This window comes from Durio zibethinus, chromosome 7 (genome assembly GCF_047325235.1).
Source record: "Durio zibethinus cultivar Kanyao isolate XHJ-2024 chromosome 7, ASM4732523v1, whole genome shotgun sequence".
NCBI classification, from domain to species: domain Eukaryota; kingdom Viridiplantae; phylum Streptophyta; class Magnoliopsida; order Malvales; family Malvaceae; genus Durio; species Durio zibethinus.
In genome coordinates, this window is record NC_143168.1 from 14,734,606 (window position 1) to 14,806,694 (window position 72,089).

At 30.5% G+C, this 72,089-nt stretch overlaps 4 protein-coding genes and 2 long non-coding RNA genes across 13 annotated transcripts; 5 read left to right on the top strand and 1 right to left on the bottom strand.

The window, feature by feature from the left end:
- Positions 1-7,241: 7,241 nt before the first annotated feature.
- LOC111276805 (uncharacterized) lies at positions 7,242-9,583 on the top strand. 4 transcript variants are annotated; one of them, XR_016343497.1, is made up of 6 exons: positions 7,242-7,954; positions 8,071-8,353; positions 8,445-8,523; positions 8,596-8,770; positions 8,883-9,142; positions 9,226-9,579. It is a non-coding gene; the product is annotated as an uncharacterized LOC111276805 (long non-coding RNA). The 4 variants fall into 4 exon arrangements; XR_016343496.1 differs by having other exon boundaries at positions 8,445-8,770; positions 8,883-9,146; positions 9,226-9,583; XR_016343495.1 differs by having other exon boundaries at positions 7,243-7,551; positions 8,445-8,770; positions 9,226-9,576.
- An 8,716-nt stretch (positions 9,584-18,299) lies between these two features.
- LOC111276807 (bifunctional aspartokinase/homoserine dehydrogenase 2, chloroplastic) lies at positions 18,300-39,007 on the top strand. Of its 5 annotated transcripts, none has more exons than XM_022862657.2 (18): positions 18,300-18,585; positions 20,720-20,787; positions 24,082-24,456; positions 26,135-26,223; positions 26,296-26,599; positions 28,874-28,926; positions 29,017-29,228; positions 29,306-29,393; positions 29,468-29,581; positions 30,751-30,849; positions 31,019-31,213; positions 31,583-31,665; positions 32,832-33,057; positions 36,398-36,543; positions 36,630-36,765; positions 38,105-38,188; positions 38,302-38,394; positions 38,477-39,007. In XM_022862657.2, exons 1-18 carry the CDS (start codon positions 18,428-18,430, stop codon positions 38,720-38,722), a joined length of 2,769 nt encoding a protein of 922 aa, XP_022718392.1. In that variant the 5' UTR covers positions 18,300-18,427; the 3' UTR covers positions 38,723-39,007. The 5 variants fall into 5 exon arrangements, with proteins under 5 accessions (XP_022718392.1, XP_022718393.1, XP_089619720.1 ...); XM_022862658.2 differs by having other exon boundaries at positions 24,091-24,456; XM_089763594.1 differs by having other exon boundaries at positions 18,372-19,585.
- Positions 24,702-25,846, top strand: LOC149518014 (uncharacterized). Its single transcript, XR_016343498.1, has 2 exons — positions 24,702-24,788; positions 25,727-25,846. It is a non-coding gene; the product is annotated as an uncharacterized LOC149518014 (long non-coding RNA).
- A 7,873-nt stretch (positions 39,008-46,880) lies between the features above and the next one.
- Positions 46,881-47,858, top strand: LOC149518015 (uncharacterized). Its single transcript, XM_089764332.1, has 3 exons — positions 46,881-47,075; positions 47,326-47,400; positions 47,511-47,858. The coding sequence occupies exons 1-3, from the start codon at positions 46,881-46,883 to the stop codon at positions 47,856-47,858; spliced, it is 618 nt and encodes a 205-aa protein (XP_089620458.1).
- Positions 47,859-61,419: 13,561 nt separating this feature from the next.
- Positions 61,420-66,220, top strand: LOC111276808 (SNARE associated Golgi protein family). Its single transcript, XM_022862665.2, has 7 exons — positions 61,420-61,945; positions 62,680-62,732; positions 63,078-63,170; positions 63,255-63,478; positions 64,160-64,226; positions 65,519-65,626; positions 66,043-66,220. The coding sequence occupies exons 1-7, from the start codon at positions 61,492-61,494 to the stop codon at positions 66,064-66,066; spliced, it is 1,023 nt and encodes a 340-aa protein (XP_022718400.1). The 5' UTR covers positions 61,420-61,491; the 3' UTR covers positions 66,067-66,220.
- A 1,334-nt stretch (positions 66,221-67,554) lies between these two features.
- On the bottom strand, positions 67,555-70,656 carry LOC111277689 (uncharacterized). The gene is made up of 4 exons (XM_022864092.2): positions 70,509-70,656; positions 70,355-70,408; positions 70,178-70,229; positions 67,555-67,996 (listed from the first exon to the last, which is right to left on the bottom strand). The coding sequence occupies exons 1-4, from the start codon at positions 70,574-70,576 to the stop codon at positions 67,859-67,861; spliced, it is 312 nt and encodes a 103-aa protein (XP_022719827.1). The 5' UTR covers positions 70,577-70,656; the 3' UTR covers positions 67,555-67,858.
- Between the last annotated feature and the right edge of the window lie 1,433 nt (positions 70,657-72,089).

Consider the following 72,089-nt stretch of genomic DNA (forward strand, 5'->3'; position numbering starts at 1 on the left):
TTTAAGATAAACCTTTTTCAAGTAAGACCTTTAGAGTCTCAAAAATCTCTAACTAGGCGAAAGCCATTTTCAAAAAGATTTTTTTAATTTCAAAGTTTCATTACCTTTGATTGGGATAAGCATTCAAAGATTTTAAAAATTACAAGACCTCCGGGTAAAAAAATTTTTAATTTTTAAAGTTTCATTGCCTCTGATTGAGAGAAGCATTCAAAGATCTTAAAATCTTTAAGACCTTCGAGTATAATTTTAACTTGTGATGTCATCCTAGTCAATTTTTTTAATATCTCCGAGCATAATTTCTAAGACCTTCGAGTATAATCTTTAAGACTTTCAGGCATAATTTTGACTTACGGTGTTGTCTCGATCGATTTTTTAAGACCTCTAGGCATAATTTCTAAGACCTTTAGGCATAATCTTTAAGACCTTCGAGTGTAATTTTGACTTGCGGTATCATCCAAGTCAATTTTTTAAGACCTCATGGCATAATCTCTAAGACCTCCTGGTATAATTTTAACTTGCGGTGTTATCTCAGTCAATTCTTTATTTTTTGACTTACGGTGTTATCTCGATCATTTTTTATTATTCAACTTGTGGTGTTGTCCTGATCAATTTTTTATTTTTTAACTTGCAATGTTATCATGGTCATTCTTTATTATTCGACTCACGGTGTTGTCTCAATCGATTTTTTTATCTTTCAACCTACTATGTTATCTCAATCGATTTTTTATTTTTCAACTTACGGTGTTGTCTTGATCACTTTTTTTATTCGACTAATGGTGTTGTCTTGGTCAATTCTTTATTTCTAACTTACAATGTTGTCCCGATCATTCTTTTTTATTGATTTACAGTATTATCTCGATCGAGTCTTTATTTTCAACTTGTAATGTTATCTCAATCATTTTCTTTATTATTTGACTTACGGTGTTCTCTCAGTCAATTTTTTATTTCTTGACTCATAGTGTTGTCTTAGTTATTCTTTATTTTTTGACTGGTTTGTTGTCCCAATCATTTTTTTATTACTTGACTTGTGGTTCAATCCCAAAAAAAAAACTTTTAAAAAATCCTTGATTCGCTTTCGGACAAAATTGGTGTCTTTATCTTTGCACTATTCTTGATTCTCAGCAATATGTATAGAGGAATAGCTGTATAGATCAATTTTGTCGAAGTCTCATTTTAAGTTTTTGAGTTTTATCAAGTTTGCAAGCCAAAGGTCGATTTTTTCTTCGGGCCCGAGCCTACTGTTGTTGTTTCATTTTTACTATTATTTTTATTTATCAAATATCATTTATTAATTAAACATTGAAAAAATATAAAAAAAATAAAAATACAAAAAAATTAAAAAATATAAAAAAGCAAAAAGCAAAAGGGCTGATGCTTGGGTGTCGTGCACTAGCACCAGTCACCTGTAACATACTTTAGCCAGAGCATTGCATTCACCCCTGCAATCACTCTCTACAGCCCCTAACCATACCTACAGCCACCCTATGACCACTATAAACTCAAACACCCATCTCTTTGAAACACTAGTTCCCTTTCCTTTTAGCTCTCGAACATAAACTTAGATGCCCAAAAGCTCACAGCTACTGCACTCAAACCAATTATCCTCTGCCCAGAAAGCTTCATACTCAATACCTATAACCAAATCGCCAGCACCTAAATCAGCCTTTATGTAGGAGCGCGTGCCCACACTAATACCTCATTCCCTGCACAAACCATACACACACCAGCCTCCACCCTAGCACTATCTCAAGCCCTACGAACATAAACCTTTACCCCGGTCTCGCACCAGTGCACCTTCACAGCCAAACCACATCACACCTCTCTACCCTAACGCCATACCCATATACCACCAAACTTTTTCCACACACCAAAAACCTACCATTTATCATTGCCCAACCTCTTCAGCATTCCCTTGACAGAACCCTAATACTCAGCCGGGCACTCCCAAACTCATACCCAAAACACAAACAAAAAAAATAAAAAAACACCATATTCGTCTATGACGAGGAACCATCAATGCTGAGTTACCTGTAAAAAAAAAGTCAATTTCAGTTTATAAAAAAAAAGATCCAAACTTTGAGCCCCGATCTACGTCGATCGGAGCTATTTATAAAAAAAAAAAAAAGAGATTGGATCTGGAAAGAGCGCATTGAGGGAAATTTTTAGAGATTTTTAGCTCTTTTTGACCACTGACGGTGACTTTAAACAGTGACCGGTACAACGACATAACGTCAGACTCCGACAACACTTCAAAGGATTTTTTTTAGCTGAGAAGGTTTTTTTTTAGAAAGTGGGTTTGAAATGAAAAAAAAATGGTTTTATACAGAAGATTAAAGCTCAAAATGACATCGTTTTAGACCTTAGGATTTGCGTGTTGACCCATGACCCAACTTAGGTTTTATGTATCCGACCTGATGACCCATCTTTTAGTCAACCTTGAACCGGTTCAACTAAACCATTCACAGAACCACTGATTGAACCATCTGAACTATTGATTGAATCACCCAAATCGATGATCGAACTGCCAAATCGTTCGAACTAATCGAACCAATCGAACCAATCGAACCAGCATTGATCGAACCGTTGATCGGTCTGGTTCAAGTATTTTTTATTTTTTTATTATTTATTTATTTTCTATATATTATTTATATTATTTTGGTTTTATTATTGTTATTTATGCATGTTTAATACCTCTAAATTTGTTAGAATAAATATTTTTTATTTTATAATAATAATTAATAATAACAACAATAATAAAAAAAATGATTTCAAATTTTTGGTATATTTTTCTTTAATGATAATAACCTAGGTGTTAAATAGAAAATTATAAAATGATTATAAAATAAATTAGTGATAACAAAATATTCCCTGCTTAAATGTTGGAAAGAACTTAATCATGTTTTAAATAATGATAATTTCACATAGATGTTGGAGAATTATTATTATAAAAAAAAACAACAACACTAAATAAATTAGTAATTTTATTAATAATAAGTTATTATGAAAAGAAATTATATGATATTTTTTTAATTAATTTCTAAAAATTATAAAAATTGAACTTACTTCGAAAATTCACCTAGATGTTGGGAATTTTTAGAGATGTTCATATTTTTTTTAAATCCCAAATCCTTAAAACTCCAAAATCAAAACCTTAAACCCTTCAAACCCCAAAATCAAAACCTTAAACCTTAACCCCCAAAATTAAAACCCTAAACCCTTGCTATACCAAGGGCATGGTAAGTAACTATCAATTAAATCTAGGTCAACCCCATTAGAAAGCCATTAAAAGGATATTGAGATATATAAAAGGCAATGTAGATAATTCGTTATGTTATTAAGGAAGTAATATACATTTGATTAACTAAATATACATAGATTGGGGAAGAGATTTAGATGAAAGAAAATTGACCTCCGGCTATCTTTTTACTGAATAGTGGCCTATTTTGTGGTGCAAAAAAAAAAAACTTGTATAGCACTATCCACAATGGAAGCTGAATTTATAGCATTTTCAGCAACAACACAATAGAATGTTTGGTTTAAGAAATTTTTGAATCATTTTAGATTTGAGATTGATGAGCCCAATGTAGTGTTGGTGAATTGCAATAGTCAAACTGTAATCACATTCACAAAAGATCCCAAATATCATTCTAAGACCAAAAATATAGATACTAAGTATAAATATGTAGGAGTGAGAAAATTTTTGAAAAATTTAAAAATCGATTTAAAACCGTAGTGTTTGGTTCTGTTCGGATCGATTTTTTTTATTTGATTTAAATCAAGTTCGAATATTAAATGTATATATTAAGTTCAAATCAAATTTCAAATCAAAAGATGAAAAATAAAAATAAAAAAAGAACAAAACCAAATTATATATTTTTCTTAATTTTTATATATCTTTTAAATTTTTATAACATAAAAATATTAATTTTATATCAAAATCTACTTAAATATATTAAAATAATATATAAAAAATTTAAAAACTGATAAACCCCTAACCAAACTAAATCAAATCTAGTTCGATTTTGTTCTAATCGAATGAAAGTTCAATTTGGATTTGGATTGGATTTTAAAATTTTATAATATAATGTAATATAAAACAATTGAATTAAATCTGATTTGATTTGAACTATTCTCACCCCTATAACTACGTGAAAGACATAGTTGCATAAAAAAAGTCAACTTGCAATAGATTTCTATGCATAAGATGATTGCAAATCCATTTACTAAGCCCATACCTAAAGATGTATTTAATAGCCATATGAGATCTCTATGATTGCATAGATGTTGATGTACATGTACTGATTAAACAGTTTTATGTGAACAATGTATGATATTTTCCCATTTGAGTCGACTTATGTTGAATACAATCAATGCCATTAAAGTTTAGTAATTTGTTTTATGATGCAAACACACATGTATATGTATATGTATATGTACATATACATATGATTTGAAAGGTATATCGAACAGATTATTATCCTTCTCACACAAGAATCACCTTAATGATTTGATTGGATAGAGATAAGATTAGTTTAAAGCTATAGATCAAGAGCCCAAGCTTAAAACGAAATCACTTTGATAAGGGGTCAAGCTGAGGTCACCCAATATTGAGATTTGTGATTGAAAGTGAATAAACCTATAATTCACTTTATCTATCTTAATATACAAGGTGGAAGTCTTATTGATTATATTAAAAGAAGAGTAATACCGTAGCATGTGTTTTACACGACATGTATATTGTTTTACCAATAAGGGTAATAGAAGAATAGATCTCTACTTATTATTGTGTAAAACCCTTAAAATTAGAATATCTCATATTTAGTACACTTAGTGACTTTTGACTATTTCTTAAATTTTCAATTCAATATTAACTATCTTGGATCGTTACCAATGATCATGAATGATTCAATCTAATGGGACATATTTTGATAGCAGTTGAATTAAAATGGAGAGGTTCTAGAAGAAGGAAAGATCATTTTGGTGTCACATTTAGTTGTATTCAAAGTTTACTAATTATATTTGAAATATCGAACATAATTATGTATACACAAGTATATCATAATATGATAAAAGAGATATTGTGAGAAACTTGAAATGTAATTGAATAGGTCTAAGGTATTGTATACTTACTTTACTTGTACTTAAGAGTTACTATACATATCTAAAAATTGTAAAAGTGACTAGACATGATTATGAGCTACTATAAGCACCTAGCAGTCGTATAGCAACAGAGCTTTCAAAGTATGTTGCTTGCACAGCTTATTTCCTTGTAATAACCTGATGTAAAAGATAGAGAAAACGTTATTAAGATCATGAGAATTTGATACTCATTTTATACAAGTGGGAGATGTAAGATTAAATGATTCAATCTACCCATAATTTGTGGCCCAATTTTTGTATTAAATAATTGCCATTAGGCAACTTTTCTATTTTCAAGAATGAAAATTATCTTAGGCAGTTTACAAAACAAGAAAAGAAAATGCTGCCCATTCTTCCATAATGGTATTCAACCATTATCAAGAGAAAGAAGAAAATTTTCTTACAATAACAAAAGAAAAGAAACTGAAAAAGAGAGAGAGAGCAATCGGTAGGCATTGTGCAACACTCAAGAGGAATTCTTGCTTCGGTGTATTGAAAAACATACGCTATGGAAACAAACAATTTTTGAATTGTGATCTTATCATCGACTAGTAATTCAAGTCAAGTTTTTACTTCCACTTCCATTAAACATGTAAGTATATATGATTATGTTCGTATATATCATGCACGTATTTATCTTTCAAATTACAATATTAATTATGATTGAATCAAAGATGTCATATTAAAAGAATATATTTATAAGTATATTAAAGGCAATTCCTCAAATTAAATTGCTCAAAAAGTTCATATTAACTTGGAATGATTTCTTTAAAAAGAAGAATATAAAAACCTTGTAATAAAAAGTTAGAAAGTAAAATATATGATCCAAAGTTTCTTAATAAAGGAATGAAAAAATCATATGACCTAGATTTCATAAAAATTCTTATTTAAAGCACAAAAGAGGTTGCATATAAACATGTACAATAATTTAATTATGAAACCAAATGTTAAGTATTACCAGGACAAATAAAGTCTTAATGAGTAGCATTCTTGAAATTAGTTATAAATTATTATTTTATAATCATGGATAATAACATTCTCATTAGTAGGCTTAATCTCCTTGATGCAACCAATAAGGTTGCAAATGAAATTTTATAGAGTTGATAAAACTATGGACAAAGAATATAACCAAAATGTATTGTTAAGAAAATTTACATAATATGGAAAAATAATATACACCATAATAAAATGGTTACAAAAGGAATGCCTATTGCTTTCATGACAGTTCATCAAAAGATATGAAATTCACATGTTTCTAATATGGTGAATTAATTTAAAAAGGTATATATGGAATAACCTTAAAGGTTATGAACTTCAAAAGTATACAAATTAGTTAAGTCCTTAATTGAACTTAAATTCTTAAGATATGATAATATCATTTGAAAAGAAAAATTTTTGGTTTATAATATCATATAAATTTATGATATGTTTAAAAGTGTTCATGGTAAGTTCAACAACATGCCATCATTTGAAAATATGAAGATGAATAATAATTTTGGTATGGTCCAAGAACATATTAAGATACCTAAAGGTTTTCTAAAGTGTTGTACATATGTTTTGGGAGAAAAAGATTATATAAGATGTCACCTTGCACTTATAAAAATAACAAGAAAATTTTCCCAAACAAAAAAGATTCCAAAAGGAATCTATTATTATGCAATGGGTACAACAATAGGGAAGAAATATAATTGCATAATAGGTTATACAAAAGTAATATTGCACGCAATGACATGCATAAAATTAAAAATTACTTTTGTAATTAGCAAAAAATAGTAGACATTTAATCTAACATAAATGTATTGAGATAATATTTAAACAATGTAATATGACATTATATATGGAAATCCTTCGGTAATAGAAGGAAAGGCCAATGCAAGATTACTTACTAACATGATATTATTTGAAAATGGATTGACATGCATGAACAGTTGGGATAATGTTTCTTGGAATTTAAAGAAACAAAAAAAGTTCTACTATTTACGGAGTTTATAATACTAGAAATGGCAAATAAATAATAAAGTAAATCTAAAAATTCCTAATCCAATGTACTATGAGTTATAGTGATAATTAAGCTACATTATCAAAGGCTTAAAGCCAAATTAAAACCTAAACATGTTCAAATATAGCTATGTGTAAATCGGCAATGGGTGCACCGTATATTTTGTCAAAGCCAAGGAAATAAATCTTTTGATAAAGGAATTGCATTGGAATGATGTCTAGGCTTGTATGAGGGATGGGTAACAAGTTCAATTATTAAGTCACACATGATAAAGCTCCAACTCAATGCTTATTACACATTAAATCTTGAATTTTAGTGAGTCAAAGTACATCATTTGAATATATAGTTAGAGGTATTATGAGGTCCTTTTTTTCACAGGTATAGTTGGAAGTATTAGGCTGTTTGAGTTTGAGGTAAATTTTAAGTTAGACTTTTGGTTTTTGTATTGTTGTTATTTTTCAGTGTTTTTGTGTTTTTTTCAATTGTGTGTGATTTTGTTTATTTGGATTATTTATTTCTTGAATTTTTTGTTTATGTGTACCGGTTAATTAATAATGTAGTATGAAATGATTTTTTTTGGTTTTAGGTTTGGTTGTTTTTTATTGTCTATGTATTGATTTCGTTTTAGTGTTTAATTGTTAGTTTTATTTAGATGTTTTATGTATATATTGGTTGAAGATTGCATGTGTTAAGTTGTTGTTTTTGGGATGGATTCAGTTAATAAAGGAAAAAAAATAGAATTAGAAGATTAGAAAAGCTACGTATGCAAGATTGAGTAATTCACACAATTGTTGCAACACAATTAGGAAGAAGATGGTAAGCTTTTGATTTTTTTATTTTTTTTTTAGCTTTTTGATGTTTTGTTTTGTGTTTCAAGATGCGACTAAATTGAGAGGATTGAGAACTTTGGGGTTTTTTGTTTGACGTTGCAGAAGACAAATAGACCTAAGACTCGGCTTCTAAAGGCGACCAAGTCTTCAAACTCAGTCGAGGAGGATATCGAAATCGAAATGGCAAAGGTTTTGTATGGATTGATGAAGCAATCATGAAGCTCCAAGAAGGAAGCTAGCGCTGGAAATCCTTTGCCGAAGCTTAAATCTGAAGATGTAAATGGTTTTTCTACTTATAGAAAGCCCCTTGTTTCACCTCAGATTGCAAGCTCTACACAGAGCCAATCCCAAACAACAGTTTTGCCTGATCTATTGGTTCGCGTTGGTGGGTATTTTGAGCATTCTTTCTTTTTGGTAATAAGGTTTGCTCTTTTTTTTTTTTTTTATATTGGCATTTGCAACATGAAAAAAAAAAGGAAGTTGAGGATTTTCCAACTCCAGTGAAAGTTGAGAATGTGGAACGGGCAAAAATGAAAATCTGTTCACCAAAGCAAGGTCAAATATCAGGACTTAAAAAGTTCATTTCTGTTTTTAATCTTGATAAGAATGCTTTTAAAACGGCACCAGTGTAATGGGAGTCACGGAAGAACGTGGTGATGATTAAGCATGGAGATTCATAATCATCCATTGAAGAAGAACCAAATTCCGTAGATGGAGCTGTGACCAGGGAAAAGTCTGTTTCGACTGAAAAAGGATCCGTTAAATTGGATGTTGATTTTCAGGATTCCACAGTGACCAAAGCGTAAGCATCAAAGAATCTTCCTTTCTTTCTTTCTTTTTTCCCTTTTGATAAGTACTTTCATGATATCATGATTGTTATTTATTTATTTATTTGTTGGCGTGGGATATCACAGAATATCAATGGTGTCAAAAGTGGAGATCCAACGTGAAGAGAAGTTCAAAATCGATTTGATGACAAGAATCTCTTTCTGTCGAAAATTCCAATTAGATTTCTTCCGTTGGTATTTTGCTGTCCAAATTTTTGAAGAAAAAGAGTAACAAGTAATGCCCCCATTCCTTCCTAACTGGCTTCTCCTCCTATGGCATCATCTCGAGAAAGGGATAGCCCTGTGGATGTCAAACCAGATCCTATATTCAAGGTTCTAGATACAGAGTCAGTAGGCACCTTTGAACTTTACTGATTTCTCTTCCTTTTTTTGGGGACTAAAATTTTTTACTCTTTCATTTTTCATGCAGAAGATAGAGACTTTGGCCAAGGATGAAGCAAAGGTTGTGAAGAAAGAAATGAGAGCAGAAGATGGTAAAGACAAGAAGATGGATACAATTAGGGAGAAGCGAGATTCATTGAACCTGGATTTGGAGAAGCTGTATCAAGATAGTGGTAGTGATTATTGTAAATTTGAACAACATGCTAAAAAACAACAGCTATCTAAAAGTTGGCATTCCTAAAGTGGAGAAAATCGGTAATTTTTTTATTTTGTTTCAGCTTTGACTAAATGTGCAACTCAATAATTTTTATTTGTTTCTTTATAACACTGCTTGAATTATGATTTGATTGAGTTTACTGATTGATCTTCTCCTCTTATTCAGCAATAGCCACTTCGAAAACTCTGTTTATGTTAATTACACGTATTATTGTAAGTTTAAATTTAATCAAATATCAATTAAATAAAATATTAAAAATTTTCTTAATAAACTAGGCCAAACCGAGTCACCCGCACTAGTGTTAATTAGAAGAAATCATGCAAAGCTATTTAATATCTTAAGGTAATATTCAATGATTAACAGAATTGATTCTAGATTTAAAGAATCGATGAAAAAAGATTTATCATAAGAGTAGCCGACTGTCATTTACTAGACTTAAGGAGCAGTTGACCACTTATCCTAAAATAGTCGACTGCTATGAATTTTAAAAAGATACCAAGGTATTGTTACAAAACTTAACAAAAGAGTAATCGATTGCCTATCTTAGGGAATCAACTAATGTCAATGACGTCGATTGCTTTTTCAATTTCTATTGGTTTTAACTATTGTAAAATTTAGGAAGTCGACTGCTCTAAAGCAACAATCAACTGTCCTGTTTCATGAAGCGTTCTGAAAATAAAAAAATTACAAAGAGGTAATTAATTGTCTTCACTCTCAGAGGTGATAAACGGGCCAATTTGAGTGAATTCGTATTGAACTGTCTTCGAATTTAAATCTTACGGGTTATGATTTATTTTATATTCAGATCGTCTCGAATTCAAATTTTTTTAGATTTAAGCTTTTTCAAATTTGAATATCTTTGAGTTTGTATCATTCTAAATACGTTAATTTGATTCGAGTTAGGTTAAGTTACTATTTAGAAGAGTTCAAATAATTTTTAAATTTAATAAATTATTAACATTTTTGTAATTTCGAATGTAAGGATTAATTTTTAACGTTTTGTACAGCCAAATAAAAATATTTTAAAAATATGAATGTTAAAATTTTTAAATTAATATATTTATATAAATAAATATTATATATTAATTTGTCCTTAAATATTATCCATTACTTTTTTCAATCTATTTAGATAAAAGCTAAAAAATATAAATCCAATGTATCTACTTATAGTTATAGTATGAATATAGAAGAATTAATAATTAGATAAGAATTTGTTTTGCAATTAAACTAAAATAAATATATAATAACACTAAAAAATATAAAGCTCAAAATCATTAGATTACATAAAAAAAAAAAAAAAATCATTTCAATGACTTAACAAGTCACAAATAAAGTCCACTAAAAACAAATTGATATGATATTGATCAAATTTTAATATTTTATTATTTTGATATTAACATTAGTTAGATATAATTATATTCACTAATTAATAAATGTCTAATTATAATGTTAAATAGTAAATATTATTAAAATGAGTATCAATTATTTTTTAAAATTGAGCAGTTAATTAACTCAAGCTCATATCAATTTTTTGATTTGTACATTAATCATATTACTAATATTACTACATTAAATTTAATCGTATACTTTGATTGATCAAATATCCATTAAAATATTTAATTAAACAAAACATATACTCTAATTGACCAAATTCACATAGTTGAAAATAGACATTATTAAAAATAATATTATTTTGATTATTTTGACATTAACATTTACATAAATACAATAATATTGGATATATGCCAATTGATCAAATATACAATTAGAATATTGAATACTAGAAATTATTAAATTGATTAATATAATGCTAATTACACAAAAAAATGTATTTGCTTAAATATAACTAATCTTAATATTATAAAATTATAAAAATTAATTAATTAAAATTATTACTAGTATATCTTTTTTCAAAGTTATACATTAATAATTAGCAATAATTAATTATATTCTCGATTTAATTTTAATTTTAATAAATACTAATAAATCAATTAAATTAAATTAAATTTTTTTATTTAATATTAAAATAAAATTAAAAAAATTATGAAAATGTTAACTAAAAAAATAGTGGCATATGAAAAAAGCCTTACACTCCAAGCAAAAATACCAATTTCACAATTTGCATTTCTAAAAATAAAATTCATAATTCCCAAACAAAATGGGTAAACCCTAATATTATCATAATTCATAAGTCTAATTCTATTCCAAACTCTTAAAGCACTCCCTCTTGACCCCAAACTTTTTTTCCTTGAGCCTATTTTTTCAAGTCTCAACCCTTTTCCTTGAGCCTACTGCCACGAGAATTCATTAGCAAACTCCCTCCCAACCAGCGATAGCAACAAAGCCCAGCTAGGGTGGGAACGAGTAACTATTGGGGCGGATATGACATTCTTGTCCCTGTACACGATTATGATATTCATGCCTATTCCCTTACCCGTATCCATCGAGTAATATTTCTGTATTTCCATCTCCATACCCTATAAGTGACAGGTAAGCTAAATTTTATCCCAATACCTTATTATAATTTTTAAAAAATAATAAAATAATCCAAAAAATCACATATCACAAATTTAACTAAAAAATTCAATAAAAATAAAAAAAAAATTTCATTTGATAAAGTGGCATATAAAATATTTTTTATAAATTATATATTATTTTAATTAAAAAAAAAAGAGAAATGAAAATATATATTTAAATATATCGGGTACCAAGTGACCCGCGAGGTAGGTATCGCCTCGCCTGCCCTCAACCACAAACTTGATAATACCCACATCCTATGCTACTAACGGATATTTTTGTTTAACTGCATATTTTATTGATGATGATTGGAAGTAACACTGTACAATTTTAAATTTTTGACATGTGTCACCATCACGTATGGTATTTTTTTTTATAAAAAGATTTATGATTTATTGAAAGCTTAGGGAATTGAGAAAAAAATTTTAGCATTACTTTAGCAATATGGATAACATGAAAAACTTTTTATGTGGTTATCTTGATCAAAACGGTGCAATGTTATGTCATGGATTTTTTTATTTTCATATTCATTGTGCTGCTTATATATTGAATTTTGTTGTTTAAAAAAGCTTATTAATGATTAGTGAGCCTTTGAAGAAGGTAAGAGAAAGTGTAAAATAGGTTGAAGGTTCTGAGGCAAGAAAGATCAAGTTTTAAGAATGTGTAATTCAATCAAATTTGAATTATTCAAAATGATTGTGGTTGGATGTGATAACTAGGTGAAACTTTACATATTTTAATGTTAGATAAATTTTATTTTTGTGAAGCTTTTGAGAAGTTGAGTTAGTCGGATGAGAATTATGAGGCATTTCAAAGTTCAAAAAATTTTCTTTAAATTGAAAAGGTTTTCATGTTTTTAAAGCCGTTTTTTTTTATATAGCCACTTTATGTTTAGGAAGAGACTGTGCCACTAGCTATTTATATTTTGAAAATATATGGCAAATTCAAAAAAAATATTGGGAATATGATGCTTGTGTCTAAAGACCCAATCATGGTACTAATGGCGAAAAAGATAGACTAAGTTTTGTAAATATTGGGATGATTTTAGTATGATGTTATCTTTTTCAGTGATACTTAGATCCTCACTTTAAGTTGCAAATTTTGCAATATCTTTTGCCAAAATTAGGTAGTGAATATGAAAACAAGTTGATGGATGTTTATTATTTTTTAAAAATTATAATAATTTTAATATTTTTGGCCAAAAGTTTAATATAATTGATTTAATTATAAGATTATTACTTATTTTTTTATATAATAAGAAATTTAGTCCTTTTTTTAACTTTTAGTTTAATTATACATTTGTTATTATAATTTAATATATGGACTCACATTACTTTATTATTATATGGATTTAAAATCTATAACACAGGATCTATTTCATATAGATCAAAATTGGATATCTATGGATAATGCAAGAGAAGTTTGTGAGAAGCAACTTGATCTTGATTATTAGAAAAAACATAAATTTTGATATTCAATCCAATTACCAATTATTTTTGAATAGGACTAGCATAGAGGGTAGAGTTATCAATAAATGGAGAAATTATCGTAGATCCCATAATACAAAAATATTGATTGCCACTCATAATTTGTTGTATAAATATGACGTGTCAATAAATCAAGATGATAAGATTTTATTGTTATGAACTATATTTTTATCAAGTTTTTTAATGATTATATGATTATTTTTATATCTATTAGTAAATAAATAAAAAGATGTAATATTGGAATTAGAGAGGACTATTGCAATGTTAAATTAATTGTCTCGTGAAGTCGAATAGGATTAAGAGTTTCTAATTACAATATAAGTTGCTATTTTACTTTGTAATAAAATTTTTTTTTTTTTTGATAAAAAGTTTGAAGATTTTTATTAATAATAATTGTGTTTGCTTTGATTAACTTGCAAGTTCAAATTTTGGATGTTCAAGTGATTTTATCTTGATGATGATGCATTATTCTTAATAATTTGAAAGCTTTAGTTATTTGACTTTAGAAATTGAAGAAAATATTTTAATTTATTATATTTGTTTGGATATTTTATTATTTAATTTAATTATTTAACTTTATATATCAATTTTAAAGTAATATATTTAAATTTATAAAGTAATGTTTTTATTTTCAAGTAAAATTTATATTTAATATAGTATGTTTGAGACGCTAAAAAAATATAATTTAAAGTTACTTTTTGTTAATAATGGTATGAATGTTTTTTTTTTTTTGAAATATAAAATTCAATCAAATATTTAAATTATGATATAATTTTTTATATTTGAATTATCAATATATTAAAATTAAAATATAATTATAGAATAAAGAAAATGAATCAATAATATATTTTTAAACGATTATTTGATAATGAAATTAAATGTTAAATTAATGATTTTATGTCTTGTTTTATATTAATAATTATTGTAAATATAATGAGGTAATAGTACTAAAAATCTAAAAATCACTTTTAGATTTTAAAGTGATAAAACCATCCTCCCTTAACTTATATATTATGCAATTTTGTTTTTTGAGTTGTAGATATATTAGCTTTTATTGTTTATTCAAAATTACAACTATAAAAGAATGTCTTTTTTTCAAGAGTTAGAAAGAGCAATGCAATATAAATTAAAATTTTTTTAATTAATTAAAATTAAAAGCTAAACAATTGTATAATGAAATTGTTTTTAATGATGATAATAATTTAAAAATATAAAAGGTAATAAGGTTAAATTTTTCTCAAAAATGTGGCCATGAGTCATAGAGTTATCTTGACTAAAAATAGGTCTCATGAGCCCTTCTAAGTCAGAACACTAAAGCATGACTCTTACTGTCGACTGGGTATGCTAAAAGCTATCGACTGGGTATGCTAAAAGCTAAAGATGATAATGGTTCATTCGATTTTGGTTCTATTATTTCAATTTGTGTATAGTATTATGAATTTTTAAATTTTTATTTGAATTTGAATTTAAATATTTTTAAAAAATTAATTCAAATTTTATCGGTTCAATTTGATTCAGTTCATCAATTTTTAAAAATTAATTTTTGATATTATTTTAATATATTTAAATAAATTTAGATATAAAATAATTATTTTTATTTTATAAAAATTTTAAAAATTAATAAAAATATATATATTTCAATTTAGCTTAAATTTTTTTTATTTTTTTGCTTCCTAATCTAAATTTAATAAAAATATTTAATATCTAAACTTAAATTTAATTCAATAAAATTCGATATAAATTGAACCAAACACTACAACTTTATGTGAATTTTCAATTTTTCAAATTTTTCTCACCCTTGTTCGGAGCAATCACGCCAAACACTGATTTTCAGCTTGAATTTATAGAAAGCCACATCACTTAATTATCAAAACTCAAAAAGGGTAACTAGTTATCGTAAGTTCCTTGACTTCATTTTATGATATAATTTTCATATAATTGTAAAAAAAAAAAAAATATTGGAAATAATGACTCAAATCATATAAATAATTTGGATAAAGTTTTTTTTTTTATTTTAGATTGGTTAAATATTGTTTGATGGATAAAAAAATTTATAAGAGAAGAATTCTAAATTAAGAGAGATTCTTGATAGGTAAATTATGATATTTATAAATAGTGGAGTCACAATAAAATTAGATATGAGAAAAATACATAGGAGAGTCATAGAGGTTTATTAGGTAAATAACTCATAGGGAGATTGAGATGGTCTTTTTGATGTGTATGGTTTAATAGATTAAAGGAAATGAGATGTTCTATATAAGTATAATGAGTCACAAGTGTATGTACTTGTTTAAGTTGAAAATACTTCTAAGATTGGAGAAGAATGAGAGTCTATAAGTATTATTTGAGATTGAGTATTGATAATTTGTATATTTATAATTTTTTACAACTAGTAAATTTTTTTTTTTATTTATGGATGTATATCAGTTTGGTTGAATCACATTAAATTATTATTTTTTATATGGTTAATTGATTGTTTGATTTTATTTCCTCTAGTAGACTTAGCAATCCGTGTTTTCATATCATATTTGACATGTGTAATGATACAAATTATTAAAACATAAACACGATACGAATTATAAAATATATTTAAATCCTAAACATGAATATGATACATTTCTTATACGTATTACACATGACATGACTAACACAAATAACACTAATAACATTAAGAGATACGAATAAACACAAATAACACTAATATATGCACATAGATAGTAAATACAAATCATCAAACCTCATACACAATTCAAGTCATACCAACCTACTAGCTTCAAAGTATTAAAAAATACAACAATAATTTATAGGTTATGTTTTAATAATAACATATCATGTAATATAAAATAAATTGTATAATTTTTATCATTATACATATTATTTAGAATTTGAATTATTTTTAATTTCAAATGTATAATTTCTTATTTTAATTCTTATAATTTAAAATAATTACATATTATAATTTATGTTATTAAGATGATCATATAATTTTTTATCATTATAAATGTTATTTATTATCACAATGATATATTGTTGTATATTTATATGATTTGGATTTGCTTTACTTTATCAATGATTATTTTATTGGATGTCACTTGTTATTAACAATTAAGTGTACATTTGTCCTTCTAAATTATTTTTTTAATGAAAAACTGTTTTTTAAAATTATTATAAAAAGTTACATAAAATAATATATATTTAATATGTTAAAATTTATATATTATATATAAATAACTAACATAAAAAATACTTGCATATTTAAAAAATATAAAAAAATTGATTCCCATTAATATGTATTTAACATATATTATATATAATTAAAATTTAATATATACATTACTAATGTAACAATCATATGTATAAATAATTATATTAGTTTTTAGTACCAAATCTAAAATGATGAAATACTAAAAATTAAAGAATAAAATAATGATGTATTGCACTAATATTATTATTTATATTGTATTTATATTATTAATATAAAAAATAATTTTATAATAATTATTAAATCAACATCATAATTAAATATTTAAAATAATCTTTCTATGGTATATTGAATAGTTAATTAGGTATCATAATTAAAAGATTAAAAATTAAAATAATTTTTAATTATATGTTTATATTAAATTAAAATAAATATAAAAAAATATGTTAAATATGTTTTCATATCATGTCATGTGTTAAACGTATTTTCACATGACATGTTTTATTTAAATATATTTTTCGTGTCTTAAACACTTTTAGAAGTGTCAACATGTATAAAATATGAATTATATCATATTGAAATTCATGTTAATACGAATAAATATGAAACATATTTTTTTAAAATACATATATGATTTTTTTATATTATTTTCGTACTATATCATTATATTGTATCTAAAATTACCAAATTTATTGGTTAACTTGAATATTTAATTAATTTAAAATTTTTTACTTAACAATTAAAATTAAAAAAATCATAATCCTAATAATTAATATCAAAACCATATCCGAAATTTATGGGTGTGATTCCTATGAGATAGAAACTGCTTTATGACTTTTCAAACAAAGTCTAAACTTAATTTTATGTAAATTTGACGGTTTGTATATTTATATCGTATAAAATATTAAAATTTATGTATTTAAATCATATTTTATACAAAAATTACATATGATAATTCATATTGATATTATAATTAATTACTTACATTATAAATTAGTGTACATTTTAACTATTTATTTATTTGTAATTTTTATTTCAAAAAATATTAATTTAATTTTGTTTTTTAAGATAAAACTTTTTGAAGTTTTTAATATATCTTTAAAATTTTCTATTTTATTAATTATTTGATTAAAAAAATTTACATGGATAAACTTTTTTAAATTTATAACCTTAAATGCTAATTTTAATAATATATCAATTAATTAAAAATTAATTGCCGAAATAAAATTCGACAATTTTAATAATACGCGAACTGATTAAAAAATAGTTGACGAAATAAAACTTGTTAAGAAGGAATTTTTCATTTTGACGAAAAGACCAATACACCATGAAGCCTTTGAATAAAGCCCTGATCTTTGACCCTCGCCGTAAACGAAAAGCCAAAAAAAATGTAAAAGGGAGAGTCACCGAAACAATCGGTGGCCGGTTTTGAGTGTTGAAAAGCGATACTGAGGGCGACTGTCCCTAGCATTCCATAATTCTGATAGGCGACGCAAGCGCGGGAGTCTCCTCTTATCCAAAGGCCAAACCCCCGGTAATTTAACAGGTGAACACGTGTTCAACATTGCTTAAAACGTGTCACCCTTTAACTGGTGAAGTAAGCATGTTACTCTGTTCTTACGTGTTACAGAATTTTCCCCCTCCCCAAATACTCGCTCTTCATCAAAGCTGATAGTAATATTGTGGGTAGTGGGTACAAAGCTGCAGCCGACAGGCGACAACAACAGAAAGAAAATCTGGTGTCATTTCTTACGCAATCACAAAGTAGAGAGAGAGGTAGTTGTGGTAACTGTTGGAAGTGAAGCTAATGGCGGCGTTCTCAGCCACGATCTCTGAGTCTTCACGTTTTCTCTCTTCTACCTCGTTGCCTCATGACGCTGCGGCGCCTAAGCGAAAGATCTCTGCATCTCCTTTTCCTTCTCAATGCCGCTCCTTTTCTCTTCCCAAACCTTTTCCTCTTTCCAGGTCATTTTTTTGTCCTCTTTATTTTCTTGCCGTTTCTACTCGATTTCTCTTCTGTTTGGTTCCGAGGAAACGAGGAAATGATTCTTAATGCTAGTCGAGTGATAGCTATGTAACGCATATCTTATTTTCTGCCTTTTTAAGCATAGTTTATTTATTTTAATTTCGTAGAGGTAATATCACTTTGATTTTTGTTTTTATTTCGATTATGCTTTAGCTATGTATCTTAGATTTCAATTAGATCAGAATTGGAATTGGACTGCCGTTATATACTGCCCAGATAGCCGTTTAAAAGCAAATGTTGGAGTCCTGGGTGACTGCTTACGGCGTTATTTCTTTGTCATATTTAAATTACTCAACTTTTAGAACTTACGGCGTTATTTCACTTGGGCGAGTACTTTTTTTTTTTGTGCCCTGTGTAAGGATCCTGATGCCTAGAGTGTGCTTTATGCTTTTGGCAATATTGGTGGAAGTCCTGGTGATGTAGGACAACTAGGTGATTAGGGTTTAAGGCATTTTTCTGATTTGAATTCTTGAGGAGAATAAGGAAAATTGAATAACGTAAAAGGGAAGAAGAGGATAAATCCTTAAGCTTGATGGTTGGTGTTCCTTAAGCCTGATACGTAGTGTTACATAATAAGTTTGATATCAAATTTGATACCATGAAATGATTTGAGGAAGCTACTTATTGTTACATAATAAATTTGATAATGAATTTATTAAAGTGACAGAAAATTCTTTCTCCTCCCCTTGTTCTCCCCTCTTATTTTCCTGGATCACAACCATACCAAGTTGCTTTCCGCCCTCCCTCATCTTCTATCCATTCTTCCCCTTATCTGCATCAAATCTTAGCAACCCTCAAAGACCCAACCATTGTTTCTTATCTTCCATCTTGTCAAATATGCTGCACTCTCTGTTACTCGCTTTTGTCAATCCCCTTGTCTTTGACATGCTTCAATCTCATACCGAGGAACTCGTTGAAAGTTTGAAGTTGTTGTTAAAGGTTTGATTATGTTGAAATTACTGTTGAACGGGTTCCAATGTTTTGATTATTTTCATGTGGGTTGGTAAAATCTGGGTTTAGTATTGGTATTTTTCACAGGGGTTAAACTAATAGTATTGTCTGAACTTCAAGTTTCTAATATCTTAGAAAACTTCTATTTTTTTTTTTTTTACCAATTGACAGAAAACATTTTCATGTTGTCATCCAAATGGTGGAAAAATATTAATTTCAAGGAAATTATTTTCTCTGGAAGTATTTTTCTTTAAGAAACAAACAGGCGCTCACTATTGTTGTTTTCTTGAATCTTGCTTTCATTAGGGCAACTCAAATCAGGATTTTTGAAAAGATAATGGGACAAGAGAGAGAAGATGGTTTGGTGACTTAAGGGTCATAGTTCCTTGGAAAGAGTGGGTGAAGGGAATAGAAGATTTCTGGGATAAGAGAGACAAATTTAGGAATGTTGAAACTGAAATTTATTTTTTTTTTTGGGGGGGGGGGGGGGGGGAGTTGGCCTCTTGGGCCTAACAAGACCATTATTAAAACGTAGAAAGCCCATTTATGAATTCAGAGGAAAAAAAGTGCAGTTCAATTCTTTCTGTGTGTGTATGTGTTTGTCAAAAGAAAAAGAAAACCATTTCCAATTTGAATACCTTACATAATTGACAATCTAAATTATTTCTATCCTCCTTCAACGTCTTTGCCAAATTGAAATTATCCTGTAACAGTTACTACTTAAAATCTAGCATATCAAATTTCTTATTGAATAAAGATATCCTACTTTATAAAATGTATAGACCCTATAGCTTGTATCTTTTCTTCCCTTTTTAGCATATAACCATGTCCTATATTTAAGCAATTGACAAGCCGATTGCTCCAATATGTAACCGCAGCCGAGATGTATCCAATTCCATGCAACATAGGCATAGACTGATGGCTTTTTGAATGTGTGGACTGTTGTTTGTTTTTCCCACAAAAAGATCAATTAAAAACTTGGTAGGTCAACAGATAAAGGTTCTGGGTAATTTTGGTGGGCTTGTCATCAAATAAATTGTCCTTTGATATTCCAGTTGGCTTTTCTGTTATTTTCAGTATTTTAATAAAACTGAAGAGTTTATCTTGTTATCTATGTTCCAGATTAGGTGTCGTTTCTCAGTGGGGAAGAGGGAAGTCACTGAATATTTGTGTCCAGGCTTCAGTAGCAGGTTTGTTTTACATTCTATTTGTTATGCCATTTATTTATGCTTGGTTTATGATTCTATTGTTAAGGATTTCCACATCAGACAAAGCATTGTCATTAAAGAATAAAATCCTAGATTAGACAGACCCATGTTCTTAAATAGAATTCTGCATATGACCAAAAATATTAATAAATGGGTTTGATATGCATGGTTTCATCTCCTTCCCTTTAGTTAATCATTTGGGATAGTTGATTATTTAACACTATAATAATGTGAGACGGGCATGAGGACCACTTTCCTTTTTTAAAATTTAATGTTTCTATAGTTTTAGTTCGAGTTAATTGCACATTTGCTACCTAAACTTTGCAAAATGTGCAAATTGGTATCTGAAGAAAAAGTATACAATTTGCTCTTGAATTTCAACAGGTTAACCCAAAGTAAAAACTGCTAATCCAGCTGGCCTATGCGTGGTGTCTGACCAATATGATCATGTCGTTTGTAAACCACATGAATCCATTAACATCCTTTTCAACACCAATTAGAATAAAAAATATTTTTTTTGCACCTAGATGATAATAGTCTAAGATCGGCTAATTTGTGGATGACAAATGGAGTTTTCACTAATTTTATCATTTTTACTTATCATTTGATGTACACATGGCATAATTATATTGGTTAAAGGTATGTAGGTAGTTAGGCACGGTGTTAGAGTATGTGTTAGTATGGTACACTATTTGAAAGTACAAGATACAAATTGTAGATTTCATTATAGTTTGGGTTCTGAATGTGAGATTAGCTTGCTTAATTTCTTCTTTGAGTTGAATCAGTGATTCTAGTTGATCTTCATGTTCTAGGTCAAGACTGTTTTTGTACTTGCATCTAAGGGGAAATGTTTAATGAAAAACTTAAAGTCCATTTCAGTCTTATTACTTGTTTGAAATGGTCGAATTTCTAAGCTCCCTATACTTTTTATTTGTAAACATAGCCTTTGTGCTTAAAGAATTTTTTTTTGTCCAATTCAATTGGCATTTAATTCAATCAAACAAAATTGTTTACTTTACTGATATCTCTTATTTATTTTTCAAATAATTGTTGACTTGGCAAAAATTAAGTTGACTCAGCTTTAACATTGTAATAAATAGAATAAAAAGATACAATTGCTGTCTTGTCTTTTAGTTTGCCATTTTTTTTTCTAGATCTAAGGCCAAATCAATTTTGGCTACCAATTGCATAGCATAATTCTACATCAACATTGTGCCAATCTTTCGCTGAGGTTCCTTTTCTATTTGTTAAACTACTCAATCAAACAAAATACAATTCCTCATCAACTACAGAACAGACTCTCTCTTTAAAGGGCAGATCTTTTGTCAAGTATTATTGATGAGAAATCCAACTTAAATCAAATTGGCAATTGGTGAAGCCTTCCCTTTCATTTATGTTCATAGTAAATCCCAAAATTTGTTTAATGTGTTTTATAAAGTGACAATTGACCTACTGCATGACATGCACTTCACATATGGATATATGATTTCATCATTAGGCGTGTAAACAAATAGAGCTTTCAACGAACTGTTCGTTAACATGTTTGGTTTACGTTCGTTAATATTCGTTTATTAAGCTTAACAAATGATTTTGAACAATATTTTTATGTTCATTTATTAAGCGAACTGAACACGAATAGAGGTCTGTTTGGTTCGTTTATATTCGTGAACAAGCTCATTTAAAGTTCGTTTAAAACTCGTTTGTTTATTATTCGTTTATTGTCCGTTTGTTGTTTGTTTATAATAATACTAATAAAATTACATTTTTATCCTTTACCCTAATCCTATTTTAAGGTTCGTTTATGTTTTTTTGGGTTTATTTATGCTCGTTTAGGATTTGGTTGTTTAAATTTGTTTGGTTATGATTTGTTTATTGTTCATGAATATGTTCGTTTATATATGTTCGCGAACATGTTCGTTTAATGTTAAAAAACGAGCTTGTTTAATTTAATTGAACCGAACACTAACCGAATGCGAATAACCTACTATTTAAATGAATTGAATACGAACGAATAGAGCAATTTTTTTAGCGAACACGAACACCTCTAAAAATAAATGAACAAACCACAGACTTATGTTTGTTCGTTCATGTTCGGTTTGTTTACAGCCCTATCCATTATATCCCATGGAACTTGACAAGTAGGCAAAACAAGCCTATCATAGGGGAATCAACAAATAGGGAGCTAGGGCAACTATGATACTATGTCAAATTTTATATTGTTTATCCAATCTAAACCTAGTTGGTAATGGTCGGAGAGGTGTCTCTATATTGAAGGTTGCTGGTTACTTAAAATGTAATCAATATAGGGCATATGTTTATAACTGCTTAATAATGTTCCCTCTCTCTCTCTCTCTCTCTCCAAAAGTGTTTACTCAAAATTTCATATTACAGTCCTTTTTCATGTTTTTAGTTACAAATTTCTTATTCACCTTCACATCTTTACTCTTGATGTTAGTTTTTGTGTTTCTTCTTGCTAGTATCTATCATTGATGGTTGTGCAATTGCTGTCAAATATAGTCATTAGATAAAAGGCCCTTTTATGGATTGTATGTGTTGTGTAACTTGTGTTATATATTTTCTGTATTTGTAAATGGTTATTGAATCTCTTCATTGATTGATTCAGGTGCTAGGCTTTACCAGAATCAGGCATCTCAATTTTTAATTAGTTGATTAGTTGTTTACCACCATACATCATTTCACAGCATTGACCTTTGGACTATTGTTTTTTTCCTTCCTCTGCCTTGGTACTATGTTTAGATTTACCGGGTATAATTTCCTTAAGAGAGAGACCTGGATCCGGTTGTGGGTAACAAAACATAAAGGGTAAAAAGAAGACAAAAGAAAAAGAAAAAGCAAAGGATGATGGTTTTATTAGTTTTTTAATTGAATTTTTGCAATTTTATTGCCATGTCAACTCCATTTTTGTCTCACCAACACCTAAATTAAATAAAACACGTGGGCAGAATCAGTGGTTTTACATTAACACTGCCAGCAATTTTATTCAATTCAACTCCAATTAATTTGTTTTGAGACTAAATATCAAAAATGAAAGTTACATGTATTGATTGTAACTTTTTTTTGAGCTAGTGCGATGACTAATTCTGGACTGTAACCAGGATAAAATATCTGCTCTGAGAAACATTGTAATTAATATCAGCTAGATATACATGATTAGGTAAATTTCATATTAGCTTAATCTAATGGATGGTAGGTTATTCAGTACTGGTAATTGACATTTAAAATATGGTCATATTCTATTTTCCCTCTCATTTACAGATATCTCAGTGGAGACATCGATGGATAAAGTTCATCTTCCCAAGGGAAACATGTGGGCTGTTCATAAGTTTGGTGGCACTTGTGTTGGGACCTCCCAGAGGATCAAGAATGTTGCAGATATTATTGTTAGTGATGATTCAGAAAGAAAGTTGGTAGTGGTGTCAGCCATGTCTAAGGTGACTGATATGATGTATGACCTTATCAACAAGGCACAATCTCGAGATGATTCCTACATTTCTGCACTGGATGCTGTCCTAGAAAAACATCAATCAACAGCACTTGATTTGCTTGATGGAGATGATCTGGCTACTTTCTTATCTCAATTGCATCATGACATTAGTAACCTCAAAGCAATGCTTCGTGCAATATATATAGGTAATAGAACTCTCTCTCTCTCTCTCTCTCTCCTCTGTCTCTATTCACTTCACTTATAGAACAAGATGGGTTGGCTGAATCAGTGCATTTTTATATGTTTGCTTATGCAATTTTGTATAAGCAAGGACATTTAATGGGCAGACAAATATGTGTTTCTTGGAAGGAATCTAACAAATCTGTTATATCTCATCAGAAAATAAATTGGTTGAATCAATTGTTACTTGTTTGTGCCTTTGTTCATAGGAGTTAAAAAGCCACGAGTCGTAGTGGTATTGGTATTGGTTAAATCTATCTACCAACCGGCAACAGTTTCTGCTTTGTAATTTTACCAAGTGCATTTGCAGTATTGTTATCTCTTGTCTGATTTTCCTTTTCTTCCTGCCTCCCTATGTTCCTCTTAACCAAGGACATATTGATTTACCTGTGTCTTATCTAAATGTTAACCTGTGCTTCAGGAGTCATTCAATTGTATTCTAAATTTTACATGCAGAACTCCTTTTCTATGTTTTTTGTTTTTATCAGTTTTTTCATGTGTTTGCCCATAATTAATTAAGTCATTGGCGAGTTTGGTAAAGAATAGGAAATGCCATATACTAAATGCTTAAAACATTTTTAAACCATGGAATCGCAACATCCCTTGGACAGGTAATCATATAATTGACCTTGATCTTATTTCTCACCTTAAATATCATTCTTTCGAAGTTCATGATGCCCAGAGATTCATTTTCGTTAAGATGGTTAATGTTGTTTTCCTGTTGAATCTCTGCTTCATTTCATAAAATATGTGATTCCAAAATTTGAGTAATTTCTCGATAATTCACCTTCATTTTCTTTCTTAGATTTGTGGGAGAGCATATTGTGGAAATGGGTGGTAGAATTGGGTTCTAGTTGGTTTAATTATGACAGTTTTTAGCCCACTCCACTAACAAAAAGGAAAAGAATACAAACAACTTCGTTACAACTTCATTACTGTGTCAGTTCTGTGGCTGATGTTTTTCTATGCTAAGTCATTGTATTGGAGAAACTTTGATTACTTGAGCCTTAATGCTAATTTTTTACTTTTCTCCCTATATAAGTGTTTACTTTTATTTGTTTATCACTTAACAGGTTTCTGCAAATATTTGTATGAAATTCACTTTATTTATTTGATTAGCAAAATCAATGTATTTGTTTGACATGCTTGGTTTTATTTTAATTGGGGCAATAACTTTTGTCACTAAGAGTTTCTCAGTTTTGACTTTTCATTTTGCATTAATTGTTTTAATTTTAGATTCTATTCAGACGGTAAGATTTGACGCATATGTTGGCAGCTCAACTCAAATAAATCTTATCTGTTGTTACTGTTTCCAAGGGAGGAGGATGAAAAGAAAGATATGTTGGCTTTCATTTTTGTGATGCTCTTATTGTCTGTCCTTTTGCTAGCTAAATTCCCGGGCTTAATTTGTCAAAGAATACCATTTATTGTGTTAAGGTCATCTTCAAGTCTTTGAGTTCAAGATTCTAACTGTTGTTTAATCACTTTTGTTCAAGTTTTTCATTACTAATAGTTTGACCTCTTGACAGGCTTGTGGCATTTTGTTTTTTTCTTCTATAGTCCTCTTTTCCTATGATTAATACTTCTTCTAAAGGAGTATTTCTTGTTATGTAAACTTACATTCTTAACTTTCCCCCTTTTCAGCTGGTCATGTGACGGAATCTTTCTCAGATTTTGTTGTTGGACATGGGGAGTTATGGTCTGCTCAGATGTTATCATATATTGTTAGAAAGGTATGGTGGTTTTGGTTAATTGTAACCTTTGGGGACATTATCTGATGTATTATCAAATGGATTTTGGTACAGAATGAGCTAGATTGTAAATGGATGGATACAAGGGAGGTCCTTATTGTAAATCCCACTAGCTCTAATCAGGTTGATCCTGATTTTTTGGAATCTGAAAGAAGACTTGAAAAATGGTTCTCTCAGAATCCATCTAAGGTAATAATTGCAACTGGTTTCATTGCCAGTACACCTCAGAATATTCCTACAACTTTGAAGAGGGATGGAAGTGACTTCTCTGCGGCTATAATGGGTGCACTGTTTAGGGCTCGCCGAGTCACAATATGGACAGATGTTGATGGTGTGTATAGTGCTGACCCCCGAAAAGGTAGGCTCTTGGCCCTACATATAGATACATGCATGCAGTCTCATTAACACACCCATCTTTTGGCATCATCTATAGAGTGTGGTTTAGATCTTATTAGTTTTAAAATGGTTCATTGTCCTTTACATTACTGTTTTCTGAGTTTTTTTCCCCCTCACAAAATAATCTAATCTATAATCTAAAATGAAAGGTGCATGAGGTGCCCAGCATTGTCGTGCCATGTACCATTTTTCTTTGTCTTGTAATTTTGTTTTGCTTTTTATTTTAAAAAATAAAAGCCTCTCAACACTCAAAAGTTCTCAAATTCCCATATTCAGCTTAGATTTTCCTAATACATCCTCATCAGTTCTTGTACCTCCCTACTCTTTCACTTGCCACAAGCAACAATGTTTTTTGCTTTTCTTTTCGCTTTCATAAATTTCAAAGCTCCAACCACTGTATCCATTGCCTTATCTTCCCTGCTAAGGCATCTAAACCTTTTAGATCCTGTCCCCAAAACAAACTACTTCCCTTTGATTATTTCCTTCTTAAAATTCAAGAAATGCTTGTCGTAACTGTTAAAATGTTTGAATCTCAAATTCAAATCCCTAATTCCTAGAGCCATAAAAAACTTTGAAGACGTTTAAAATTTTCCCATAATATCTATAAATATTTCCCAAAGCCATTGCCCTTCCTTTCCAAATAATATAGGTTACATTCATTACCAACTAAAAAAGTCATCTTGAATTGCATTTGGAACCATAAAGTTCTGCATTCTACAACCCTAACAAAGTAGGGTTGAAAACTGTACATTTAAGTATGCAAGGAGTAAAAAGAAATAAAATTGTGTTCTGAAAAACAAAAAGAGATAACAAATTTAAGTTCAAGCAGAAAACAGGCAACGACAGTTGTGAACAGTAATAGAGCAAGCAAGGCTTCATAATTAATAAGAAAAATATTTAAGGAAGAAAAGAGTTGCCAAACAGATCTGAGCAGGATGAAAAAGAGAGTTGTAAAAAGTGGAGATAGATTGATGGCGAAATCAACTAAGGTGAAAGACAAAGTCATGTTTAAGAGAAGTAGGAGAAGAGAAAGATAAGGTAAAGCACTGCATGGAGGGAAAGAAAAGAAGAATGGTAGGGAGGGAGGGGCGCATTTTTCAGGGAGTGAAGGAATTGAGGGGAGGATGCAAGGAGGAAGGGTGGGCCAGATAAGAAGAAGAGGGGGGGAGAGAGAGAGCCCATAGTGTGTGAGAGACTAGAAAAGTTAAAGTGAGTGTATAAAGAAATAAAATGAAAATGGGATAATAGGAAGTCAAATGGATATTGTGAGCAATACCCACGTTGAGAGGAAATTAATTTGGAGCATGTGAATTTCCTTATGAGAAAATGAAGAAGAGAACAAGTTACAAAATCAGAATGAGTAAAAAGGATAAAATGGGGATCATAAGAAAAAGAGAAGAAAATGAAATAAAATTGGACGATAGGGAATAAAATGGTGGGGTAAGGGAGGGACTCATTGTTCAGGGGGTGAAGGAATTGACAGGAAGATGCAAAGAGGAACGGTGGCCTGGAGAAGAAGATGAAGGGGGAGCAAGAGAGAGATAACCAATAATATCTGGAGACTAGAAAGGTTAAATTGCATGAATAAAGAAACAAAATGGAAAAGGTATATAGGAAATCTAATGGATAGTGTGCCATACCCATGTTGAGGGAAAATTAGTTTGGAGCATGTAAATTCCCCTACGAAAAGGAAGAAAAGAACAGGGAATGAAATTGGAATGAGTAAAAAGGAGAAAACAGAGATCATAAAAAAAAAGATAAGAATATGAAATAAAATTGGAGAATAGGAAAATTGGCTACTAAAGAAACAACATATTAAGAAAAAAGAAGTGCAAGAACTGTGCCTTAAACGATAAGTTATACTATTACTTATTTTATATTGGTTAATAAGACATGAAAGGATTTTACTTATCAAAGGATAAATGACTTCTTTAAAGGGAGGGAAACATATTTTTTGAATTAATTGTTGAAAGAAAAAGATATTAATTCGCCTTTGATTTCTTTTTCATCTAAGTTTTCATTAAATATTGATTTACAATTTGATGGAAGATGCTAGCACATGCATTTTCTTTCATCTAAAATTTTAAAAAATATTGATTTAGACTTTGATGAAAGAGGCTAGCACTTTGTGTCCCTAAACTGGTGTTGTCAAGGGTTGCTTACAATTATTTTTCCCTTCATGGACAATATAAATGTGAGGTTGTATTATAATTGTAAAGTCTAACTTTTCTTGCAGTTAGTGAAGCTGTGATATTAAGGACATTGTCTTATCAAGAGGCATGGGAAATGGTAGGCTTCAGGGCTCCTTTTATACATGTCAAAGTTGCTTAACTTTCTGGATAGATTTTTTTTCTAAGATAAGTAAATGTAACCATGCAGTCATATTTTGGGGCAAATGTTTTGCATCCTCGCACCATTATACCTGTGATGCGATATGATATTCCAATTGTAATAAGGAATATTTTCAATATCTCTTCTCCTGGAACAACTATCTGCCATCCTGCAACCGAAGATGAAGATGGTCAGAGGCTAGAATCTCCAGTCAAGGGGTTTGCAACGATAGATAATTTGGCACTAGTAAATGTTGAGGGGTATGGTTTCTCGTATGATTTTTATTGCATGTATTTGGTTGTGTTCCACCTTGTAACTTTTCATTTTCTTCTGGTAGAACTGGAATGGCTGGTGTTCCTGGTACGGCTAGTGCCATTTTTGGTGCTGTGAAAGATGTGGGAGCTAATGTCATTATGATATCCCAGGTGCCTACATTCTCTTATTTTAGTTATTACTGTTCTGTTATGTATGGAATGCTTATTTCTCAATATTGACACAGGCTAGTAGTGAGCATTCTGTCTGTTTTGCTGTGCCTGAGAAGGAGGTAAAAGCAGTTGCTGAGGCTTTGCAGTCTAGATTCCGTCAAGCGTTGGATGCTGGGCGTCTTTCTCAGGTGCTTGTCTCAGTTTAAATATATACATATATGGACTTGGTTATCTGACAAGCATAACTGATGTAAAGAAAGTAGGGAAATGAGATAGAATATAGAAATCTAGAGGGAAAAGTCAGAAATAGACAGAAGCAATTAGGGAGAAACAAAGGAGACTGGGACAGAAACAGAAGAATTAGGAGAGAAAACCAGCAAGAATCAATCAAGAGAAAATTTCAATAATCATTATTACAACACCTCCAATATTAATCATCCAAAACCTAATTGAAACTAAAATAACTTAGTTATTTATAACTAAACCCGAAACCCCAATAAACTGCAAGTACCAAATATAACCCTAAAACCCTAATACTTGGAAAAGAAGTAAACTACTAATTAATATAAAATAACCTGAAAGTTCTAAAATTTCTTAAATATCTATGAAAGTTACAATTAAAACCATAAAATAAAATAAGTCTTGGATAATTTAGTCCTTCAACTAGCATATCTGCATCCATCCATAACAGACCATTGTAATATGTTATACTGTGAGTGCCTTTGGATTTATTTGAGCTCCCATAATTTTATGGAAAGGCTGCAGTTACACTTTTAATGATTCAAGAAATCCATACTGGTTCAAAACTCAGTATGTAGATTGAATTTAAAACCATGCATGACAAAAAGTGTATTTGACATCTTGCTAATATTGCTAATATAAACTATCTTCTTGTTTGGGGTCGTGGGCATTATCTAGCATGCCGGTTGCAGCATAAGGCTTGATTATAGCAACCAGCATGCTAGATAATACTATGGCAACAGATTGTTATGCAGGTGTTATATCATCAATTTTAGGGATAAGTTAAAGAGTACTTTAGTACATTTTCCATATCCCTTATTGTTGTCAAGTATTAGTTGCCTGTGGATTTAGTTCCCATTGCATGTACAAATAAAAATGCTAACCTGTGTTACCTATGTTATCATCATGGGTTAAATTCTGCTTAGTGTTCTTTTGTCATCTTAAAATCTGTTATTTGGTTACTTTTTTTTTTCTTGGAAAGAGGGTTGAGGGCTTTTTCTTTGTTTTTTTTTTTTTTTGTGTTTGTGGTGGTCATACATTTTCAATTTACATTTATGCTTAATTTAGCATGGTCCTATTTGTCTACTTAATTTTCTAAAATAACAGTCCTTCTCAGGTTGCAGTCATTCCTAACTGTAGCATATTAGCAACAGTTGGCCAGAAAATGGCTAGTACTCCAGGAGTCAGTGCCACTCTTTTCAATGCTCTGGCAAAGGTAGAAGATTCCATATATATATATATGTGTGTATGTGTGTGTGTATATATATATATATACACACACTTTCAGACAACTACTTTGCTTCTTGCTATGTTTATATAATATTCAGTTAAGAACTTACTATATTCTTTTTATTCTTTTTTCCCCATCTCAAATAACAATGCAGGCAAATATTAATGTTCGTGCTATAGCTCAAGGTTGTTCTGAGTACAACATTACAGTAGTTGTTAAGCGCGAAGATTGTATAAGGGCTTTAAGAGCTGTGCATTCTAGGTTTTATCTTTCAAGGACAACCATAGCAATGGGGATTATTGGACCTGGATTGATTGGTGGGACATTACTTGACCAGTTGAGGGATCAGGTGTAGTATCAGAGAAAGTATTGTTTATTTTGTTGTCTTTTTGATGTTGCTAACAGAGATTGTATTTGAACATGCAATAATTTGTTACTTGTTGCTTTTCTTCTATAAACCCATTTCTAAGGCTCTTAAGTAAATTTAAAGTTGCTGAAAAATGTGCAAATCCTTTATTGTACATGGTAACTATATTATTTCACATTTTTCCGTAGTGATTAGTCTTTTTTATTAACCCTTGTGAATATTCTTATGATTGATCAATCATTTTGAAAATTAGGGATGCAAGTGAGTTGAATTGGTCACAAGTTATTGACTTGCCAGTTGCTTATGTCTTATCTTATTGAACCTGAACGATTGGTTGAATTTTTTGTGCAGGCAGCAGTCCTTAAGGAAGAATTTAACATTGATTTGCGTGTTATGGGGATTACTGGTTCGAGGACAATGCTTTTAAGTGAAGTGTAAGTCTTCAGCATTTATTGAAATAGCCCCATGGTGAGATATCATGTTTTTAGAAAGTTATTTAGGAAGAAACACAAGGTTGTTTGCTCTAGTTGAGAAAGAAAATTTTAAAAATATTTGGAACTGTTATAACCATTGTATAAAAGCTTATGGATAAAATATGTCTCTCTGTTCTTAGGGTATGTTTGAAATAAATGAATTCCAGTAAATGTTTCTGGAATCATTACTGTTCGATAGGTTTAAAGCATATCATATCATTGATGGAAATGAATTCTAAAAAATTTTGTGGTTTTCATTTATTCCAAACACATATTAGTGTGATTTGGATATTGCATTGAAACGGAAATAATTTCTTTGGATATAATGCTAAATTTTTAAAGAGCCCATGTTATTGTTAGTCTTATTAATTTGCGCTATGATGAGAGATTGTCACCTTTGATCTACAACTGTTGGTTTGGCTTGTGAATGATTTAATTTAGTCCTTTAAATATTTCTTCTCTATGGATATGAAGAGAGTTCTTGAAAACTTAGAGAAGGTCTGAAATTAACCATTTAGTTTGGCATATAAGTCTGAAATTAACCATTTAGTTTGGCATATATGTGCTTTACTGTTCAAAGTTTCTATTGCTTTAATGTAACTTTCAAGGTGATATATTTTTTGCTTCGTGCCTTGCGCATTTTGTTAGCTTAATTGGTACCATTCAGGTTTCATTCTTCTTGGCCTTCCCTCTTTCTTTCTAATCTTCTTCTTCTTCCTTTTTTTTTCTTTTAAATTGTTTTAATTCCTTTATTTGCATCACAAACCATATTATACCTTCTTTTCTATGTTGTATACAAATTCTAAATTTACCATGTGATAGTTACATTGCCTTTCTTTTTGGTTTTTGGTTTTCTGTTTTTGTGGTTTCTGATTTATGCTTTATTCTCTTTTCTCTCGATTATGTGTTTTACAGCATAAATCTCCCCTGTTATTGTTATTTAGATGTCTTTTCATTGTGTCTCCACCGTCAAACTCACCGTTTTCTCCATCCATTTGACTGTTGGTACTTGTCGATGAACTGTTATAATTTACACGTGTTTGTTTTGTTGTATCCTGCCTTTGATTTCATATTTCTCCATTTCTGAACTATGTTCATACGATTGACTCATCCATCTCTTGTTATAGAGGAATTGACTTGTCAAGATGGAGAGAACTTCTGAAGCAGAAAGGACAAGTTGCCGATTTAGAAAAATTTACCCAACATGTGCATGGAAATCATTTTATTCCAAATACTGTTTTGGTAGATTGTACGGCTGACTCTAATGTTGCAAGCTGTTACCATGACTGGTTGCGTAAAGGAATTCATGTGATCACTCCAAATAAAAAGGCCAATTCAGGACCACTGGATAAGGTAACATTGATTTTGTTATGGTAACTTTAGCCATTATAACTCATTATTGAGTGCTTAATGATGGAAGTACTGATGACTTTCATTGGTTTTTGATATGCCTTTAAGTTGCTTGACAAAATTGCCTTGGATCTTATGGCCAATTTGTTATTTTGGTGATTTTTTCATTTATGACTTCTGTTAGAAGTAGAATTAATTTACTTTGGTTTTGGAGAGTGGAAATATTTTAAAATATGCTCACGATGAAGGGTTTTTTTATATCATATTTGCCACTACAACAGATTAACAGTCTTAATTGATAGTTGACGATATGATTTATTTGCCTTGCAATTGAAAAACTTTCAGGCAGGTTGTGGTTTTTCAAACTAATTATAGTAAAAATTCATTGGGACTTTTATGTAATTTATCCTTTACTTTGTGCATGATGCATGGTCCTAGTTTGTGTGCATATGGAGGTTTACCCTTGGATCACTGATGCTTGCTGTACATCATCATTTGATTCTCATACAGCATCAATGAGTGCTTCTTTTATAGTTGATTTATGTGTTATGGTCAATTTCTGAGTGATTAAAAAAGTTATTTTTTTCCTCTCATCCTCATATTGTTGGTTCACCTCTTCGTGCAAGTCACAATATGTTTCATTTGATAGGATTCTTTTGGGGTTCTTGGATATTGCTTATGTCTCTTACTTTTCAGTAGTGATGACATAATAGTAACTTCAGGTCTCCTATTAGTTATTAGACTAAATTTTTTTTACAAGGAATCCCTGGAAAATTCCTTTCCAGGATTTCATCAAAGAAATGAAAGATAAAACAATCATGAAGGAAACTAAGATATGGAATCACCAAATTGCCAATTAAAAATATATAGTGACTACGTTGTAGGGCCCCATATTTGGATAGTTACGAGTGTGTTGGATTTTCCCTATATTTTGTTTGTTTTTATTGTATCTAAGAGGTACTCTCCTTTTGGGACACGTGTTTAGAGAGGTAATTCTTCAAATAAGCAGTACAGGAAAGGTGAGCTATATATAAAACATTGTGCTTATCTCATTGAAGATCTCAGTGCAACTGAAAATGGGATTATTAATAACCTGGTTTGTATGTTGAGGATTTGTTTTTATTGTATTTAAGAGGTACTCTCCCTTTTGGATGCTGGTTTAGAGAGGTAATTCTTCAAATAAGCAGAATAGGAAAGGTGAGCTATATATAAAAAAATTGCTCTTATCTCATTGAAGGTCTCACTGACACTGAAAATGGGATTATTAATAACCTGGTTTGTATGATGAGGAAATTAACTATCAAGAATCAACAAAAATTTTTGTGGATCCTGTAATTAAAGCATAATATATTAAGTCATTGATATCTTCTAATGCTGCTTTCTTGAGCTCCACATCTTCCCGCTACTCTGTTGAGGAAGTGAGCTAGGCACATACTTGGAAGCCTTCCTTGATTGAAATTTCAAAATTAGTCAGGTTAGAGACATGCTTAAATTCCAATTATTCTGGCCAATTCAATGTAGTGGAACTTTTGGTGAAAATGTTTAATTCACTAAACTTTGACATGCTTGTCAAGTTGGTTTCAGTTGAAATCAAAGATTGCTGTTTGTAAGAGGCAGGTGAGCTATATATAAAAAAAAATCATCTTCTCATTGAAGATCCATGTCACACTGATAATGGGATCATTAATAGCCTTGTTTTTATATTGAGGAAATTGACTATCAACAAAAAATTTTCTGGATCCTGTAATTAAAGCGTGGTATATAAAATCATCGGTATAATGATGGTTTCTTGAGCTCCACAACCTCCTGCTAATTTGTTCAGGAAGAGAGCAATGTCTATTTGTAAGCCCTCTTTGATTGAAATTTCTAAATTAGACCTCTGAGGGTAGAGAAAATGTTTTGGCCAATTCAACGTAGTGGAGTCTTTTAGTGAAAATGTTAATTCACTCAACCTTTTGACATGCTTTTATAGTTGGTTTCAGTCTGAAATCAAAAGATTGCTGCTTGTAAGAGAGAGGGGTGCCGCTGCCCCGGGGAGGGGGGGGGGGGGAGAGGGAGGGAGGGGAGGGGGTGCAGGCGGTCCACTGCCTTGGCTTCTCACAGAATTATGTTATGACCCATAGAAATTTTCTGATTTTACTTTTCTACTTCTACTTGGCCTGCCTTAATTTTATTAAATTATTTTTATAGCATTCAACATTTTTTTTTTATTGTTTAATCCAATCTTGATTACTTTTCAGAATTTATTCAAAATTGTTTTGTTTTTGGTTGGTTTATTTAATAATTATTACTATTTACTTTTCATTAAACTCCCTTTTATATTATGGATTAATTTAGTTTCATAAATATTCATACTTACCTTTCATAGTAGTACTTAATTTTAGTTCTTTACTTGTTTTAAAGTTATTTCCTTGCATGATAATTACTTATAATTTGTATACTAGTAAATATATATATATATATTTTTATCAAGTATCTATAGTTACTAAATGCACAAGAAATAGAAATTTATTATTGAATCAAATATGTAATAATGTATTTTAATATTTACAATAGTGCAGTATATACATAAATTTCATTTCTATCATAGAGTACTTTATAATTAGTCCTTAATTAATTTATAATGAATATAAATTTAACAATAACTTTGTTAATATGAAGAAATTATGAAAATAAGTTAAAAGTTTGAATAGCAATTTTTTTATTAAAAATAAGATTAAATTTTTTTTTAAAATATTAAAAACAAGTGATTAACATTATATATACCTTTTTAGCATAAAGGCTTAGTGGCCACCCCTAGTGTTGATTCTTGGCTCCTTCCCTAGTAAAAGGCACATATGAATACCATAAAGCTAAAATTGATGTTACTTCTAGAAGTAAAACTTTTTCCCTGTTTGCAAGAGAAAAGATCATATAAATTCAAATGACTGGATAAGCTCAACCACCGTGGATGTGGGTGAAAATGTGATGGAAGAAAGTAGCACAGGAAAACTATTTGAATTTTTGTTTTATAATTTAGTGTCTTTGTTACTCCCTCTGTGATAGAGGTTCTCTGTTTTCTGGCTTTTCTGCTTGTGTGCGTGTGTTTTTAGTTTTCTTTCCCCCCCCCCCATATTTGTTTGCATGCATTAACTCATAGCCTGTAATGACATAGCTGCATAAATTGGTTTTATCATTCTTTTTTTTTTTAATGTTAAACTAAAAATGGTTATCTTAGTGATTTAGCAAACTTGATTGCAATTTGTTTTTGCTGAAACTTTCTTTCCCATTGCATCTCTGATTGAATTTTGTTTTACTGGATTTATGTTCTGCTTTGTTGATATTCTTTTTATGTGAAACTCAGTACTTAAAGTTAAGAGCTCTTCAGCGACAATCCTACACACATTACTTCTACGAAGCAACTGTAGGAGCAGGTCTTCCAATTATTAGCACCTTACGAGGTCTCCTTGAAACTGGGGACAGAATATTGCGCATTGAGGGCATTTTCAGGTGAGTCATGTTTTGAGGAAATTAAAATTTGATCTTCTCCATGTGCATCTTTTGACATATCTCTTCTGCTTTGGTATTTGTTGTAGTGGCACTTTGAGTTATATTTTCAATAACTTCACCGGCACTAGACCCTTTAGTGAGGTGGTGGCAGAGGCAAAACAGGCAGGTTATACTGAACCAGATCCGAGGGACGATCTGTCTGGAACAGATGTTGCAAGAAAGGTAGGAGTGTTCTGGTTTTTTTTTTTTTATTCCCTTAGTTACATCAGTAAATAAGTTAGTGCTGTATATGCAATTTTTATGCGTATTGTCACTTACCAAACTGTGATGTAGAGGTGGGAATTGGGTGGGTTGGGCTATATTGGGTCAACCGAAATTGGAGTCATTTCGGGTTTGGGTCACTTTGCATTTGGATCATTTCAAGTTCAGCTCATTTAGGTTCCAGTCATTCATATTTAAATTGTTGACTTTTGAAGTGAAATTAGGTTAGATTTGGTGAGTCATTCAGATTGTGTCTGACTTTATCACCCTTAATTAAGTTATATATGGTCACATATTTATTGGTGGTATGTTTTCAATTCTGATTTTTGATATCACAAGGATAAATTTAAAAAAGGAATCATTAGATTCTATAAAAAGAGAGAAAAAGGTAAATCCAAAGTCATATATTAATTTATTTAGAATTATTTCTCTCAAATATTATGCCCTCAAAAAATTCATTAATGAATTTTGATTGGTCGATATTCTTTATTGCACTAATTATTACTATTTATTTTACCATTCATTAGCTAGATTCATCATCAATTAGGGTTAGGGCTTACAAGGCCTTGTAACTCTAAAAGTTAGAAGTGGTTGTTGATTAATTTCTTGAATGTTAGACTTCTTTAGAGTTAAAAATAATTATTTGAATATATATATATATATATATATAAATTGTTTGTTAAAAATTAAATTGAAACTATAATTTTTGTGAACAATAAAATACATGATTATTGTAAGACAAGAGTTACAATAGAGATTTTATATTTTTATTTTTCTAAATTATTAATAGGTTAATAGTTATTGTTATATTTATTGTTTTTTTTATAATATTTAAAAAAGAAAATTCAAATTATATTCAATTTAAGTTTGGGTTGGATGAGTTTGCATTGTTGACTTTTTTTGGTCAAATAAGGTTGGATCAAATTCGGATTTGGGGTGGTTGGGTAGGTCTTTGGTGTTTAGGTCGATTTTGCCTTCTCTAACTTTTGAGGTAGTTGTTAAGCAAAGCATCTTTCTAATTGGCACTGGCAGAAGAAATGTATAGAATTCTAGACTTCCCCAAGCATATAGAGAATTAGCTTGTTTGAAAATTCTGCTTTCTTTCATTGTACATATTCATGGAGATTTCACCATGAGCTTAAGCATATTACCATTCAACATGCATTCAGCGGATGATAGCTTTTGGTAGGACTAAGCATGATGGCTTGAACTGTCATTTCTCGCATATTATAGTTGCTCCATGTTTATGCTCACTTCAGTGAAATGACATTGGGCTCATGGATGGGTTTTCATTCTGTAGGTGATAATTCTTGCCAGAGAATCTGGCTTGAAATTGGAACTTTCTGATATACCTGTTCAAAGTCTCGTTCCAGAACCACTAAGAGTAAGGGTTTATTTTCTTTTGTTATAGAAATAGTATACTCAAGAAAGAAATCATTAATGTGATTTTTTTTTTGTGGCAAAAAAAAAATGTGATACTTGTATTTACCTTTGCAGGCTACTGCATCTGCTGAAGACTTTATGGAGCAATTACCTCAGTTTGACAAAGACTTGGCTAGGGAGAGACAGGAGGCTGAGGAATCAGGGGAAGTGAGTATTTGATTTTTGTTTCTTTTTCCCTATCTCTGCTTGTAGGTGATGCTCAAATCCTTTTGAATAATTTGATTTGCAGGTCCTGAGATATGTTGGAGTAGTGGATGCTGTCAATCAAGAGGGAGTTGTGGAGCTGCGAAGATACAGTAAAGATCACCCATTTGCACAGCTCTCCGGTTCTGATAACATCATAGCTTTCACAACTACAAGGTACAAGGAGCAGCCATTGATAGTTCGGGGTCCCGGTGCTGGTGCCCAAGTAACTGCTGGTGGTATATTCAGTGACATTTTGAGGCTTGCTTCGTATCTTGGTGCCCCATCTTAGGGATGTTGATACCTCCAGCAATACTCCAATTTAAGACACTCTTTTGTCTTCCAGACCTCCTCATCCCCCTTTTCTTCCAATATTTGTAGGAAGCATTTTATTAAGTTGAGTGTTGTTTCTCTAGAGCTATTGACGGCTGGCTTCTCTGTGATGGAAACGGAAGGTAAGTGTTACCTGCTAAACTGGGTTAAAGATCAGTTGGTAAGGGTGGAATAGGCTCTAATCAAAGATCTTTCCTTTCTATTAAACAAATAAATAAAAATTACTCGACTTTTGACTTTTAAACTAGTGACGTTTTCTCTTTCTATATATTGTCGTCTGAGTCCTGAAATCGATTTAAATTTTATAAAGTTGCTGGTGGGAATTTGAATTTGAAATAATAGATTTTGATCTCAAATTTAGCATAAATTGAACATAACTCAAGAAAACACATAATTAATTATTTATGAATTCATGAATTTACTTTATTTTTATTTGGTAATGAATTATTTTATGTACTTTAATGATTTATGTTTTCGTTGGTTATAAATTTTGTTTTTTATTTTTTACTTATTTCTTTTTATTATTATTTTTAAAAAGAAGTAGAGAGTAAACATTTAAAAAAATTTGTAATTCATATTATTTATACTATCAAATATATACATGTATTGAATTTTAGTTACTGTAATTTTATTTAACATTTAATTTGATCTTTACAATTATATGATATATTGAATCCGAATTTCTTCTTCCTAGTTTGTGATCATAAATCAAACATTAATTTCGTTGGAATTAATTTTTTGTTTCTTATATCAGAAAATAAGAGTTTGTCCATGACGAAAGCTATCTTGACAGTGTTGAGTTTTTAAAGTTGAGGTAGAACCTTCAATAACTTTTTATTATTCAAGCTTTGTGGGTTTTTTCTTCCACTTACTTAGGTCTGGTAAGAATTATAGAAGAATTCTGACTTTAAAACTTCAAATTTACTCCAACCAAAATTACAATTGGCTTAAGAATCAAATGAATAGTTGATCTTTACAAAACTGGGTTGGAGCATCTACCCACTGATTGGAAGAACAAGCATTAACTTTAGCAAAATTTAAGCATTTTTGGATAAACAAGGTCGAATGACACTCGATAATGTGGATTGGTTTAAATTGTCTTATTTTTAATTGAAAAAATTTTGAAAGAATCCAAGTCACTCGACAGTCAAGAGCATCGTCAGTCGGCTCTAGTTTATTTTTGATAAAAAAAAAATGTCGATTCACACTTTCTAGTGTCAGTTGACTCTCGGGTAATTTTTTTTGTTAATTCAATTTTTATTTGAATTACATTATCATTTATCTTAAGTCTTGATAATTATCATATTTATTTTTTAGTAAATATAGAATTTTTTAACTAATTTGAACTGCTTGTTACGTTCAACATCGATTATCCATTTCACTATCAAACTATCCTATAATTATTATTGTATGCGTTATGAATAATTGGGATACATCATATTAAGTATTACTTTTAATAATCAAGGCATTCTTTATCTACAAAGTTAGTGTATATATTTGATATTATTTACATTTTAGATAAACTTTATGGAATAAATATGTCTTGCAAGAGAATTACAAATGGGTTGTATTTAAGATATCATTGTTGCTTTAAAAGATTATTTTTAAATTGTTTCTAGTCAATGTTTTGTAAGGATAGGACATTGATAAAATTATTGAGACTCATAAATGATATACTCTTACATAAGAAGTAAGTAACCAATTACATAGATTAAAAATTGGATAAACTTGAATTAATATATGGGTGTTTGTTATAAAATTAAATTGATTAAACATGATCTGATACGAGAATACAATTCAGTAATTCATTTCATTTCTATGTTAACAATCTTATGTGGTAGTTGTATAATTAATCACCTGACTTGAGATTACAATCGATCGTTTATTAGGAATGCTATTCTTTGATATTATCTTACTTATGATCTTAGCATGGAAGTCTTACTCGAATAATATTGGGTATAATTTGAGATACATGGAGCTAGGGTTTATCCCCTTACATGATTGGCCGATATCTCAATAATTTTTTAGAAATATTAACTTATGAAAATTTTGGCCGAAGTGGAATGAAGCGTTAGAATAGTTATAAAAATTATGTTTGGTGCGTAGGATGTGAATATGATAGTATGATAATGATTCTATATTATATTTGGTTGGTATCTAATTTAAAAGGATATGATTATATGAAAGATTATTATCCTCTTGATATAGGATGATTTAATCCTTTTAGAATGGAGCCAATTATTTTTAATCTATGGTATTAAATTTACATATCTTATTATATTCTTAAAAATTACATCAATAATTTAAATTGTATAAACTTTGAGGAAGGATAATTTTGATCAATAAATAATTTATCTTATCTTAATCCTTGCACATATCAAGTATAAGATAATATGACATTATTTAATCTAACCCTATTTATAATATTATCATATCTTATTTTATCATAATCTTGTATACTACATATGACCAAAATTAAACTTTAAAAATGCATGATTAGTTTCATGCATGATTAAATTTTAGTTTTGGTCATGATCAAAGTTCATTCTTAGAGTTAATAACTTCATGAGTCAAGAATTACTATGGTTTAATGCATATAGGGTAGACAATAATTTATGCTTTAGCTCTGTTGAGATATAATGATGAAAGATAATAATTACATTGAAAATAATCACACGTAGGTTGGTCAAATCTCATTGACCATTTTTAACAACTGGATGGTTTTCATCGACATTTTTAGATGCCAATTATGATCTATAAATATGAAATTACTTAATTAGAGAATTAATAATAAAATCAAAAGATTTTATTCATCTAATCCTAATTTAAAAAAAAATTAAAATATTCATATTTATTTCCAACATGCTAAGGAACCTAAAGTGTTGTACACATAGAATATAAAATGTGAAATATTAAGTTGAGATTTTTAAGTTGAACTTAATTAAAAGAAATTAGGAACTTCAAGGATTTATTTGCATAAATTAATAGTCTAGGGGCAATAGTTAAAGGATGCTAAACGTAATAAGAACTAAGGAGAGCCAAACTCTCATCTACATAAAGAAGCATTGCCACATGTTTCAATATACCATCCTAAGTCTCATGCATGGAGCAAAAAAGCCTAATTCACAAAGAGAGGCACGCGTTTCCACTAGCATAAAATTTGGCAAAGCTTTATTTTTCTTCTCCAAGTAGAATCGTTCACCTTTTGTTTATGTGGACTATTACTAGAGGCTGAACACTTCAAGAGTTGATAGTTGCTACAACATAGTTTGAAGTTTCTTGGTGATATTATCTTTACCTAATCCTAGAGATTAATCCAAACAGACTTTGCACTTAACGATTTGCTAGTATGGTTGTAGTTAATGAAATAAGTTTGTGATCCTTGCTTTTGGGAATTTAAAAATTTTAACTGAATCTACAATTTCTTTGCATGATAATTTCCCAAAATAACAATTTGAAAATATTGATAACTGTTCATTACTCTTTTTTTCTCTTTTTCATAATATTCCTTTTAGAATGTTAAGAAATTCTTAACCCTAACCTTTTAGAAGTTTTGAGTTAAAGGAGTCCAAGCCTAAGTCTAGCAAGCCCAACTAATTTTGCGAAATGAAGTTTGCAACCTTACTTGTTTTCGCATCAGAGGACACCATTAAATTAATGCATCTTTTTTTTCCACTAAAACAATTTGCATTAATCTTCTCCCACCAAGGGACATCAATTTTTTCCTCATGAAAATATCTTTCAATCTTCTTCTACTCTGAGCTATCATTGATTCAAATGCATCATTCTTTGCCAAGAAAATTTCATTCAATGTTTTCCAACCATGGGGGCATCGTATGTTTGAATCTTTGTTCAGAGACATCATCTTTTTCCAACTTGATAAATCCATTTCATTCATTCTTTTTCCATTTGGAGCTTTATACATTTCAATTATCTTTGTTTAAGAGCTTCATAAATCAATTTTAGTTTTTCCCATCATGCACACCTCTTTGCATCTTTTTGATTGAGTTTTCTATTAATTTTCAATCTCAAACATTAGTTTTTTGCCAAAAGCATCTTTGAACAATTTAACATTCAATGCATCATGAGATAACAAACTATTGATCTCAAACCTGTTCTGACTAATGCATGACAATAAATTATTGCCTATCCATTAATTGTTGAATGATGTACAACAAACTATTTCTTTTGAACAATGTGGAATTAAAGGAATCATCATCTCTTATTTCTTGGGAAATCCAAGATATCTTTCAACACTAATTTGATGCAACGATGATATTATAATTACATCTTATTGTAATTCCATTGCAAAACATATTTATTTCATGCACTTTATCTATAAGAAATAAGTAATGTCAAATATATGTATACAAATTTAAAGATATAAAAAGCCTTAGTTAATAATATTGCTTAATATGACATATGTCTCATAGCCAATCCGATTAGTCTTAAAGCATATTCGAAAACTAGTATTAGGTTTCGGCTTAAGCACTACGTACACCTTGTGAAAGTTCTTTTCTCCTTATTTATATAGATCATTGTTAGAGGCAGGACACTTAGATTATAACACCATTGGCAAAGCAAAGTAAGTGGAATTTACCTTACCCGAATGATTGCTTTTGTTTGTTTAAATTCTTATCAACGTGATCTAGGGTTTAAGAATTAAAAAGTTTTAAATTTTGCTGCATTTACATGCTCATTGTATGATTAATTCCCAATATTCAAAACATTTTGAAAACCTCCAAAATTGCTGTTTCTCTCTTCCCTCTCTTTTTTTAATATCTTTTTAGAATTTGAAGAAATTCTTAAGCCTAAGCCCCAAGAAGTCCTAGCTAGAAGGATTTAATGACGAAAAGTAAACCTAACAACTTAAAATATGAAATCAACATGATATAAAAAAAAGATATGAAATTAATACGATTTAAAATTTTAACAATAACTATATATGATTTAACAAAATTAAAAAAAAAAAAAGGATACTCCAGTATTCAAGGTTCCAATATTTAAAATTTTAATACGAATTATAATACGTAATTTTTGTGTAAAACATTACACAAATACATAAATTTTAATATTCTATACGACACAAATACATAAATCATTAGATCTACCAAAAAAAATATTCTAGTAGTCAAGGTTCAAGGTCGGTCTTAATCTAGATGAAACTCTTCCAATGAATCCCAGTTCCATTGAAATTCTATCCAGGTAGTGTTAGTCCAACTACAACTTCGTCTAAGAAGTTAAGTCAAAACTTTTTAAAAGGAATCTTAATCTAGTTGAAACTATACCGAATAGTTGATCATGATTTAGGAGTCCCATTCAAATAGAAACTTTACCAATCATCTTCATCAACCTGTTTGACCTTCCACTAAGTTATAATTTACTCTTTAAGTATAGCTTAAAACATGGGATTTGCCCACGAAATGTATATCATGTAGATGATAAGTATGTATGGCATTTATGTTTAGATTAAGTTTATACATAATATTATGACGTTATTATGAACTTCTAAATTATCTAACAATGCTGCCCAAATTATGTTATCTAAAGTAGGGGAATTTTGATAATTTTATATGTCATATAAAGTTATTCTATGATTAGTATTTTTATGCCTTGCATTATCCCATGCCATTTAAATTAAGAACATTTATGCTATTTATCATGTAGATCATAGGTTTGTGCTCATGTAGTTATTATATATTTTTAATTTAAAATTTATATGTTTATGGTATTTTGTTTTATCTAATTTATATTATGTTATTTATTTTTTCATGACATCTATTTATTTAGTTTAATTATACTTTGTTTCATTCAGTTGATGCTATTTATTTATTTTTGCATTTTCTTTATGTTCATTTATATTATGCTATTTGTCTTATTTTACCATGTTATTTATGCAATCCATTTGTGTTATGTCTTAATTTATGTTATTTATTTTTGCCATGCATTTAATTAAACATGTCATCTAGATACATTTTGTCATAAATATTCCTTGATTATATTTTATTTTCAGTAATTATGTATGTCATATGAAATCTTATGTAATTAGGTTATCATGCATTTGCGTTACTGCGTGTCATATAGGTTAGATCCTTATTTTGCCTTTGAATGGTTGTGACGTAGTTTTTTGCATTCAATGGCTACAAACGCTATGTCCTATTACCTGGGACTTTGCTAATCTTACTATGAAGTTCAAGGCAGGGGATTGTTGGCCCGTTTTGCATGGTATTATGGAGGGTAAAGTGCAGGTCGCTGCAAGGAAGCAGATGGCTAAGTAAAACTTAGTCTATAGCAGTATATGCTTGACGTTATTAATAGGAGATTCATCTGTTCGATCATCACCATCTGAGAATGGGAACCAGCAGATTGCCGAATTACCTAGAGAACTACAAGAGTTATTGAAGCACTATTTGGACTTTTTGAACTACCTGAGGGCTTGCCACCGCACAAAAATCATGACCACAGAATTCCACTAAAGGATGAATCTCTAGCCATTAGAGTCAGACCCTACAGGTATCGTTCCTTTCAAAAGACTGAAATTGAGAGGCTAGTAAACGATATGAAGGAGGTTGGCATTATTAGAGACAATACTAGCTCATTTGCAGTACCAGTAGTTTTGGTAAAGAAAAAGGATGCTTCATGGTGACTCTGCGTGGATTACAGACAACTAAACAAGTTCACCATCAAGGATAGGTTCCCTATACCTGCGGTGGAAAACCTATTGGACGAGTTAACAGGAGCAAGTTGGTTTTCAAAGCTAGATCTCTGATCAGGGTAACATTAGATAAGAATGAAGGAGAATGACATTTATAAAACTACTTTTAGAACTCACCAGGGGCATTATGAATTCTTGGATATGCCATTTGGGCTTACCAATGCTCGTTCCACATTTCAAAGCTTAATGAACAGTATTTTTAGCCTTATCTTAGGGAGTTTGTAATTGTGTTCTTTGATGATATATTGGTATATTCTGTTAATTGGGACCTTCATCTGTTGCGTCTCCAACAAGTTTTTGATGTATTGTTACAGAACCAGTTATGTGTTAAGCTCTCAAAATGTGAATTTGGGCCCTCTAAGATAAAATATTTGGGGCACGTTATCAGTAATTAGGGAGTAGCAATGGGTGCTGCAAAGGTTACTGCAATTTTGGATTAGCTTATTCCCAAAAATCTTAAAGAGTTGATAGGGCTGCTGGGATTAACAGGATATTACAGATGGTTTATTAAAAGATATGGGTCTATTGCTAATCCTTTGACAACCTTACTAAAGAAGAACGGGTTCATCTGGGATGAAGCTACCTCAAAGGCTTTTGAGCAATTTAAGCATGCCATGGTGACTGCTTCAGTGTTAGCTTTACCAAACTTCAACTTACATTTATGGTGGAATCTGATGTTTCTAATGTAAGAACTGGAGCTGTCCTCAGCCAAAATGGGAGGCCTGTGGCTTACTTTAGTAAAACATTATCCTTAAAACATCAATCTCTGTCGGTTTATGAAAAAAAAATGTTAGCTATATTGAAGGCTGTTAAAAATTGGAGTTCTTGTTCGGCAGACACTTCCAAATAAAAATTGATCACCAGAGCCTCGGATTTTTACTTGATCAGCTAGTTATGGGTTGCAAAGATGATGGAATAGGATTTTGAAGTAGTTTTCAAACAAGGTGCGAGTAACAAAGTGGGTAATGCATTGTCGAGGAAGCCAACAATTGAGTTATGCACTATCTCGGTAATAGATAGTGGTCTAGCAACTAGAATCAAGCATTTTTGGGTGTCAGACCCTTTATTCGTCAAGCTACTCCATAAGTTACAAGGAGGTCAGACTTTAACTTCTAAATACACCTGGCAAAATGGCCAATTGATGAGGAAGGGTAAATTGGTGGGTGGTGCTAATTCATAACTTAGGCAAGATATACTAAAATACTTCTATAGTTCTGTATCAGCTGGACATTTTAGGATAAAAGCCATTATGAAAAGGTTGACTAGTGTGGTGTACTGGAAAGGAATGAAGAAGGAAGTCAGGCAGTTTGTGAGATAGTGTACCACTTGCCAGCAGTACAAAGCAAATACAGTAGCAGCATAGCCTTTACCTATACCATACAAGGTTGGTACAGACATATCAATGGACTTCATTGAAGGTCTACCAAAATCCTTTGGCAAAGGTGTCATTATGGTTGTAATCGACAGATTGAGTAAATATGCCCTCTTTATCACCTTGACACACCCCTATTCAGCTATTACTGTGGTACTATCTCATTTAGACAACATCTACAGGTTAAATGGAGTACCTAACAGTATAGTAACTTATAGTGATAAAGTATTTACTTGCTTATTTTGATAGGAGCTATTCAGGCTACTAGGTACTGAGCTAAGTATGTCTACTGCATACTACCCTTAGACAGATGGTCAATCTAAGGTGGTTAATCGATGCTTGGAAACGTACCTAAGGTGTACAAGGAGAAAGGCCCAAAGATTGTTTTAAATGGATTCCTTTGGCTGAATGGTGGTATAACACTAACCATCTTTCTTTAATTCACACCACGCTATTTGAGATTCTATATGGGCAGCCAACACTTGCTCACATGCCATATGTACCCGGTGATTTTAATGTGGGGGAGGTGGACAAGAGTTTAAAGGCCAATGTATGAAGTTTCACCTTAACCGAGCTAGGAATCGAATGAAACAACAAGCTGATAAGCATCGATCAGATAGAAATTTGAGGAAGGAGATTATGTTTATGTGAAGTTAACAGCCTTATAGGCAGATATCTGCAGTCAACAGACCCTGTCTTAAGTTAGCAGCTAAATTCTTCGGTCCTTACAAGGTGTTAGCAAGGATTGCCCCTGTTGCTTATAAGCTTGAGTTGCGTTCAGTGGCTTGCATCCACTCAATATTTCATGTCTTTCAATTGAAAAAGCATATGGAACAACAACCAACTCAGCCCCAACTGTCGTTACTGGATGAAGATGCTGTTTTAGCTAAGGAACATATGGCTATATTGGATAGGCGTATGAACAAAAAACGAGGAAAACTGGTCATTGAGGTATTAGTGCAGTGGAGTACCTATTTGCCAGAAGACTACTTGGGAAGTTCTATTTGATCCGCAGCAAAAGTATCCTTCTTTCAATCCTTGAGGACAAGGATTTCAACAGGGGTTGTACTGTTACGAGCTGGTGGACTAGTAGCTGTTGGTGGAATATGGACTAGATGAGCATCATGGCCCAGACTTGAGTTGGCCCAAGCAAACTTGCCCATTTGAAAGTTAGTTAATACTTTTGTCACTTAATGTTAACGCTAGATTAACCATTACAATGTGGATTAGTTACAAATGGTTAGTTATGGAGGAATCTTCGTTGTAGAGAGATTTAAGGGCTGTTATGAGAGTCAAAAGGCATTGAAGAATAGTGCAATACAAAAAAACTTATCTTCTTTCTCTATTTTCTTCTCTCATTTTCCTTTTGTTTTTCTGCTTCTTCCATTACGTTCATTTGGAACGTATCAGTTTAGGCCTTGAGAGATTTTCTCCAAAAATTTATTTATGGAAAGTCTTTGAGTTAAACTTGGACTTTCCTTCTTTAATTTCTTGAAGAGAAAGTAATTCCAATTCTATCTTAAATCTTCTTTTGCATCCCAAGTGGTGGCCTTCTTCTAGCTTTAAATTCTTCATGCAATTTGCTTCTTTATGCAACCTTCCTCATGTCAATTCCATGCAAAATAAAATACCAATTCGATTTAGGCTTCTGGAAATAGAAATTAAATTCCTTGCCATGTCATCCTCTAATTTGGCATTGGTTGTCAATTAAAATCCTTAAACTACCATGTCATCCAAAGTAATTCCATACATTGCACATTATATGAAATCATATGGAATTGAATAAAAAAAATCGTGAAATTAAAATCTGCACTGTTGACGAAACATTGCCTTGACCATTGCTTCATGAATTGCTTGAAATTGCATGGAATCAAAAATTGTCTTGACTTTAACACTGAATTGTCGAAATTGCATTAAATTAATTTAGCTTGCAAAATCTTCAAGTTCAACTCACAACTTGCATTAATAGGTTCAACTAGCTTCTCTTTAGGAAATCTCGCAAATTTTCTCCAACATTCGTTCAAATTGCTTCAAAAATCATCTTTTTCCATCTTTCCAAGAATTTTCCTACACATCAACAAATTAGACAAGTTAGGGGTGAAAATTAAATTAATGTTCTAAGAATTCATGAATTCATGCAGTTAAGCACTAAAAATAATTTTATTTTGTAGATTTATCATCTTTCTCTTTTCTTAGTTTTCCTCTTAAAGAAATTAACTCAAGGCAAAACTCTACTCGATCACCTTCGTCAACTATCAAGATAAATTTATTTCTTTAAGCGTAGCTTTAGACATGGACCTGCTAATGAAATATATGCCACGTAGACAACAAGTATGCATAACATTTATGTTTAGATTAAGTTTATATTTTATTACGATACTATTATGACCCTTTTAAATGATTTTATTATTTTATTGTATCGCCCAAATAATGCTTTCTAGGGTAGAGCATTTTGATAATTTTGCATCCCATGTACACACTAAAACAAAATAAACAATTAGCGATGAAAGATTTTGTTGCTAATATCTTTTCACTAATTATCAGTGATGAAATTTTCCTTCGTTAATAATAAATATTTATTCGCTAATAGCAATTTCCATAAAAATATAATTCCATCACTAATGGCATTTACCAATGAAATTTTAGTCACTACTAAAATTTTATTTTATTTTTTGTTATAAAAACCTAAAAAAATTCCATTGCAAAAAACCATCAGCGAAGGAATTTCTGTCACTAATGCGTCTTCATTTTTTACTTTTTTTTTTCTAGAAATGGAGCTTAAGTTCCATTGCTAATTATTAGCAATGAAAATTATGTCGCTTATTCACTTTTTTATGCTAATTAGCGACGAAATTTTCCATCATTAAATGGTATAATTTTCTTTTTTTTTTTTACTTTTATGCTAAATTTTCTTTGCAAAAGCATTTTAGGGACTTAAAATTTTGTCACTAAAACTAAAAAATTAGAGCAAATTTTGGGATCCAGCCCTATCATAAATGATCAATCCTTCATTTAATATGATCAATGCTTTAAAGTTTTAAGCCAATTGTGGCATTTAGGAAGCTATTAGTCATCCATGTAGATCAAAATATAGCTATATTATACCAAAATTCAATGTTTAGTTCATTTTCATAAAATTTACTAATAGTGCATACACACACAATCAAGAAATCCATAGTATCCATCAATTCATTAATAAATTACACAAACATTATAAGCCTCCATAAACATCTATGGAAATTTCAATAAATCCATAAACCTCAAACAACATCTACATATACAAGTCAAATGCATTACCATCTAAATAAAGAGATAATGTCACTATGCACTTCTTCCCAATCCATGCTGTCTAGAATATCTGGATCCATGAAATGTGCCACCATCAAACATATGGGTGAACCTTAACAAGACTACCTTTACTTCCTTCTATGATTGAATCACTAATTCTCATTCCTAACCTTTACCAATAAAAAAATTCCACTGCTAATAATTTCGTCATTTTTTTCTAATTTTTAACAGAAATTAATTTTTTTAAAAAATAAAATTACTATTTTAATTTAAAAACATAAAAATTAATTAGTTTTAAAATTAAATTTACTTATTAGCAATGAAATTTTTTCTTCACTATTTTTTGTTGATTTTAACAAAATTAGTGATGAAAATTTGTTGATGAATTTAGTGGCACCTCTTCTTTTATGGTGCATTAAATTATTAAGGAATTAACGATATAATCAAAATTCATTGCTAATAATGATATAGAATTAGTGAAAAAATCTATCACTAAAAACGATGTTACCCTAATCCAATATCCATTACTAATCCATCATTTTTTTGTCGTTAAAGGTTTTTATTAGCAATAGAAATTTTTTGTTTCTAATTTTGCATCAATGCTGGACTATTTTCTGGTAGGGACAATATGTCATCCATTTATTATCATTCAATTATGACATTTAAAATTAGATGCATTTTGTCATAACTATACCTTGGTGTATTTTATTTCCAGTATTTATTTAATCATAGATAACTAGGTTTACCACGCAATGCATTATAACATGCCATATAGCCTAGCAATTTTTATGTCTATCGTCATGCAGATCCTTAAAATACTTAGCATGTAGGTTTGTATATATTAGATTTATTATTTCCATCATGCTTTTATTTCATTCATTTTCATGTTTTATTTATATTATTAGCCATTATGAATGCTACAAACTATATGCATGTATTATATATATATATATATATTTTAGAAATCGATAGACCATTCAAGCTTGCCATTTCACCAGTAGTTTTTTAGATGTTTGCAGAACAGCATGGAACATTTAAATTGTTCATCAATTGTGTTCTTCAATAAAAATCAAGATGGTAATATAATATAATGCAAATCGATTATATAGATAAATAGATGTTAAGTTTATTGTGTAGGCAAAGTTTTAAACTCTAATTCCTCCTAATTTTGTACTCAAATCTCCGAACCAAATCTATAACAACAATAAAAAATGTCCAATTATCTATAACCACAATATAATATAAGGACATATTAGCAATGTCCAAAAAAAATTTTAAGGGGTAATTTTCTATATATTTAAAGTAGACTTTCAATTCACACTATTCACCACATTGTTTACTAAACCTTTCAATTTATGCCGTTTATCATAATTTAATTGGTTTTTCATCTTCAAATAGGAAACTAAATTCTAATAACTTTGGGTATAGTGATAAATCATCTGCTAGTACTCAAGGACGTTATTATCTACCAAAACAATCTAATTTTCAACCTCCTTATCGTTATCCACCTTCACTTGGTTATTATCCACCATAAATGTATCATCCACCTCAAATGTATCCCTCACTACAAATGTATCTTCTTCAAATATATCATCCACTTCAAATGTATCAAGAACAAATGTTATAGAGATAAGGATATAGTCAACTTGACTCTCAAAATGAAGATAGAAAATTTAATTCTTCTCGTCATTCTACCATATGTTAAAATTTGAAATATATATAAATAATTATAGTTGATGGAATTTTAAATTATTATATTTTTAAGTTTGTAATATTATTAAATATAAATGCTTGACATTTAACATATTTTTTTTTTGTTAATATTTGATTTGTCTGGAGTTAATATGGAATATAAACTTGGCTCAAGCAAAAATTTTGTTGCTAAACCAAATATAAATACTTTATTATAATATAAATAAAATTGTGAATAATTTTTTAGAAAATAAAAAATATATTGTCATGAACTACTTAAAAATCATAAAATAAAAATTTTTATGATTATAATTATAATTATTTTATTTTATAACAAATTATGTAAAATTTTTAAAAAAATCACAACCGTGACAACCACAATGATCTTCATTATATCCAAAAATGTGATAAATGTGACATGATCATGATTGCTATTTAAATCCCTGAATGTTAATTGTATATAATATCTTAAAGCAAGTTAAGAGGCTGAAGTGATAATGCAAAGTCTTTATTGATCTCTGTATCTACATAAAATATTATAATTGTTCTGTAGCATGACATAGCTAATTCACTTGCTTTGTGCTAAACTTTTGACACCTTCATGAAAAGTATGTAATAACATGGAAGTAGTTGCATTACCTTTTCCATGAGAACTCTATCTTAAGGCCAAAGTGAAAGGAGAGAGGAACAAAAAGTAGAAAGTTTCTCTCTTGTATAGAAGAAAAAGAAACCTTGCTAGAGCAGATAACAAAAACTACAACAAAGAAGGGGATAAAAGTGAATGATTATACCCTTAACAACTGAAACTTAGCACATAATTCTGGGAAAAGGGTTTAGGGTTTGGGTTCATCTTTTCAGCCATGAAGAGTAGCTTCTATGCTTTACCAATAGCGCGACTCCATTTTCTCTATTCGGCACCAGTGCAAAATCGATCTACAAAATTTAGTGAAATGAAAAAAAAAAAAAAAAAGCAACAGTAAAATGTTTTTGGAAGAGTTTAAAAACAAAAAAAAAGTCAGCCTGAACTGTATCCCCTGTAAAATAAAACAAAATTATTCTTCCTAGACAACTGACAGTCCTTTGATTTTTAATACAATTGTTTCTTGAACATAAAAATTGCTAGATTCACCTTTTATTATTGTTTTTTTCTAGCATAAATGATAAGTCTCAACTGGAAGCAAGGTACTGTTTCATGATCGATGTTCTGCTGCTAAGTTGTTAATTCTCCTTTTAAATACAGTTGCTGAAGCACATTCATCCGAGAAGAGATGAAAGAAGGGGCAAACAAAAATTCTGGCGGAGAAAGAAAAACCACCGGCACTGTCAAGAGGTACTTTTGTTTTATTTCCTGCTTAAGAATAATCATAACGAAATTTGTACAGGATTTTGATAAATTTTTCGTGTCACTTGAGCTCAATATTGTGAGATGGATATGATTCCATCATAGATATGCTGTAACTGACTCTTGAAGATTATGATATTCCTGAATATTTTGATGGACCACTGAGTATTATCCAACGAAGGTTTGTTTCTGGTTTCCACTCGCACCATTTCACACCTTGTTGAAATCTCAAGTTTGTTTCCATTGTGGCTAGGAGACAATTATATGGATTGTGAAGATTCCTGTCGTTAAGAGAAGCATATATAGTTAAGCAAATTATCAGGAATAACTAAATACTTATAAAACTAGGTTCTTCTTATTCTTCTCCTCCATGGATCAGCTCTGCAAATGACTCTTTTTGAATATATGATTGAATAGTTCAACATGACAAATGAGGACGATGGAATATTAAAGTGATTAAAGTAACAACCGAAAATTTTGTTCAATGTACTCATATTCTTAATTGTAAGTAAATTATGTGTGATTATGGTTGTATCAAAGTTCCCCTTTCAATTTAGTGTCAACCACTGTCCAGACTATAGGTGCTTAAACTAAAATAAATGTTCTGCGGCGAGTGACTTTTTTTTTTTTTTTTCTAGGAAAAAAATAGTAGTCCTTACTATTTATCTTTTATGGGTGACAAAATTTCATTGGTTTAGATTTAACTATTATATTTATGAATAATTTACCTGCCATAATGATAAGCCATCCACATTTGTTTCAAACATATACCATTTGTTAGCATCACTGACAGTACTAATTCAAGTTATTCAAAAAATCTCAATCAATTAATTATTCAAGTAAGCCAAAGTTAAATTAAATAATTAATCATTCATACAATAGACAAAATTTAACATAGTTTGATCCAATTCAAAGTGACCTACATTCACAAATGAGAGAAAATATCCATTAGTTGTAGAGAATTAGAAATACCCATATAATAAATCACTCATAATTTATACTCAAAAACATTTTTCTAGTCATATAAAATATTCTCAACTAAAGCAATTACATATTCATGTATATCATCTCAATCTCCTCTGATCCATCCAAACATACATAACAATCAAATATACACACTCATATAGACCCTCTTAATCTCCTATAATCTTATAAAATATTTATCCAATAAAATCATATAACTCTCTTATATCTTTTTTCTCAAGCCTAACCTTATAAAAACTCTTACTATTTATAAACATACTAACTTGCCTATCAAGAATCCATTTCCTCTTAAAAATTTTTTCTTATAAGTCTTTTTATTCATCAAGTAATATTTAGATAATTTAAAAAAAAAAATCTCAAATAAATCTTTATCTAAATCTTTTGGAATTTGAGTTACTATTCACAATAATTGCCATTTTAACTCAAATTGCATCAAATCGTCATTCCTCATGCTCTTAGCTCCACAAACAATGTTAGTCTAATAACAATTTTATCTGTGTGTATTCACACTTTATACAAATTGATCTTTTAAAACACGAACTCAAAATTTTCTTTTGAATCAAGCTCGTCCGAGCTTACCTCTTCTCACGTCTCGAAATTTTTCTTTGATACCAATTGTTAAGCCATTCACATCTGCTTCAAGCATTCTTCTAATACTAGTTGTTAGGATCGTAACAGCTCTACTTCCCATTGTTAGGCAAAAAAACTCTCAATCAATTAATCATTCAAGCAAGTGGAAGTGACAAAAAAATTAATCATCTATATAATAGATACTAATTTAACGTAATTCTATCCAACTTAAAATGACATTACATTTTCAAATAAGAGATAAGAGAAAAGATCCACTAATTATAGAGAGTTATAAATTCATCACATCAATCAATCACTTATAATCAATATTCATGGACATTTTTCTATAATCTTATAAAGTATTATCAACCTAAATAAGCACATATTCAAGTAAAACATCTCAATTTCCTCTAGTTTACCCAAACAAGCATAATAATCATTATAGTTATGTGGATTACATCATTCTCCTATAATCTACTCACAAGCATAATAACCAAACTTATACATATATATGAACCCTCTTAATCTTTTTTATTCCTAAAGACTATCTAGCCAATGAAAGCTTATAATTCTCTTATATTTTTCTCTCATACCTAGTTCTATAGAACTACCATTATTTATAAGCATATTACATTGTTTATAAAACTTTTTCTCTTACAAATTTTCTTATCCACCAAATAATATCTAACCAATTTTTAAAAAATTTTAAATAAATCTCTATTTAAATGTTTTGAAATTTGATTCACTATTCTCAATTTATATAGTAGAAGTCATCTTTAAATTATCTAATAAAATTTTCCATATGTAAGAAGAAAACTGCATAATCAAATAGCACTACCTGAAGTTTTTATTTTCCCCTAGTATAGATTAATAATTAATGCTAAATAAAGAAATTAAGAAATTGATGTATCTATTTTTTTAGGACAAGTTGATGTGTCTATTTTAGTGAACTTGTGAGCAATGTTTAACAATCGTTTTAATTTCATTCTGTAGTATAAGAAAAAAAATTTAAACCAAGAAAATTATCTCATTTCAAGGCAAAAGCATATAGTAAATCTAGACAAAAATTCAAATTAAATTTATATATCGTCCATAAAAAATTACTGATAGAGCAAATTGAACATTTTTTGAACAACGAAAATTAAACACAAACTCTATACTTGGAATGTTCAATCTTTACCGATTCAAGTTTTGATGAAATAAAAATCTTTGTTAAAGTGTTTAGCTGTCATTGCAAGTTGTAAAGGTTTTTTTAATACTTTTTCTAAGAAAAGAACCTAACTGGGGCATTGATCCAGAATTTTAATTAAGTGCATACACAGTCTTTAACAATTGTATATATCCAGAAATAAAAATCAGTATTTTTGTTTATCTTTTGATAGAAAAGGCAAATCAATTAAACTCTCAGCAGCACAAACGATACGATCCTTCTTAATTAGGAAACAAGAGAGAATTACTTAGATTTCTCCCAAGTTTTAGTCGAAAGTGTTTGATCAAAGTTTGACACAAATTAAAAGTTTTGATTTAATTAGACAGCCATTTTTATTTTTTTTTTGTAATTGCATGAAACTAGGAGTGAATGCAGTGATCGCATATGGTTCAAAATTTTTACAAATTATCAACTAATCGCCAGTGTCAATGGAGTCTGCTCTGTCTATAGCTTTCATTTCGTATATATATAGCCTCTGTAAGTTAACGGGAAGCCAAAGAAGATGGAAGATGGAAGATGGAGGGCGCGAAAATAAGCAAAAAAAGCAGGGAGGAAAATAACTGCATACTAGAGATGGGGATTTTGTTTTGGCAATGAAGGTAAAGACAGATACGCAAACAGACTGCTGCGTATGCCATCATTTCTGAGCTGCCTGTTCAGATGCACAATACTTTTGTGTGCGCAACACCACCACCTCGCAGCCGTAGGTCGTTTCTTAATATTGCTCTCTCAATTTTCACTTAATTTTTCAACATGTTTAATGTTTTTGTGATTTCGGTTCATTGTTATATCCTTACTAAATTCATATACAATGTTTGACTTGAAAATAATGATTTTTTTCATACATAAGTTAGTGTTTTCGTTTATCTATTAAAAACAAAAAGGGATTGTAAGGAACCTGAACTTAACTCAATTAATTCATATAATCACTCTTAATTGGTGACATTCGATATATTTGAGATTCAAATCCCTTTCCTATCCCGAATCCATGGTCTCTTTTGTAAAATAAAAAAACCTGCAACTCGAAATTCTATTCTGAAGCAATGGGGTGTTTCTAGCTAGTTCCATATATTGTTGAGTTTAAGTTAGTGTTGTTTTGTGATGTAGGAATTAGTAGTTGGGGAAGCCTGTATTCTGAACACTTAAGGGCATCTTTTAGCCACAAGGTACCTTACCGGCATCGTTGAACCCCAACAACTACACAGCTCGAAATCCTTGAGCGTTTATTTGATCAATGCAATGGGAGTCCTGGGAAGAATAAGATCAAAGAGATTACCACTCGACTGGCACAACATGGTGAAATTACCCAAGCAAACGTCTACAATTGATTCCAGAACCGTAGAGCTTGTTCCAAAAGAAAGAAAACAGATTTTGACATTGAAGATGAGCCAAAGAAGAAGAGCAAAAACTTGGCACAAAGGAGTGAAATTTTTCATTTTCATCAGAGTTCCTATAGTATACTAGGATATTTCATTAATAAATAGGTTGGTTACAATCCGCATTAACACAAGACAATAGAGATGCAGAACATTCTTCTACCCAAATTGATTCAGAATCTAAGCTTTCTCCATCTCTAGCTAATTCATGCGCCACTATGTTTCCTGGTCGTCTGATGTGCTTCACCTTGCACAGCTGGAATGTTCTCATGTTTGCATAGGCCTCTTCAATGACAATACCAATTGGAGACAGGTCAGCTTCTTCAGTTCTTAGCCGCTGGATCGCTCCCAATGCATCTCCTTCCAATATAATGTTGGGAAAAACAACAATACCCACGCGCAGCAACCACACACAAAATAACAAGCTCAAATCAAGAATAAGAAAACACAAATATATTTGGTTCAGCCCAACTCAAAATGGCCTACTCCAAATCTAATCCACTATCAAATAAATCTTTATAATTGTGAGACTTTTAGAATGAGAAAAGTCTCCTAAAACTCCTTACTCAAAACTTAACTCAAAACCCAATTACACCCTTTAATAGCCTACTCACTTAGCTATTCTCTTGGTGTCTAACTCTCTGGGGTTATTAAACTAAAACCAAAACATCTTATTTATAAGGGTGAAACCCTTTATACCTTTACTAAACTCCCGATGTGGGATACAAGACAAACTCAAACTCACTTAACTTTCGATGTGGGATTCTGAGATTCAAGACAAATCCCAACAAATCCTCCCTTGACTTGAATCTCCAAACACTTCAACAGTATCTGCAAAGCTAACATGCTTACCTTTCTTCTTTTCTTTCATCACAGGCATCTCAGCAACTGAGCCTCCATCAAACATGTACAAGTGATTGACCCTATTCCCTTGTAGAATCACACTACCATTCTTATACACTTTCAACCAATCATTACTACCATAAAATGTGTACCCCGAGAAGCTAACTCAACCAAAGCAATCAAATTGTAGTGACAATTTGGTACATACCTTACATGACGAAGTGTCCTAATAACACCATTGTGAGATCTAAGGCGAACACTCCCAATGCCTTGAATCTGCACCTTTTCTTTGTTAGCAACCACAATATCCCCATACTTTTCACTCTCATTCAACTCCACAAAGCAGCTCCTATCATTGCAAACATGAACTGTAGCAGCTGAATCTAAAACCCAACCTTTATCACTTTTCAAAGTCTGGGTCTCATCCACACAAGTTGTCAAAACAACATCATCATCATCAGACAAGACAGCAGCAGTATCACTCTTTTCTTCATCTGATTTCTTCTCATCATTCGTCCTTTTGAAAGCAGCCATATCCCTTCTCAGCTTCCTACAGCGCACTTGGATATGTCCATTCTCACCACAATAATAACATTCTACATCACTGTAATCTCTGTCTCTTGACTTAGATCTCCATCTTGATCCATCAATCCTCTTTTGAGTCCTCCCTCGATCAAAACCCTCTACAGCTAGTGTACTCTCCTCAGGTGATAAGTTCTGAGCTCCCATAAACCTTTCATTCTCACGCAACAGGACAGTCACATCATCCAATTTCAAAGTAGACCTGCCTACTAACACAGTCTGAACTAAAGGCCTATAAGACTTGGGTAAAGATGACAGCAAAATTAAAGCCTTCTCTTCATCTTTTAACTCATCAACAGAAATCGCTAGCAATTGAGAAATCAATCTATTAAACTCATTCAGGTGATTATGAAGACTCATACCTTCTTCCATCTTCAGAGAATACAGATCCATCTTCAAACATAATCTATTAGTCAATGACTTTGAAGCATAAATACCTTCAAGCTTATCCCACAAACTCTTCGGAGTACTCTCAGTCAACACACTGTATTTTACCTCTGGAGCTAGCTCCAATCTAATAGTACTAACAGCTTTCTTCTGAATCCTATTCCAATTAGTATCAGACATCCCCTCAGGCTTACTACTCTCTAATGCCTGATCCAACCCTTGTTGTACTAACAGATCTTGAATCGTACTTTGCCATAACATAAAATTACTCTTTCCATCAAATAACGGAATCTCAAACTTAGGCATAGACATACCAGACATACCTTTTTCAGACATCTTCAAACACTACTTTACAATCTCTTGGACCCACGAACCTCGAACCTCGCTCTGATACCACTTGTTGGGAAAAACAACAATACCCACGCGCAGCAACCACACACAAAATAACAAGCTCAAATCAAGAATAAGAAAACACAAATATATTTGGTTCAACCCAACTCAAAATGGCCTACTCCAAATCTAATCCACTATCAAATAAATCTTTACAATTGTGAGACTTTTAGAATGAGAAAAGTCTCATAAAACTCCTTACTCAAAACTTAACCCAAAACCCAATTACACCCTTTAATAGCCTACTCACTTAGCTATTCTCTTGGTGTCTAACTCTCTGGGGTTATTAAACTAAAACTAAAACATCTTATTTATAAGGGTGAAACCCTTTATACCTTTACTAAACTCCCGATGTGGGATACAAGAAAAACTCAAACTCACTTAACTTTCGATGTGGGATTCTGAGATTCAAGACAAATCCCAACATATAACTCTCGTGAAACCCAGCTCCCCTGCAAAAACTAAAGCCTTTAACTGCTGCCCTGCCCAACTTTCCAAAGACCAGGGATCTGCGAGTCCTTGAGTTTAGCAGCACATGCACCCAATACATAACCCCTAGTGTCTCGAATAACAACCCCCACACCACCAGTTCGATGTTCTCTATTGAAAGCTCCATCAAAATTAATTTGTATATGTCCAATTATATTTATATTGTTTTTGTTATACATAAAACTAACATTCAAAATCAAATTTTATAACTTAAAAATTAAAATCAAGCCAATTACGTCAAATAATGCCATGCCATGCTATATCAATAGACAATAGGTGATTATGTCATCTTTATTTTTCTTTATACATTTTTGCTACTTGCTATTCAAATGATCAATTATATAAATAAAATCAATATTATGTATAAGTAATTTCAATATTTTAATTTTTTTAAAATTTTAATAGTAGACCATAATTCCAATTAAGTAATCAATACTTATAATTTTTTTTAAATTATTGTACTATTTAGTGAGGACTTTGATGGTGATATTTTTTTGAAATTATCTAATTATTTTTTCATTTTCAATTTATTATTAATGAATAATAATGTGGACGTATACTGTTTGAAATATCATTAAAACTATTAATAATAAATTAATAATTAATGCATAAAATATGAAAAATAAATATTAAATATAAGCTACAATAAAATCATTAATAAGTTTTTATCATGAACAAAATTAATTTTATATTTAACATAACATAATTTCCTATTATTAGTAAATTATTTTTAAATCATTTAATTTTGATATTTTAATTTTATATAATTTAATTATATTTATTTAATTTTAAAAGTAAACGAATCAAATATGAATTATTAAAATGTTAAAACTCCAATGATCCAAAAGTCAAAATCGAAAAATTTGAAATCAAAATTATACATACTCAAAATTATTCAAATTTAAATTAATCTAAATTTAAATTAATTTGAACCAAATATGCCGAACCCAAAATAACCAAAATTTTTCTGATTCAAATTTGATTTGATTTAAAATCAAAATAATATGAACTCCAAAATGATTTGATCATTTCTTGATTTAAATTTAACTTAATTTAAACATATATTAATCTATTTTTTAATTAAAATAATCCGATCCAAAATAATTCAATCCAAATCTAATCTTATCAGTCCATTTATCACCTAAAGACAATATAAAGAATATTAGTAATTGAAAAACAAGTTTAAAATACAAAATTTTAAAAAGTAAAAGTCCAAAATAGCATTCAAAAAAAAAAAAAACTCCTCCAATGATTTTGCATGGTGAGAAGAGAATGGCTTAAACATTTTGATATTAGTAGTAAGACGTGGCATGATGTGAGGCTGAAAGTAAAGGACATGACCAAAGAAGCAAAAAATTTCCGAACCATTCCTTTAGACTTTTGCCAAATATCTCCAAAACATGTGTGCCTAGAAACAACCACAAATCCAACTATACATGGCATTCTTTCCACAACAGCACCAGCTTCAGCTTGAGGCAGCTCCTTAAAATGCGCGCCCTCCTTACCTTAAGGCCTCCATGCCTTTCTTCTTCTTCTCTTCCAATTACTTATAACTTCCATTCCTCTCCTTCTGCTTCTCATTCTTCTTCTTCTTCCGATTCCTTTCACTCTAGCTTTAGACCCAATAAGCATTTCCACTTTTTTAAGCCTTGTTCTTCTCTCAGAGAAACAAAGAAGCGGCAGTCCCTTCAGAAGAGTCCACCCAATGCTCCACAGAGTCTGAGGTGGTTCCTCAACCCCAAAGGTGATGATGACGAGAAGCTCAAAGTGGATGAGGATAAGGGTAAGGGTGAAGGAGGGATCGAAGGGGATACTGCACTTAAAGGTACCGTTTTGGCTGGAGTTTTACTTGTGGGTGTTGTTGGTGGATTTGCTACTGTCGGGTATGTCTACAAGGATCAGATCAATGCTTTCTTGAACCAATTCTCTACTTTCATTGAAGGTATTTCTTCACGAAATCTAGACCCTTTTTCAGAATTCATCCGAATTTGGTCTTGCTTTTGTTAATAGGGTTATTTCATGTGAATGATGATTCTTTGTTCATTTAATTTTGGAATTCGGATTGTTTTATTTTGATAATTAGAAAACCAATTGAGGTTTCATGTAAATTTACGAATTTACTTTGCTTTAGCTATTGATGGTCGAGGCTTTGGCCCCTTGCTATGCATCTTCTCTCTATTCCTGATGAAAGGGCATTTTATGTTTCATCTTTATTTTTTTATGTTTTTAACCTTCCTTGATTACAGTAGAATGAGTCATTCTTAGCAGCTAGATTAAAATGATAAAGAAACGATACTTTTTGTTTTTTTGGACCGTTGATTGAGGGTGATAAAATGTCATTTGTCCCTATGATGGAGAGACTTGTCTCCTTGACTATGTGAGGTAATAGGTGGTTAACGATGATTATAAAATGAGTGCATTTTGTGGCATTTTAGTTGTATCTTGTTACGCACAAAAGAAACTTTAACATTGTAATTCGTGTGATGCTAATGCATATACAGTTTTGCCTTTGAAGTTTCTCTGCGTTGTGGGAACTCGTTGCCTGACATATAGTGCTGACAAAGTCCTATAATTTCATTTAGCCTTTTCTGGAAGTAATTTCAGATTTGATTAGTAAAATGTGCTTATTAAACAGACTCCAGTATTTTAATGGTAGACATTTCTTTCAATGAGCAGGTTATGGCCCTGCTGGATATGCTTTGTTTGTAGCAGTTTATGCAGGATTGGAAGTAAGCATTTATCATTAATCTTGTGCTTTGCCTCTTTTATTTGGTTCTATTTGAAGCCCTCAGTTACTTAGTTTTCTAGATTTTTCATGCAAGCTAATGATGGATGTAAATTTCGCATCAGAGGTAATAGAGTTGAGAATTTAGGTGTTTTCTCTTCTCTGGCTTAAGAGTCATTATCTCCTGAAATGTTTATAACTATATGTCATTGCAAATCTCTCTCTCATCATCTATTCTATGTGGACTTCTACGGAGGATTCAGTCTAAATTTTCTATTCAAATGCTTAAGACCAGTATACTTTCCTTATCTTTGCTAAAAGCAACCCTGTCTTTTCTGTTATGTTGCAGATCCTCGCTATTCCTGCCATTCCATTGACTATGTCAGCTGGTCTTCTTTTTGGCTCTGTCATTGGCACCATTATAGTCTCTATCAGTGGAACGGTGAGTTTGTTCTCTTCCAAACATAAAAGAGGAGAGAATGTGAGTAACTGAAATTTATGTATTAATATTCTTTTAATCTTTTAGGTGGCCGCAAGTGTTGCCTTTCTAATTGCTAGATATTTTGCTCGTGAGCGTATTCTTAAACTGGTTGAAGGGAACAAAAAGTTCCTTGCAATTGACAAAGCGATTGGAGAAGATGGCTTCAGAGTGGTGACCCTCCTTAGATTGAGCCCTTTGCTCCCATTTTCACTGGGGAATTATCTCTATGGATTAACATCTGTGAAGTTTGTGCCATATGTGTTGGGAAGGTTTGCTTCTTCTTCTTCTTTCAATTACTATATTTGCTTGCTTTTGACATCTGTTGTGATGTTTAACAGTTGTTCAAGAGATTTTCATTACTTTATTAATTTTACAATCAATTGCATTTATCTTTTACTTATATAAACTTTTTTGCAAATTTTAATTATTAAAGAAAATTAAATTTATTAGCATGAAAAAAAGGGCTAGGATTGTCATTCTAAGTGTTGCTAGGCATGCTCTCACAACTCCAGTTTTAAAATAATTGACGTAATGTTTCTCCTGGTATGATTGACTGCACAGCATTTTCCCATATAAATTACTATTATCCTGGCAAGATTCAGTTTTCCGTTTAAAACTTGTTCTCTTTGGAAACGATCAAAATTTGGTGCATTGAATTATTACCAATTGCAGAATTCCCAGATAGCCTTACATGATGTTTGCCTAAAGCAGCTTTGTTCACCTGAAAAGAGGTCCCTGGTTCTCAATTATGAGAGAAGAAAGGGACCCAAAAGAATCTTTATTTAGCCCACGGTTTTCTATGATTTAAAAGCTGGATTATGATCTAGAAACCAACTTGATTTTTTGTAGAACAGTGAGAATAGCCTCTAAGTTTGGGAATAGAAGTTTGCTGAAGTCTTTTACATGCTATTCACTTTTTGCTTCAAACTGATCCAATAATTGCCATGCAGTTGGTTGGGGATGCTTCCAGGAACATGGGCTTATGTCAGTGCTGGTGCATTTGGTCGAGCAATTATTGTAAGTATTCATTTGTATTCCTTGTGAATTATCTATATGATCAAATTTTAGTCATTCAAACTTCATATCTTCTTATCCGTGTCCTCGCACCTCTTTTTCCTTGTCTAATTTTCTCATCCTTCTTTTACCTTCCTAATATAATTGATGTAATGTTTACATGCATGCAAGTCTCATTTATTATCATTATCTTAAATTTACCTGACCCCATTAACCAATGCTAAAGCCTAGCTTTGCTTCTTCCTAGCATCTTTTGGTTCTTTCCTAGGCAGTTATTAGAAGCATTAATTTCTTTGTCTCTAGGAAGAGTATCAGTTCTATTAGAATGAATTGGAGCAATTTTCAATCTGAAAATAGGTGTTGTCATTTATGAGGTTCTCCAACAGTGCTACTGGAATGTTGCGTGCTATTCAGCTCGTCCCAACGAAGCCATAATCTGAAACTAATTGGTATTAGCTATGTGAATTTATTTTCTCCTTATTTTTAGCTAACAGGCTTTTATGATCCTTTTTTATGACCTGAGCCCATGTATTTTTTAGCTACTGCTACCTGTCCTACTTGGCTCAAAACAATCTTGTGTATGAGCATTCCTTGGTCTATGTTGTGATGGCCAAACCATCCTGCACTAAGTTTATCCTCTACCTTATAACAATTTCAGCATCTTCATTTTAGTTCTCATTGATCTTCTTTCAATGGTTACATAGATGAAAAATAATTTACAAGCAGTTTACTATTAGAAGGAATTAGTAATCATTTTGCCATCCAATAACGTCAGTTACTATGCTAATTCTTGGGAGTCGATACCAATTTGTGTTTTCATTCCTACATTCATTTTACATCCTTTGGGTGTGTTTGGTGTATAAGATTAGTATTAGATTAAATAATGTCATACTATCTTGTGTTTAATGAATGCTAGGATAATATAATTTATTTATTAGTCAAAATTATCTTTCTTCAAAGTTGATACAATTCAAATTATTGATATAATTTTTAAAGCCATAATAGGATATATAAATTTAATCCCATGGATTGAAAATAATCCTCTCTACTTTGGGAGAACTAAATCATTCTATGGCAAGAGGATGATGAATCCTCCTTACAATCTTTAGATACAAACCAAATATAATATAAGATAATTATCATCTTATGCATCAAACATGACCTCTGAGCATTAAATTATTCATTGACTGGCTGTTAAGTGGTTGTTTTTTGTTGCAATAACTTCTGTTACCTTACAATTGCCTGAGTTATGTTTTATAAAATTAATTATTTTTTCCCATTTGGGAAATTTTCAGCAAGAGGAATCAGATTTGGGGCTTGGTGGAGGAAATGGTATATTGACACTTGGACTCGGATTGTTGGCCACTGCAATAGCGGCAGCTTATGTGACACAGCTTGCAAAGGTAATATCATTTGGTTACCCTTTTCTTGTTATCATAATTGTGTTGGTTCTTAATTGGGGATGCATATGAGGGTTTTCCCTCTATTGTGATGGATAATTCATTTACATTAACAACGGTGTTTTACCCCTCGGAAAAGGAAAAAAACTTTTTTAACAATGCCATTTTGCCAAATATCTCAAAGACCTTTGCATTGCCTATGTTCATATCATCAGTCCAAATTTCATTAACCTAATTTGACATCTTAATTCCAATTCCAACAAGTATGGGAAATGTTCGGATTGGTGGTTATCTAGTTGTTTGACGGATTGTTGGCATTGAAAACCAATCATCTTCGGTCTCGATTTTTCTTATTGTATCTCCCTTTGTGTTTATTATCTGACATGGTTACTATTTCTGTTGCCCGGATTGCGATGCAGGACGCTGTAAAAGATATCGAGTAAGCATCAGGCATGGGTTTTGCACCACTTAAGTTGATAACAGTACAGTTGAAAATTGTAAAATTGGCGACTGCAAATCTGGCATGTAAATCAAATTCAAATTTGTATAATTGAACCCAATCTAATCGAATGGTCTCGATTTTACCTTTCTAGTGAATGTATCATATCATACCTTGTTTTTTTACATAAATCATTAGCAATAGCTTTAATTAGGCTCGAGGCAGACAGCTTTTCTGGTAATTCATGCAGTACAATTAATCGATCTTTCGTAGGATTCATTAAAATATTATATAAAAATCATACTTATAATAAGCAGGAGATTTACATAATTTTAAATTATAATTGGTTAATTAAAACATTATAATTAGGAGAATTAGAGGTAAAACACTCCTAAAGATATAGCCATATACTTCACCTATCTGCATTGTATTTCTGCAAAAGTTATAATGAAACTTGAGTTACAGCATGATAATTTAATTAATCAAAATAAATATTTAATTATATGATCGTCGGATGATATTATCTGAAGAATTTTATTCAAGTTACACTGCTTTTAACAATAGTGAAAATAAAAATATTTGCCTGCTATCTTAGTAATTCAAATATCAGTAATTGATAAAGATAAAAAGTTCTTCGATGGTAGAAATAAATCAAGAACAAAATTGAATAGTTATCAGTTATGAAAAGGTGAGAATTTGTTTATGGGCATGTCCAAACACTCTTTAAAATCTTATGTAAGTCCCTATTAATCTTGTTTAGGTCCCTCTTAGCATTAAGGTATAAATTCTCCGCCACCAACCAAACACTCTTTAAAATCTTATTCATGTCCCAACTAGCATTAAGGTCTAAAAGTGTTTTTTTTTTTTATAAAAAAAAATAATAATAATAAAAAGCTCGTCTCTCCGTCACAATCTTCAATGTAAAACATGAAGAAAATTTTAAGCCATCAAAAAATTTTAATTTTGTAAACCAAACGCTAAAACATATATTTGTAATTAAAAAACACTTCGAAAGATAAAATTTTTTATTTCTATAACTTTAAACTTTTATTATTTTATACATTTTTTTATATATTTTAATATACCAATAATACTATTTTACACTAATGCTAAAACACTTGATATTCTTAGATCACGTATTTTTAACCATACTTTTACACATACTTTTTTTAAATCAAACTTTTCCAAACAGCAGCGGCAATATTAAACTTGGCCTTAGCCTACATTTGGTTTCAAAACTCAAAAGGCATCTTTTTTAAGGTTTATTGCTTTTTACTAACAAAGCTGATGCAACAGAGACAAGGACTGTTGTATTATTGCTGGATCATAATCATTAATCATCATAGCCAGGGAAGACAGTTCAATGATCCCAAAAGACATTCCGGTGGGATCAATGATCTGCAGCAATCAACCGTAACCTTTCTTCTTTTCTCAACTTTCTGCATCGTAAGTTTTAGGTTAGTCAAAACTCAAAAGGAAAGATTTTGCATCCTACCCTCGCAAACCTCAAAGCATCAGAATAGCATAAATGTGTTGTAATAAAAAATAAACAAAGTCATAATAGTAAAAGTAACCCCTACTTAGTAGTACACAAAACAAATTAGTTTTGAGGTAGATTCATAATCTCTTGCAGCACACGAAAATCCAGGTGCAAGAAAAACATTTGATGTGGAGTAATGATACTTATATGTAAAGTATTATGCAAATATTGAGCAATTAGGCACTTTGTGATTCTTCGTTTTCAACAGGTAGATGCGAAGAACTGCTGCCAGTATGACTGGGATTTTCCATTCGAATCATGCATTTGAAATATGGTTTTGTATAGAATTTGAGAATCTTTTCAGCTGATGTCTAAGGCTAGCTTGCAGTTCTTGGGGGGAGAGCATGTCTGGCTTTTGTAGGACTTTTACAGCAGATCTTGCTGCAAAATTGATCTGCAAGAAACAAAGCACAAAAAGTAACTACAATGAAAAGGCTATTTGATATCATAATATTGGATAACTGATTAAGAACAATCATTTGTGATGCTTAAAAAATAAATAACACAAAAATTTCACACTCCATGAAAGATATTCTGCAGCAGTGTGTCAACCAATTCAAAAACAAGATTATACAAGCAATTTTCAGGTTGGCGCATCATGATGCCAAGTGGTCTTGAGGATGTGAAAAAAAGTATGGTTTCAGGAACCAAAATGGGCAAGATTTTAAAGATTATGTCAAGTTTTCCATCTTAAGTTAGTGGTTTAGATCTCAAAGAAGTTAAGGTAATCTATCACTGATAAAAAAAAGGAGGAAGATAAACTAATAACACATTTCAGAGGTGATTTGAACCAAACAGATAACCCAAAGAATTAAATACGTTACTAACTTGAAAGTTCGTTTCTTTTTTTTTTTTTTTTTTCTGGTCATTGTTATGTTGAGACTTACTTAATCTAAAGCATAATTTTGGTAATTTAGAAAAAAGCAGGCTTAGTTGGTTTAGTTTTGGCAAATGCATAACTGCTACCTACATCCTTTATAAATAGCACCTTACCAACATTAGCTTTATTCTTATTCACTTTTTCTCTCTTCTATCCCTTCCAAGCTCTGGTTCTATTCTTAAAATTTCTTTATGAAAAGAACTTCAGTTCTCACAAAGAACTGCTAGGCAAGATTTGGGCCTTTCTCTGCAAGTTGGGAGTGATGTCAGCAAAGCAGAAAAAGTCATAAGGTTTGAATAACATGAGTAACAGTCGAGAGGAAAGAGACTATTTTAAAACAAGGGGGTTGTAAGTGTAATTTCAGGGTTTATTCAGCGGTACTTTGTAATTCAATATATAAGCCATGCATACTGGTTTGCTATTATGTTATCCGCAATCTCCAAACATGCCAAAGTTAAGGCATCCAACAGGGCAGAACTCATTGAAACCTCTTACAAGAGCATATCATTGACCCTCTAAAGGAATAACCTTCAAAATGGTTCAGCTAATCTAGTTATATAAGGTATCATCAAGACACCATTTTAAAATTCTCCCCCTACAATTACAACAGCCTTTAATGTTAAGGTTGACCAACTGTAAAGTGGATCCCTGGGTGCAGTAAATAGTTCCGAAGGAACAATGTTTCAGGGAGAACATATTCGAGGACACAATTATTTCCATGTTTCCTTATTCTTTGCCTCTTAGAGACCAGGCAAATTTCTTTGCCTGACATTAGGATTATACTAGAGGACAAGGCAATTATTCTCAAGGGTAAGTATACATAGAGACCAAATCTCCTATAAATGTGCTTTGGGAGAAAAAGAACCAGGTAATGCAATAATGACCCAATGCCACTTCTTTGGCTTCTTACTTATATGAGATATCCTTGCTTTTGTGCACCTCGGCACCTACCTTTTCTTGTGTCCACAGAATTAGTGCCCAGTGCATGTGTTAAATGAAAATACCAAAAGTATGAATGCAAGTAATAGTTAACTTTAAGATGATGATTCCGGCAAGATGGCTCAACCCAGAGATGACTTTGAGGGCAGTTAGGAGACACTGGATACAATATCTGAAGCCAGTCTCCACTCAAAAGCTAAGTTCACAACTTAAAGGTTGATAGTTGGTCTTCATCCTTCCTAAATATCCAAAACCTTATTCCACATGCAGCTATTAACTCAACCTTAAAGATAAAATCCTTTTCATGGATATGTTTTTAACAAATTCCCTAACAAAATAAAAAGAACCAATTAAATTGAATGAGAAAACCATTTTATCTAGCTTGATTCACCAAGTCATTAGCACAAACAATCTGCTAACATATCCTTGGCATTAGAAGGCGTACGATGACATGACCAACATAAATTTGAACCATAAAAGCAAGTAATTTTCTAGGGTATTGGTCAGAAGGGACAGCCTACGGTATGAAGATGATACATAGAGAAATTTTCTAGAATTAAAATCTGCAAAATTGTTAAGCCAAGAGCAAACTATTTAACTACTTATCACTAAGTTTGCCAAACATGATATAAACAAAGTAAACACATCAAAGTGACTGTTTGGTGTTATTAGAGAAAGGAACAAAGCAGAATAAAATCTAATAAATGCCAAAAACTAAATGAAATATGAATTTAAGAAGAATTGGTTGCATCATACCGAATCTGAAGCTGTCTTCAAGAAAGCTTTTGCTAGAGGAACTATGCAAAACCTTTTGAAAATGAAGCCAAAGAAACAAACATAGTGATTAATCAGACCAAATCCATGTGAATTCTTTCTTTCTATCTTTAATGAAAAGAATGAGAAAACAAAACGAAAGAGAGAGAAGGAAGTTACATTCCTCGGCCAGCAGCTAGAGCTTCTTCCGATGGGTCTTTCCATTCATCAAACCTACATTTATGAATGAACCAACAAAACAATACAATCATTAAAACCCACAACAGAAAAGAATATGTATATGCGTAGACAGACAAGAGTTGAAAAGTCTTACACCCAACCATAACGGCGGTCGAATAGGAGGAGCTTGGAAGATGGTTTATTGCCGTTCGTTAGCTCCATTCCCGTTCACTCGTAGCAGAAACTGTCTTCTCTCTTGTTCTGCTACTATCCTTCAATTAAAAAGAAGACCCAATGCAGATATTCTTGGATGGATTTCAACTTAAAGCCCAAACCAGACACCCAGAAACGCCTTGTTTCTGGCCCAAACATATTACCAACTCCCTTTTTATTTTATTTTATTTTATTTTTTTACTTTTTCCTGTTTCAAAGTTGGATGGATATTTATTAAAATCCAAACTTTATATTTATTAAATATCAATTTTAAAAATAATTATATAAATCATTTATATTAAAATTTTAATATATTAACATCACATTTTATTTTGATAAATATAGTTTGTTGTTCTTTAATTACAAATAATATTATACTACAACGATCATTATAATTAATAGTGTCATTAATTGTTATAGTTCATATCTTAATCATTTTAAACAAAAAATAAATAAATAATAACTTGAACAACGTGGTAAAAATGACAGAGATGAATGATAACTCAAAAATGTTTTAACAAAAATGTTTTAACAAAAATATGGTTTTTAACAATAGCTTTTGCTTTCTTAATAGAAGTGGTCTATTTTTATTATAAATCTTGGACATGTACGGTATTCGTTAGGATGTCGTGTGTCACCATTGGCTTTTTTTTATTTAATTTTTTGTGCATTGTTACGATAGTTTCTTTTTTTTGTTTTTGTTTTTTATGTTTTAAATTTAATAAATTTTATAATAAAAGAAATTGATAAATATTTTTTTTTAAGAAATGTCAATGGAATTATAGATGAGAAAAAGGCTTCTATTTGAAGGGCTTCGACTGATTTGAATTCAATTGATGAGTTTCTTTTAAATTTAGGATTGGCTAGATTTTTATTTTTAAATCAAGATTAGGTCAAATGCAAGTATAAAATGTTTCACCTTACCAAGGTATACATAAATATATGTTTTATTATTTATTTAATTATATATATGTATTATATTAATAAAATTATTATTTAATAATCTTAATTTAATAAATTCATATGACATTTTATTTGACTTCATTTTTCATCATTTCATTTTCTTATTTTTAAAATTTTTAATTAGATAAATTTTGTAAAAAAAATTTAATATTATTAGAGATGACAAAACAACTCATATTCTATGGATTTTAATTTGACTCGATCCAATATATATAAGTTTTTAAAAAATTTGAGAACGAGTCAAATTTTTTCGTTTTTTAAATTTGGGGTCAAATCATAGATTAGTTTAAAGTGTTCCTCTTGCACCAAGAATATATATAATTAAATTTTATTATTTATTTAACTTTATATTTATATATATGTATTTTATAAATAATGTTATTACTTAATATTTTGATTTAATAAAAATATTATATTTAAACCTAATTAAGATGTAATCCATTTATCATACATTATGTAAATTTTACTCATTTTGATTTTTGTTTTACCGTTATTCAAGATGTCAACATGACATCTTATTTTTTTTACATTTTTTTTCTTGCTTTTTTTTTTGGTTTTT

Bases quoted from the DNA above. Each gene is read 5' to 3' on its own strand.
- LOC111276807 (XM_022862657.2), top strand. From the start codon at position 18,428: ATGGCGGCGTTCTCAGCCACGATCTCTGAGTCTTCACGTTTTCTCTCT. The intron at 18,586-20,719 runs GTCATTTTTTTG...TCTATGTTCCAG, and splicing joins AAACCTTTTCCTCTTTCCAG to ATTAGGTGTCGTTTCTCAGT. The intron at 20,788-24,081 runs GTTTGTTTTACA...TCTCATTTACAG, and splicing joins TGTCCAGGCTTCAGTAGCAG to ATATCTCAGTGGAGACATCG.
- LOC149518015 (XM_089764332.1), top strand. From the start codon at position 46,881: ATGGACTTCATTGAAGGTCTACCAAAATCCTTTGGCAAAGGTGTCATT. The intron at 47,076-47,325 runs GTATTTACTTGC...CTATATGGGCAG, and splicing joins TAGTAACTTATAGTGATAAA to CCAACACTTGCTCACATGCC. The intron at 47,401-47,510 runs GTATGAAGTTTC...TGAAGTTAACAG, and splicing joins ACAAGAGTTTAAAGGCCAAT to CCTTATAGGCAGATATCTGC.
- LOC111276808 (XM_022862665.2), top strand. From the start codon at position 61,492: ATGCGCGCCCTCCTTACCTTAAGGCCTCCATGCCTTTCTTCTTCTTCT. The intron at 61,946-62,679 runs GTATTTCTTCAC...TTCAATGAGCAG, and splicing joins ATTCTCTACTTTCATTGAAG to GTTATGGCCCTGCTGGATAT. The intron at 63,479-64,159 runs GTTTGCTTCTTC...ATTGCCATGCAG, and splicing joins GTGCCATATGTGTTGGGAAG to TTGGTTGGGGATGCTTCCAG.
- LOC111277689 (XM_022864092.2), bottom strand. From the start codon at position 70,576: ATGGAGCTAACGAACGGCAATAAACCATCTTCCAAGCTCCTCCTATTC. The intron at 70,409-70,508 runs GTAAGACTTTTC...TCATAAATGTAG, and splicing joins GACCGCCGTTATGGTTGGGT to GTTTGATGAATGGAAAGACC. The intron at 67,997-70,177 runs GTATGATGCAAC...TGTTTCTTGCAG, and splicing joins TGAAGACAGCTTCAGATTCG to ATCAATTTTGCAGCAAGATC.